This window comes from Malus sylvestris, chromosome 16, assembly GCF_916048215.2.
Source record: "Malus sylvestris chromosome 16, drMalSylv7.2, whole genome shotgun sequence".
NCBI lineage: Eukaryota > Viridiplantae > Streptophyta > Magnoliopsida > Rosales > Rosaceae > Malus > Malus sylvestris.
The window spans coordinates 24,673,570-24,745,658 of record NC_062275.1 but is presented as its reverse complement, the minus strand read 5'-3'; the positions used below and the strand labels follow the sequence as shown (position 1 = coordinate 24,745,658).

General features: G+C 37.9%; 3 protein-coding genes, 1 long non-coding RNA gene and 1 pseudogene across 5 annotated transcripts in view; 1 reads left to right on the top strand and 4 right to left on the bottom strand.

Annotated features, from left to right (window-relative positions):
- LOC126607926 (glutaredoxin-C4) overlaps nucleotides 1–1,712 on the bottom strand; it is a 1,974-nt gene extending 262 nt beyond the window's left edge. The window contains exons 1-4 of the mRNA XM_050275641.1: nucleotides 1,420–1,712; nucleotides 671–744; nucleotides 107–205; nucleotides 1–5 (exon numbers count right to left, since the gene is read on the bottom strand). The exon at nucleotides 1–5 is cut by the window's left edge and continues 262 nt beyond it. Of these exons, the coding sequence (XP_050131598.1) occupies nucleotides 1–5; nucleotides 107–205; nucleotides 671–744; nucleotides 1,420–1,592 (351 nt within the window). The 5' untranslated portion in view covers nucleotides 1,593–1,712. The remainder of the gene's footprint in view (nucleotides 6–106; nucleotides 206–670; nucleotides 745–1,419) is intronic.
- A 13,904-nt stretch (nucleotides 1,713–15,616) lies between these two features.
- LOC126607919 (ethanolamine-phosphate cytidylyltransferase-like) lies at nucleotides 15,617–20,646 on the top strand. 2 transcript variants are annotated; one of them, XR_007617730.1, is made up of 10 exons: nucleotides 15,617–15,785; nucleotides 16,297–16,720; nucleotides 17,108–17,343; nucleotides 17,553–17,704; nucleotides 18,209–18,280; nucleotides 18,900–18,967; nucleotides 19,111–19,228; nucleotides 19,525–19,618; nucleotides 19,808–19,873; nucleotides 19,971–20,093. XR_007617730.1 is itself a non-coding variant. In XM_050275634.1 (10 exons), exons 2-10 carry the CDS (start codon nucleotides 16,368–16,370, stop codon nucleotides 20,403–20,405), a joined length of 1,260 nt encoding a protein of 419 aa, XP_050131591.1. In that variant the 5' UTR covers nucleotides 15,618–15,785; nucleotides 16,297–16,367; the 3' UTR covers nucleotides 20,406–20,646. The 2 variants fall into 2 exon arrangements, 1 of the variants encoding a protein (XP_050131591.1); XM_050275634.1 differs by lacking the exon at nucleotides 19,525–19,618 and adding an exon at nucleotides 20,334–20,646 and having other exon boundaries at nucleotides 15,618–15,785.
- Nucleotides 20,647–20,989: 343 nt separating this feature from the next.
- Nucleotides 20,990–22,199, bottom strand: LOC126607923 (uncharacterized). Its single transcript, XM_050275639.1, has 3 exons — nucleotides 21,894–22,199; nucleotides 21,581–21,773; nucleotides 20,990–21,466 (listed from the first exon to the last, which is right to left on the bottom strand). Exons 1-3 carry the CDS (start codon nucleotides 22,029–22,031, stop codon nucleotides 21,165–21,167), a joined length of 633 nt encoding a protein of 210 aa, XP_050131596.1. The 5' UTR covers nucleotides 22,032–22,199; the 3' UTR covers nucleotides 20,990–21,164.
- Nucleotides 22,200–24,595: 2,396 nt separating this feature from the next.
- On the bottom strand, nucleotides 24,596–37,222 carry LOC126607929 (isoamylase 1, chloroplastic-like; annotated as a pseudogene).
- Nucleotides 37,223–50,185: 12,963 nt separating this feature from the next.
- On the bottom strand, nucleotides 50,186–52,483 carry LOC126608522 (uncharacterized). The gene is made up of 4 exons (XR_007617894.1): nucleotides 52,282–52,483; nucleotides 51,969–52,105; nucleotides 51,292–51,350; nucleotides 50,186–50,475 (listed from the first exon to the last, which is right to left on the bottom strand). It is a non-coding gene; the product is annotated as an uncharacterized LOC126608522 (long non-coding RNA).
- Between the last annotated feature and the right edge of the window lie 19,606 nt (nucleotides 52,484–72,089).

The window sequence follows — 72,089 nt, the reverse complement described above, 5'->3', positions numbered from 1 at the left end:
CGTATCTAGAAAACAGAGCATTCATCAGCTACTAGCAATTTTCTTGGTGTAATCACGTTTCCCAGAAATAAAGAGAACAAAACATTTTGAAAGGAAAAACAGTTACCATCTGAGCCCCCAATGTACGTCCCCTTCACGAACACCTGCGGTACAGTACGCCTCCCAACAAGCTCACTTAAAGCATCTTGTATGTCCCGACCGTCAACTGAAAAGACACATTGCCATCTTCAATCAACAACTTATAATGGAATGGTACTTGCACTTGCATATAGTACAGGCATACATATGCTAATATGCACTTTCAAATTTCAAACGAAACAGCACAAAGCTGTTGAACAAAGTGCTTCTACAAGAAGCGTTGTCTAACAGGCAAACTATTGTCCTGAATGCAAATTCAAGCAACCCAATCACATTTGCCACTCAGCAATCCAGAAAGGCTAATCCTAACAACAAAATTTGGAACTTCTTGCAAGTTAATAGGGCACTTAAAAGATTGAATAATTAATGCACATTCCTAGAACTCGGAAACACATTTAGCCATTTCTTGAGATTGATTTCAACCCACAAGTTAATTTTGCACCAATCTCATATTTCAGCAACAAGCTCCTTACTTTCTATGTTTTCATGCACGTTGTGTGAAAAAAATCCGTAAGGCCTAAATGAAACATACTTCTCTCATCAAGCTCAACCACATACGGTACTTGGTTCAACTCTTTGAAAACTGCTTTCGCCCTTCTACAATACCTGCAAGCAATCCAAATAAATTGCAAATCAGAAAATAAAAAATAATAATAATAATAAGAGGAGGAATTCAATATATACGTTACACAAAATAGACAACAAAAAGTAAAATTTGCAGTATGTCCTTGTGCTTCTGATGAAATTGCCCTCTAAAAAACCCAAATTTGCTGTATGTCCTTGTGCTTCTGATGAAAAATTAAATAAAAAACAAAGTGTAAATCCAAAATTACTTCTAATTGGTTATTTCATTTTTTTTCCCTCATCAATTCAAGCGATATTCTAATCTAATCTAAACTACAGGAAATATGTTTTGATAAATGGACCTCTAAAAACCAAAATTAACTTCTAATTGTTCATTTTTCTTTCTCTTCGACCTCGGTAATATTCTAATCTAATAAAAACTACGAGAAGGGGAATTCGTCGATTCGAACTTGGGAGTTCTGCAATTGGCGATTTCTTCAAAACCCAGAAACCCATCTATGGTAACAAAACCGAAAACTTCTCATCCTACTCGGATCAATCGAAAATTCAACTCAACCCCAAATTCCAAAACATAAAACTGAAAAATTAAATAAAATAGTAAATGGGCTGAATTCAAATCAAACAGATGCGATGTTGAATCAAAGTTACAAGAAATTAGTGAAAAACAAACGAACGGAAGAGAGTGGCACGACGTACGGGCAGTAGGACTTGGAGAAGATGGCGATCTTGTTGGAAGAGATGGTCTTCTTGATGAAGGCGAGGGAGTCGGCCGAATTAGGCGACGCCGATGACGATGCTAATGTCCAGAAGAGGGACGTCGCTAATACTAGAGCTGCTGTTGCTGATAGCAGAGTCTTGCTCGACGCCATTGATGGTTGCGATCACACGCGCTGCTGTTTCTGAACTATTTGGAAGTCTACGTTCGGGGCGGGGATCTCGGGGTTTCCACTGCACTTTGGTGTGGGTGTCGGGAATTGTAAAATACTAACCTTATAATTCTAACCAAATTTATTACGAATATACCTAAATGCCCTCACACCTCACAACAAAATAAAGCGCAATTTGATTTGACTCAAACGCAGAAGTTGAAGGATTCAATTCCATTATTTCTTAGGAAAACTAATGAAAAGGGCTTGAAAACTTTGAGTTTTAATGATAAGGACAAAATAAAGAGTAAAGTGAATAGTACCAGGATTGAGTTTTTAGTGTAAAAATATGGTTTTTCGTTAAAGTGAACAGTACCGGGTGCTTTTCGTTAAAGTTCCCTTATTTCTTTCCCTGATAAGCTGTTGAAATGAATTCTCGTCAAAATCCAACCTAAAACATATCAATTAATAATAAAAAAAAATACCATTAGACCATATTATTAGGTGATAATATTTTTTTTTCTATTCCCTTATCTTCAATTTACTCTTCTTTTCTTCCTTAATCGTTTTCTTATGTCAAATTATCCAAGAATTTGGTTGGTCAAATAAATTACCCATGGTTTAGTTGGTGAGAAAATGAATGAAAAGCTAGATTCAAATTTGAGCACAAATGAGTATTTTGATATGGCACTTATTTTTGTTTAGATGCGTATTAAGTTATTAATACGTTTATATTATCATAATTTTATTATGTAAAAAGCTAACGGCAAGTTATTTATAACTCTAAAACCTATATGTACATTTCAAGCCAATATGGATACATTTCAATTTAGTAAGCATACATTTTAGTTTGGTATGAATATGTTTTAATTTAGCATAGGTACGTTCCAATTTGAAAATAACTTGTGTAAGTACATGTCAATGTTTATTTTTAAAGAAGCACGGTACATTTCAATTCAATCATACTTGAATTTTTAGAAACAAAAATAAAGAATGAGAAGTAAGCATTAACGACAATAACTACGGTAATGAAGAACAAAGCATGACATGACCCGTTAATTTTAGGGGGGGTGTAGTCAAACTCAGATTTGAGAGGATTTTAAAAAATTAAAATCCTAGTGTAGTCAATTAAAAGATATTAAAGGATTTTAGAATCCATTCAAATCTAGGTGTAGTCAATTAAAAGATTTTAAAGGATTTTAGAATCCATTCAAATCTAGGTGTAGTCAATTAAAAGATTTTAAAGGATTTTAAAATCCATCCAAATCTAAGTGTGTTGATGCACAAAATCAGTGAGGACATTGGTACAACAGAAAGTGTTAAGTTTGTGACATTCGCTAGATTACTCCGGTCACTAGTGTAGATTGGCTATGTCCACGGATGTATGTGGCTCACCCAGATTGGCTATGTCCACGGAGTAGAGAAGTTCTCATTAATTGTGAAGGGTTTACATAAGTACATAGGTTCAAACTCTCCTTTTGTGAGTACTAGTGAATGATTTAGTACAAATGACATTAGGAAATATTGTGAGAGAATGATCTCTATTTATAGAAGAGAGTTTCTAGTTTCATTCTGACATTGACACGTGTCGTGTTGTGATTGGCTTCTAATGTTGACACGTGTCGCGCTATGATTGGCTTATGATGTCAACACGTGTCGCGCTGTGATTGGCCTCCTGGTTGGAGGGAAACTCTTCTGGGTCCTTGACGGTATAACGTTGACCGGTGCTCAGTAGTTTCGGGATTGGTCACTTATGGTATAAACAATGCTCCCCTAAGTTTCCGAGTGAGGGAAGCTCCTTGGTTAGGGACTTGCAAAATCCAAACTATTGAGTAATCATGAAACTTCTAAGTACCGAAGTGTAGTATCATTTTCACTTGCCTTATCTATCTCATATGTAGATGTGGCATCTTCTCTAGAAGTACTTTTCCTCCATCCAGGGGTGGTATCTTTAACCGATGAAGATGCACAAGGTAATGTATCAATTTCACTTGAAGTTTACTTGTAGTTTCGGGCTTGGTCAAGTGCGATACAAACCTTATAGTAGGAGTCCCCCAAGTCGTCGAGCTAGGAGATTTGTCGAATGAGGTAACAGACAAGGTAAGCAATCAGACTTCTAAGCAAGCAACCTAGATCGGAGGTTCGACTTCGGCTTCCGGTTGATTGTTCTCATTCTCCTTGTGTCGTAAATAGCAACAAGGATAAAGAGAAACAAATGGAGAAGAGATGATATGAGATACTTTTGCTTTTGAAGAAGTAACTTTCCACAGGCTTATTCTTGAACTGGGCTGGAGGGTTTCTGGTTTCCTCCAGAGTATAAGGCCGACTCAAGAATTTGAGGGTCAAAACAAGTCCATCAAATCTAGAGTACGTTCGATCATGATGATATGGGATACTTTTGCTGTTGACAAAGTAATGGATGTATCAGCACGTGTTCTGTTACGCTTGTCTCCACATGCTTCCTTGCATCCTTCTCACTTGCCCTATCTATTCCTCGGGCAAATGTGGTATCTTCTCTAGAAGCATAAGATGTTGAAGATAAGTACTCGAGAGCAATGCCAGGTAAGTAATCAAGCAAGGGGTTCCAGGCAGTCAGTTCCTGACTGGAAGCTTGATTCCAAGTGATGACTAATTGCTCTCTTTCTCCTTGTCTTGCAGGTAAGAACAAGGCCAAATGAAAAGACAAGAAAAAAACATGATATGAGATACTCTTTCTTTAACCCTGATGATATGAGATACTCTTTCTCTGGTGTGGCTTGTTTGCAGAGGTATTATCGGAAGGAAAAGAAGTTGAGTATTTCGAGAGACTCTGCTAAGAGTGCCCTCTCGGATGTAAAGAAAAGTTGAGCATTTTTTTTTATTTGTAGGTATGCCTGGCTGTGGAGGATGAAGGTCGACATATATAGGAGTCTCCCTTACAACAAGTAGCAGTGTTATTCCTTTACCCTTTTTTGTCATAGCAATGTAGTGGGAGCTACAAGCTTCATGTGTTTTAACTTTGTCAGAGCACTTTGAAAAAGTGGTATGTGGTATCTGGAAAACTGATGTTGCGTGTGAAGAGTGTAGACAAGTTTTATCCAAGGAAATATGGCTCTCAAAATTTGGAGAGCGGGGCCTCTTCGGTTTTCGAACAAGCAATCCTATTAGGGATCTGGCTCTCGAGATTCAGAGAACGGTGCCTTTTCGATTTTTGAGAAAGCAATCATGTTGGGAGTCTGACTCTTGAGATTCATAGAGCAGTGTCTCTTCGATTTTTTAGAAAGTAATCATGTTAGGAGTCTGGCTCTCTAGATTCGGAGGGCGGTACCTCTTCGATTTTTGAGCACGTAATCCTGTTGGGAATCTGGCCCTCGAGATTTAGAGAGCAGTGCCTCTTCAATTTTTAAGAAAGCAATCCTGTTGGGAGTCTGACTCTTAGGATTCGGAGAGCAGTGTCTCTTCGATTTTTGAGAAAGTAATCATGTTAGGAGTCTGGCTCTCGAGATTCGGAGGGTGGTGCCTTTTCGATTTTTGAGCAAGCAATCTTGTTGGGAGTGTTTTCTCGAATGTGAGTAAAGATTGGGCATTTTTGCCAGTCTGCCTTACCATGGAGCACGGAGGTTGACACACATTGGGACTTTATAGTTATTAAGCAGTGGTGCTATTCCTTTACCCTTGTGGGTAATAGTAGGGTAGTTGTACCTTCAAAATTTATGTGTCTAAACTTTGTCAGAGATCTTTGGTAAAGTTATCTATGGTACTCGATGAGCTGATGTTGCATGTGGAAAGTGGTGCCTCTTTGAAATCCGGAGGGTGGTGCCTTTTCGATTTTTAAACCAACGACCATGTTGCCCTTTCTTTTATAAGGGCACCAATTGTGTGCAAGAAGTACATTCAGAGAGTTATTGCTTGTAGGAATTTTCCCCTTACTTCAAAGATTTATTGCACCTCATTTCTCCTTCATCATTTCTGACACTGTCTGGCCCATCCGACCGTCGTTTTGACTTGAACTTTGGTGAAGAGGCAACCATGCCTTCTCAAGACAACATATGGCACCCATCCTTCTTATCCCCTACTGGTCCTCTTATCGTTTAGGACTATGTGATGAAGAATGATATAACTGCTACGGTGGTGGCCAGAAACCTTCTCACTCCTAAAGATAACAGACTACTTTCCAAACGGTCTGATGAGTTGGCTGTTAAGGATTCTCTGGCTCTCAGTGTTCAGTGTGCAGGTTCTGTGTCTAATATGGCCCAACACCTATTTGCTCGAACCCGCCAAATTGAATCATTGGCGGCTGAAGTGATATGTCTCAAACAGAAGTTCAGAGGGCTCAAGCATAAGAATAAACAGTTGCACAGGCTCGCACATGACTATGCTACAAACATAAAGAGAAAACTCAACCAGCTACAGGAATCTGATGGTCAGATTTTACTTGATCATCAGAGGTTTGTGAGTTTGTTCCAAAGGCATTTATTGCCTTCGTCTTCTGGGGCTGTACCGCATAATGAAGCTCCAAATGATCAACATTCGGTGCCTCCTCCTTCTAGGGTTCTACTTAGTACTGAAGCTCCGAATAATCACCCTCTGGTGCCTCCTCTTTCTGGGGCTCTGCCGACTGCTGAGACTTCTCCTGAGCAACCTTTGTGAATGCTCTATCTTGTTTGTTTATTTTGATTCATGTATATGTACATATTTGTAATTTATCGGAGATATCAATAAACAAGCTTTGCTTCATTTTAACGTATTGTGTTAAATACACCAAGGCCTTCTTCACTAAGTTCTTTGAATTTTTCCTTTTGTTAAATCTTGTATGTTGAAACTTTGTGAGTGAAGCATGTAGGTTGAGGTAGTGCTCCCTTAATTTCCCGAGTGAGAAAAACTTCTCAGTTGGAGACTTGAAAAAATCTAAGTCACTGAGTGGTCGTGAGACTTCCTAGTATCAAGGTGCAGTAGCATATGGTAGGAGTCCCCCAACTCTTCGGTCGAGGGAGTTGACGAAGGAGGTGTCTTGCTAGTAGCCAAGTTTCCAAAGTAACAAAACTTCACCATTTTCCTTTCTACGTGGTAGCCTAAAACTCCTCCTTCATATATATTTGTTATGAAAGTTTTTAGGCCCAAAGAAGAGGAGGCCTAGGCAATTTTTTTTTTTTTTTTGAATTTTTGAATTTTCGAATTTTCGAATTTCTGAATTTTCGAATTTTTGAATTTTCGAATTTCCGAAAATATATATATATATATATTTAAGCTTTATAGGTGAAGCTTTGTAAGTGAAGTTTTGAGGTTGAAGCTTTGTTGGGTACCATTAATTGATTTTGCTTCACACTATCTTGATCAAGATAGTGTGAAGTTTTTGTAGGTGAAGCTTTTGTGTTGAAACTTTGTAGGTGAAGCTTTTGTAGGTGAAACTTTTATGGTGGGTGAAACTTTTATTAGTGAAGCTTTTGTGGTGGGGGAAGCTTTTGTGGGTGAAGCTTTTGTTGGTGAAGCTTTTATGGGTAAAGCTTTTGTAGGTGAAGCTTTTGTGGTGGGTGAAGCTTTTGTGAGTGAAGCTTTTGTGGTGGATGAAGCTTTTGTGAGTGAAGCTTTTGTGGTGGGTGAAGCTTTTGTTGGTGAAGCTTTTATGGGTGAAGCTTTTATAGGTGAAGCTATTGTGGGTGAAGCTTTTGTAGGTGAAGCTTTTGTGGTGGGTGAAGCTTTTATGGGTGAAGCTTTTGTAGGTGAAGCTTTTGTGGTGGGTGAAGCTTTTATGGGTGAAGCTTTTGTAGGTGAAGCTATTGTGGGTGAAGCTATTGTGGGTGAAGCTTTTGTAGGTGAAGCTTTGGAGTTGAAGCTTTGTAGGTGAAGCTTTGGAGTTGAAGCTTTTGTTGGGTACCATGAATTGATATTACTTCACACTATCTTGATCAAGATAGTGTGAAGCTTTTGAGAATTTGTAGTTGTCTTCCATTGATGAAGCTTTTATTGGTGAAACTTTGTTGGGTACCATGAATTGATTTTGCTTCACACTATCTTGATCAAGATAGTATGAAGCTTTTGAGAATTTGTAGTTGTCCTCCATTGATGAAGCTTTGTTGAATTTCCCTTTTTTTTTTTTTTTTTTTGGGAAACTAGAATTTTGAAAATGTGGGAGAGACAACATATACAAATTTTGCTTCCACACTGTTGAGCAAGAGATTGTGATGCAAGCCACACCTTGTAGTAGTCGAAGGTTTGGATGAACCATATAAATTGAATTTGCTTCGAATAGTCTTGCATTTGCCTCAAAGGTTTGAGAATTGTAGTTGCCTCTCCATTGATGAAGCTTTTGTTGGCACCATAAATTGATTTTGCTTCACACTGTCTTGATCAAGAGTGTGTTAAGGTTTTGAGAATTGTGGTTGTCCTCCATTGATGAAGCTCTTGTTGGCACCATAAATTGGTTTTGCTTCACACTGTCTTGATCAAGAATGTGTGAAGCTTTTGAGAATTGTGGTTGCCCTCCATTGATGAAGCTCTTGTTGGCATCATAAATTGGTTTTGCTTTACGCTGTCTTGATCAAGAATGTGTGAAGCTTTTGTGAATTGTGGTTGCCCTCCATTGTTAAAGTTTTTGTTGGCACTATAAATTGATTTTGCTTCACACTGTCTTGATCAAGAGTGTGTGAAACTTTTGAGAATTCTGATTTAACTCCTTTGATGAAGCTCTTGTTTGCACCATAAATTGGTTTTTCTTCACACTGTCTTGATCAATAGTGTGTGAAGCTTTTGAGAATTGTGGTTGCCTTCCATTGATGAAGCTCTTGTTGGCACCATAAATTGGTTTTGCTTCACACTGTCTTGATCAAGAGTGTGAAGCTTTCTACGAGTTGTAGTGTTTGCATTGTTACAGAGGGGAAATGTCTGAAGCAGATGCAAGAGGGCTGAATAGCTTAATCTTCGTATGCCATGCACTGAAGTTGTTGTTGGCTTGCAATAAGACTTTGTTGGTGACTATAACTCTTGTTAGGCATAAGTGCTCCCCTAGTTGAGTTGTCAAGCTTGAGGGTTTTTGATTATTTGTGAATGCTAGGAGTTCACATGTACAAGTTGTACTACTCGTCTTCTGGTAGGTGGAATGAATGGTGAGTTGCTTTCATCACTTGGTTGGTGGTACGAAGGTGAGTTCTTTCATCACTTTTCATCACATTTCATCACCTGGTTGGTGGCACGAGGATGAGTTCCTTCTTCACCTGGTTGGTAGCATGAATGGCAAGTTACCAAACGATATTAGAGTACGGGTTGTACATTTCATCACCTGGTTGGTGGCATAAAGATGAGTTCCTTCTTCACCTGGTTGGTGGCATGAGTGGCAAGTTGCCAAATGATATTATAGTACTGGTTGTACATTTCATCACCTAGTTGGTGGCATGAAGGAGAGTACGGGTTGTACATTTCATCACCTGGTTGGTGGCATGAAAATAAGTTCTTTCTTCACATGGTTGGTGGCATGAGTGGCAAGTTACCAAATGATATTAGAGTACGGGTTGTACATTTCATAACCTGGTTGGTGGCATGAAGGAGAGTACGAGTTGTACATTTCATCACCTGGTTGGTGGTATAAAGATGAGTCCCTTCTTCACATTTCATCACCTGGTTGGTGAAAATAAGGGCAAGGTGTCGAGGCACATTATAGCAAGTGTCGAAGACACAAAGTATGTTGAACCCTTTCGAAGCACAGTTGTCTTATGTATGAATGTGTTGGAATGTATGATGTTTATGTTTGAATGTGTTGGAATGTATAATGTTTGTGTATGAATGTGTTGGAATGTATAATGTTTATGTTGATTTATATGTGTGATGCTTATGAATGTTTTGCTATGCATGAAGGGATCCATGCTTTTGATATGTGAACCATGTTGGTTGTAACACTTAGTATCACATACTTTGTGTCAAAGTACGCATGTTGAAGCTCTGAGTTGGAGTCTAAGGGTAGGTCAGCGTAGAGCAAGTGTTCCAGTGCCAGGAACGCAAAAGACTCAGAAGAAGTTGTCTGAATTCCCTCTTTTTTAAATATTTGCCGAATGGCTTGTGTGACAAAAGATCTCAAGCGGTTGAGGGTCAAAACATTTGTAATGTATATGCCTTCTTATAATAGCATTTCCTTCAGTACCTAGTCCTCAACTTTGAAAGAGTGAGCCTTGGCCCCATAGTCATAATAGTCAACGATACGTTCACCCCTGGTTGTCTTGATATGAACTTTTATCCCTCTTGTTATAATGGGTTTGCTGAGAGTAAAAATCCTTCCTCTTACCAAGAGACAGATACGTTTGGTGACTTAGCGAGTAGCTAAATGAGGCAGAAGATGATGCAATGAGTGTTTGAATGGCTAATATCTGCTCACTTGGTAGAACTTGACTTCCACTTCCTATTTGTTGATAGGGGTTAACCATATGAGGGTTCCCTTGGTATGTCATTGCTTCGGCGGAGGTGTGGTTGTAAGCCTGTGCCATCACCTCAGAGTAAGTCTTCCAAGTGTTGGCATTGATCATATACTTGAACAAACAATCACGTAGGCCTGCCGTGAAGGCCTTGAGGGCGATCTTGTCATCTGCCTCAGCGCAGCAAGAATACTCATGGCTGAAGCGACCGACATACTATCGTAGTGACTCGTCCAACTTCTGGCGAATAGTGTACAAGTCATCTGCAGAATGCAAGTGATCGGTCTGGAAAATGTGTTGAGAGATAAACAGTTTCCTCAATTTCTCAAATGAGTCTACTGTCTCAAGTGGAAGACGGCAATACAGTTTAGAGCTCCGCCAGAAAGGGTAGAGGGGAAGAGAAAACATCGCTGTTCGTAGATGTCCATCCGATATGCCATGGTGGACTCAAAGAGGTTAAGGTGTTCAATTGGGTCCTCCCTTCCAGTATAGAGTTGTAAACCAAGCTTTTGTTTTGTTTTCGTTTGAAGGGGGTGTCGATGATCATTCTTGTGAGAGGGCTAGGCCTGGGTTGGTTCCAGTCAGGTATCTCGGCCTGACGTTCGGCCTTCAACTTGTTTACTTCCTCAATGAGCTATAGGACAAGGGGGTCATAAGTGAAGTTATGTACCACTGGAATTTTCTTTCGTAAGTCTCTATCGCCTATTGGAAGTAGGAAAGTTTGAGCATGGGCGTGTAGTTTTTTCTTGGACTCGCCATACTGACTTCTAGGGCGAGTTTGTCGGAATACCTCAGAGTCCTTTGTACCTTCATATTCCTCTGGGACTTGTCGTTCCTTCCCTAGATTGACAGCTGGCCTGGTTCGTAAAAGGGGACCGAGTCTTTCCCTTGGGTCATCGATCTTCGAGCATATGTGGAGGGGATTCTCTCGACGTTGCTTTATGAAGTCTCGGCAGTCACGATAAACGGTTTTCGATCCTTCCAACCCTTCTGTAATGAGGTGTCTTCCTCCACTTCTTCTACTTCAAGTCGAAGCATCTGGGTTAAGAGAAGTTTCATGTTGATCAATGTTTTGATGATTAGGTCGCTCATCATCAGGGATACTCATGTCCAATGGAGGTGACCCTCCGTGTTAGGGGGCACCCAGATGATGGTTGATGTCCACAAGGCCAACGAGCTCGCGTGTTTGAGTACGCCTAGTTTCGTGAAGCGTCTCAAAGAGCTTCTGATACTGCTCTTGGAGGACCTCATTCTTCATTGCTATCTTGTTGTTTTGAGCTTCTAGCTCATCGACTTTAGCTTGAAGAGCAACCCTTTTTCCTTCATTCTTTCGTTGCCTCGCACTAAGTGCAAGAGGGGTGTCATTCTGCGTGTTGTGGCTTCCTTCGCTCCCCATGTTGGAGAATGATGCCTGGTCAAAAGAGAGTGTACGAATGGTGGAAACCAGCTTAACAAAGCTGAAGAGAGTGGGAATAAATGTCGTTCCCACAGACAGCGCCAAATGTTGATGCAGAAAATCAGTGAGGACTTTGGTACAACAGAAAGTGTTAAGTTTGTGACCTTCGCTAGATTGATCCGGTCACTAGTGTAGATAAGTATGTAAATGGATAGGGATATGGAAGCAAACACAAGATGTACGTGGTTCACCTAGATTGGCTACGTCCACGGAGTAGAGGAGTTCTCATTAATTGTGAAGGGTTTACACAAGTACATAGGTTCAAGCTCTCCTTTTGTGAGTCCTAGTAAATGATTTAGTACAAATGACATTAGAAAATATTGTGAGAAAATGATCTCTATTTATAGAAGAGAGTTTCTAGTTTCATTCTAACATTGACACGTGTCGTGTTGTAATTGGCTTCTGATGTTGACATGTGTCACGCTATGATTGGCTTCTGATGTCGACATGTATCGCGCTGTGATTGGCCTCTTGGTTGGAGGGAAACTCTTTTGGGTCATTGACGGTATAATGTTGACCGGTGCTCAGTAGTTTCGGGATTGGTCAAGTATGGTATAAACAAAGTGTATTAAAAAAATTAAGATTTTGGAGGATTTCAATAAGTTGTGGATTTTGTGGGATTTGAGAGCGAAAAATATATATATAACCAAGACTAAAAAGAATCCATCACCCTCTAGGATTTTAAATCCTTCCACCACAATCCTTTCAAATTCTTTAAAATCCATATGAATTTTGTAGGAGTCTTTAATCCTCTTAAATCCTATAAAATATGACACACCCCGACCCGGAATGTCTACTAGGACTCCGAATCGAGTTGTGTTGGCCGACACTTGGGAGGTGACGAAGCCATAAAGTATGGTGATGTGGAAAATGTGAATAAATTTAAACCTAAAAGTGCGCTGTGAGAGGAAATGAACTCATTTCACACGCAACGTTAGAGCATAAGTAAAGTACAGTAGTGTGGGTAAGGATCATACCCTCAGAGGTAGCCACCTATACTGAGATTCACCAAGAATCCTCGTCAATATGAATTTTCAGCAACTAAAACCTGGAGTGGCGAAAAAAGTAGAAAACGTGAGTGGGCAAAAACAAAGCTTTTTGAAACCATTTCTCTTTCCAAAAAATAATAACCCCTCACCATAAAACCTGTATAATTTCCCAGAAATTAATAATACATACGTATATAGAAATCAGGCTTGAGAGCAATGAAAACCAAAGTATGTACTATGTCAAGTATCTCAATAATAAATATGTGAAGCCAGGTGTTGTGAATCAATATAAAATGATATGTCAGCTGGAGTCACCTAACGTGACCTGTACGGCTGAACCTTTAGCTCATTTACCAATTCCTACACACGAGTTGGAACCACTTAATGTGGTTTGTACGACAGGCTGGGTGTAAATAGATACGTTCAAGTGATACGATTACATAAAGATTGTGTGAAGTATCGCGAGTCACCTACGAGTCGGAACCACCAAATGTGGTTTGTACGACAGGCTGGCACTTGGCTTGGATCCAAAGTGAGCGTGTGGTGCGGGAAGTGAACAATCACGTGAAGGCTAGGCCCTGGCCTTAGGCATAGCACTAACACCAGGGGTGCAGGATAATGAGCACTAAATGCATCTAAACATAACCATACACACTGCAATCACTATCTTCAATATGCACTCACCTGAAGCTTACCTGGGCGTCCGCAGCGTCATGCAATAATATGCATATCTATACTAATGCATATACTAAAATGTAATGCAATTGAAAGAGGATTAAAAACGTAAATACTAAAATGTATATACTAATATGCATATACTAATGCATATCTATACTAATGCATATACTAAAATGTCATGGCATTTAAAAACATAAATTCATTTAAAACAATTTCTAGGAAAATGGAAAACATATATACGTATATATAGAAAACCAAAAGCCCACTCACTTGGAGTCCGCGCTACAACTCCATAGCACAAACATCGAGGCATCACGAACGATCGGCGCCTAGAACAATTATCAAACCACATCTCAAAATTCTTATTGATAAAACACGCAACTTACATAAAATAGATCCCCCAAGGATGTTCTAGAATGATTTGTAACCCATTGACCAAAAGTCAACAATCAATAAATGGTCGATGGTAGGGTCCACAACACTACGTAACTCGATCCGGAAGATCCGCTCCTCGGATTTATGATTTTTAACTTCCAAAGATCCACATTATTCTTCTAGAATAACATACTAAAATTTCATTACGATCCAACGGTTGGATCTCCGCCAATTGCAAATTCAACTGGCGGTCAACGTTTTATTTTACGAACTTACAAGTCTAATTCGGAAAGATCCATATGTCGGATTCCCGATCTGTAAGTTCCTATGGTCCTTAAATATTACGTACTATAATGTATTAAAGTTTGGTGACGATCCAACGGTCAGATCGTCGATTACAATTCTAATCAAGTGGCGGACCTTAATGGAACTTCGTCACGTTCTGCAGATTTTGCAGATTTCCTGGGCAATCTTTAGAACTCCATATCTCACTTGTTTCTCAACCAAATTCGACTCATAATATACCAAATCGAAGCTAGAGATGTATAGAAAAACATTATACCTGCTTGGAGTCCAAATGGTCGCCAGAGATGGCCAGAAAATGGCCTGAAAAACGGCTGTCCGCAGGAAAACAGGGAAATTCACCAAATTTTCTGGGCAACCTTTCAACGTCCATAACTTTGTCAATACTCAACAAAATTACGTTTTTCAAAAACGCAAATCATAGTTCCCGATGAGACGAAGAGATTGGTACCCTGGAAGTTGGCTATCTCATCGTGATTTGACCGGAAAATGACTCGAATGTGGCGAAGGTTGCCGGAAACTGGGCAAACTTTAAATCGTTATAACTTTCTCATTTGTTCACCAAATTAAACGATCCAAACATGAAAATTTATCTAATCGACGAGAGGAATCGATTTATACATGTTTGGAGTTTAAAATATGGTTGGACATTATCTGAATCACGCCTAGAAGTCTCGGCCCAAAACCTTGTTTTTCAAACTCGTGTTTCGGGTTCGTTTTCAATGAAACAAAACTCAAAACTGGGTTTATGGTGGTGAAGACATGTAGATAATGGTGGTTTTGATGTTCAACAAGCTGAAAGATTTGGTGATGATGGTGGTTTGTTTCGTGAGAGAATGGAAGAGCCGAGAGAGAGTTAAGAGAGTAGAGAGAAGAGCTACGGAAGAAAGAAGAAAAAGAAAGAGAGAGTGTTCCAGAAAAGTAGGGGTGGCCCCACGTGGCACTCATCCAACGGTCCGACAAACTACCACAAGTTCAATTAATTATCAATTTACCCAAAATATCCTCGACGTTTAAAGATTTGTAGAATCTTCGTTATAACTTCAAATTACATTTTGTTTGCGCCCACGTGTTCGTAGTGACGAGTACTACGAGAATACATCAAGAAAACCAACCTTACATGACTTGACAAGACGGTCCACAAAAGTCAACATCTTTGCCTCGAAGGGTATTTCCATAAATTCACATTTAAAAATTATAAAAATCATAATTTTTAGGGAAGGGTCGTTACAAAATCTATCACTTTTAAAATTCCTTAAAATCTTAGTTTGACTACATCCCTAAATTTTCTGTTTTATTAAAGGGTTTTAACAGATCTAGTCATTTTACTTGTTAATTTTAACAGGCAAAATGACATGATTTGTTAAAAACCCATTAAGATAATAGGTAGGATACAATACCACCTCACCCGTTAAGATAATAGGCATTACCGCCAATCTATATAAAACATGACACGTTCAAAATTTTGAACGGAAGGTTGACGGCTGACGTAGTGCTACAGTGTAATGGGACCCGTCCCACAAGGTAAACATTTCATTTGATTCATTCAGTAATAATAGAAAAAGTGGAATTGGATCCTCGCCGGATCTAATTCATGGGGATCCTAGGAATCAACTCATATGGGTTGTTGATAAAAAATCGTGTGGTCATAATTTTTTTCTTTTTTATATTTTTACGTAAAACGAGACTGTTTTACTTTTAAAACATTTAATTGTGACCGTACAATTTTTTATCAACAACCCACGTAGGTTGATCCCTAGGATCCCAGCAATTAGATCCGGCGAGGATCCAATTCCAGAAAAAGTGGGAACTCTGACCAAACAAAATGAAAAAGACGGAGAGAGAGCCTTGTCGTCAGATAAAAAAAAAGAAAAAGAAAACTCGTGGGAAGGGGAAAGGCTTGCTTGTCTTGTTTTCTTTGTTTCTTTCCCATTGCAATTTCTTCAGATCACCAAAAAAAACCAGGAGGGAGAGAAAGCAAAAGAGGAGAGGAGACACAAAGCTCGATCACAAAAAGGTAAGAACTTTTCCAATTTTCTGGGTAAACAACCACTTTTCTAGATCTGGGTCACCATGATTAATGCTCATTTCTTGAATTTTATCACTTTTTTTTTCTTCTGGAATTTTCAGTTCCATGGTTTTCTTCCCATTTTCTCTCTCTCCATTAATGCACCGCTATTTTTAATTTTTTGTATTCTAGGTGAATTTCAGGTGGGTTTCTGGTTTAGGTTCAGAAATAAATTTCGTAATTTGAATTTGCTCAATAATTCTATCGAATCTTTGGCATCATTAATTTCTCCATACGCTTAGGATTTGCATCCCTTCACAATTCAACTTTAATCCATTTCCAAGTCTCTTTTAACATCTGAATTTTTTTCTTACATTTTGGTTTAATTTGGTATTTTCAAGCTCTAGATTTGTTTAGTATTTTCATCTTTTTTTCTTTAGTTTTCGTGGTGTTTAAATCTAATTTAAAGTAATAAAAGCAATGTTGATTTCTGATTAGCTTTGTGCTATTGTGGCTTCAGGTTTTGTGTCTCCTCCTGCTAAGCAAAGAGATCAAAGGAGATTATAAGGCAAGAAGAAAAAGGGTGCCACCATGGAATATGAAACTAACAACTGGATTTGGGATGGAATGTACAACCACCCGCATGTATTTGGCGGTCTAATGCTCACGGCCGCCTTGCTCGGCTTGTCCACGAGCTATTTTGGTGGAATTACGGTGCCCCAGTTGCCGTATTTATGGTCTGATTCAGGGATCTTTCATAAGAAGAAATGTGATAAGAAGCACATTCGGGTTTACATGGATGGTTGCTTTGATCTCATGCATTATGGCCATGCCAATGCATTGAGGCAAGCCAAGGCTTTGGGAGATGAGTTGGTGGTGGGCGTTGTTAGCGATGAGGAGATTATTGCCAATAAAGGTCCACCTGTTTTATCCATGGAAGAGAGGTTAGGGTTTATTAACATAATTATGCATGTTAACATACTCATTTCTCAAGAACACGCTTTTATGTTTGAATGCCGAAAACATTCCTATCTGAGTTCGAGTTGCACCTTTTGTTACTTACATACCAACTTAAGTTATAGAATATGTTGTTATATCTTATACATGCATATAAAGTACGTTATTCGCATGGTTTGCGGAGTTAGGTTCCCTAATAGTGTTATTCGGCAATCCTTAGAATTATAATGCACTGTTTGGTCCGCTTGTACCTTTTATTGTTCCAATAGAAAGACTTGCAAACGTTGTATAATCTCCTGGTGCATACCTTATGTGGCCTTTGTTAAAATTTGATAAGATCAATGTATATTATGTACCTACTTATTTCTATCTAGATTGGCTCTCGTGAGTGGTTTGAAGTGGGTGGATGAAGTCATACCGAATGCTCCTTATGAAATTACTGAGCAATTCATGGGCAGACTCTTCAGTGAGCATAAGATTGACTATATCATACATGGTGATGATCCTTGCCTGCTGCCGGATGGAACCGATGCTTACGCCTTGGCGAAAAAAGCTGGCCGCTACAAGCAGATTAAACGCACTGAAGGTGTCTCCAGCACAGATATTGTAGGTACTATGATTCTCTTCATCTCCTTCAGAGGTTCCCCCTTTTGTTTAAAATGACTCGGTACTTATTATGCAATTCTGCTTTGTGACTTTTTTGTGGTCAAGCTTGCTAGAAGTGAAGATATTTGATCAATGATCTGCCTATATAGTTAAAATGTTGTATACTGAAATTGTTTTCTTGTTTTCAATTGGTCTAATAATAATCATGTGTAGGGAGGATTCTTTCTTCTTTAAAGGATACAAATGATGGTGAAAATCAAACTGAGACATCCTTGCATAAAACCCCAGAAAATCAACCCAAGAGTGCCAGTTTATCTCAATTTCTACCAACATCCCGGCGCATTGTGCAATTCTCTAATGGAAAGGTGTGCCTCACTTGCTATATTGGCACTTTTAAATTTTACATTTTGTATTTTTGTTCTGTTAAGTCTTAAGTATTTCATACATTAGACTAAACTTCTTTCTAGGATCTTGGCTCAAGTGCATCTAGTGACATGTGAGAATAAATACCTTTGGAAGGGAACAAATGGACCTGTTTTTTGGTACATGTAAAGATCAAGAAGTCACCATGTGAAATAGTTATGACTCTGTTGAAATGACAAGAATGGAAAAAACAAAAGTAATCCGCATTTAGTCCTTCATTGATTCTTTACTAATTTATATAAAGAGCAAAGCATCAGCGAATCCGCGGGAGTGTGTGAGTAACACAGTAAACCATTTTGCAGGGTAACTCAGTATTGACTTTTCATTTATTTCATATTTATTTTAATGTGCAGCGATAACATATGGAGGTGGTGGAAATTTTGTTTTTTGTTTCTTTTTTATGCATATTGTTTTTTTATCCTCCATAACACCTTTCATATTCTCAGGGACCTGGACCAAATGCTCGTGTTGTGTACATTGATGGGGCATTTGATCTCTTTCATGCAGGACATGTTGAGGTATAATTATTATCTTTGAATTACTTCTGTAAACGTCTTAATTTTTATGATGGTTTAAGTTGGATCTTTGTAGTGCATTTACCTATTTTGTATTACAAAGTTTGGGGCGCATCTAGAAATGGCAGTATTCTACATCTTCCTAGATGTTTTCTATCTTCAATATAAACTTGGAGTAATTTCTAAATAGCCTTCCATATAGCCTTCCATATAGCCTTTTATCATAATGCACTCCAGCATGACTCATTCATATATTTAGCCTGGTTTACTCACCACAAATCATGCGTTAGTTCCATCGCTGTAAGGGTGAAATAGATACTACCATTGGATTAATTTACGAAATGAAGTTGTGAATTGGGACAGTTCTCTGCTAACCATTAGTTGTAAGGCTACCTATGGAAGCCTTGGGTTAAGGTTTGACCTTGTGGCAACGCTTGAACAGTATGCTTGTATGTAAACAACTGAATGTTGCCATGTGATGTTCACACCCCCTCCCTTTTGGCAATTCTATGCTGTGGAGATTCATTACAGCATCCCCCTTTCTGTATGAACAGTTATCAAATCTTTTTCTCATCATTTTATCATATGAAGGCTGTTTCTCCTTTTTTGGTTGCTTGCTCAGATTCTGAAGAATGCTAGGCAGCTCGGAGACTTTCTACTAGTTGGCATCCACAATGATGAGACTGCCTGGTAATTCCATTTTCTTGATTTGAGATCAATTCATTCATTGGTATAATTACGGAATTGTGTTTATCTTGCTGTCTACTTTAGTCAACAAAAGTAAACTTGTAAAAAGACCAAAAACTAAAATAATAAAATTTGGTTAAATGCAGTGAACACAGAGGGAAGTATCCAATTATGCATTTACACGAACGTAGTCTTAGTGTATTGGGTTGCCGTTATGTTGATGAAGTAATCATTGGTGCTCCCTGGGAAGTTACCATGGACATGGTGAGTAAATGCATATATCTTTCTTTTGCTTTTTATACCAAGTCATTGTATTTGTATGTACAACCATGAGCAACTGTTTTCATTCTTCAGAGGCACGGCTTCTCTTGGTTTTATGTACAGTTTCTTCAGTCAACATGTTCATGATGTTTCTTCCTGGCCTTGAATGGGATTATAATATGTAAATGTCATCGTAGTAGTTATGTTTCTACCTTGAACAATAAATTTTCCAACTTTATTGCTGCTTGGGAATGTGCATAGATTCGTGACATGCTTGCCACTTGTATTCATTACTTTAGATAAGCATACCGTACAATTGTGGTGGAGGCCATGGATCCAATACATGCTGGCATGTGTGTGATATATCAATAAGTTTTATCATACATACCTAAGGTAAGCAATTGGAAGAACAATAAATAGAACCTGTTCCCAGATTAAAATGATTCAGACGGTAAATTGGACATTTTCTCGTACACATCCTTGACTAACTTGACTTTGTTAAGAATAATGTAATCCTTCTGATGCAGTCTGAATTAGATGTGTTGATCACTGTATCTGAGATCCATATTCTTACATTGACAGATAACAACTTTCAACATTTCATTGGTTGTGCATGGGACAGTTTCCGAGTACAACTCCTCGTTAACTGTAAGTTGATGGATTTTTCTTCAAATTTGATCACTGTAAACTTTTGTCTATGCAAGCGGAAATTGACTTATTGAATGGGATGATTTGTACCACACAGGGTGAAAGCGATCCTTATTCTGTTCCCAAGAGCATGGGGATTTTCAAATTGCTTGAAAGCCCTAAAAGTATAACAACAACATCAGTATCCCAGAGGATAATTGCAAATCATGATGCTTACTTGGTAATTTTGAAATCCTTGTCTGTCTTTTGGCTTATGTGCACTACCATTGTCAAGAGATTTAAAACCATATTTGATAACTCTTGTACAAGCAAACTAGCCATCATTCGTTGAGCGATTCTTCCACATATCGCAACCATAATTTTCACACTGGATGTTTGTAAAACTAAATGAAGATATTGTAGCAAAATTTCTGCTGTTGAGAGTGCTGATAAAGTCATTCCTCTGTTGTCTTTGATGCAGAAACGCAATGCCAAAAAGAAGGAGAGCGAAAAGAAATACTATGCACAGAAGACATATGTCTCGGGAGACTAGGCCTTATGGAATATATAGTAAAGTTGACCGGTGCTCATTGAAGAGCTGTGCCTTCTTGAGGTTATAGAGAAACGCCATTTTGTGTAGAGCATTTCCTTTTCCTTTCTTTTCCCCATTTCAGTGTATCTCTTTTAGGATAGAGATGAGAATCGGAGCAGTATTTTTAACCTCGTCAAACCCCCTTGTGCATATTTATGATCAAAATTTATTTGGGTGTTTACACTTGTCCCCATTTATGCCACTCTTCTCATTGTTTTGATTCATTAGGTTATGCTGCATTACCTTTCTTCTTTATTACAACGCCCGTTCAACAAGTGAAAGACCGATTGTCGCTAGACCAAATTCTCACTGACTTTTGTATCTTCCCTCTTGGTTAGCGGGCTTAAATTCCAAATAGTCATCGATTAATCCATCTTTCAGCTGGTTTAGTTGCCTAATTACAAAACCGTAAGCTAAACTGAAGTGTTACTAAAGGAAATTGTATGCTTTCGCTCAGGGTCCCGCGTTAGAATTCACTTCTAATCCCAATAAGGGAGCGTCAAGTGAAGTCAAGTGTTGGTTAGGTGTACCAAGGCAACTCCAAATCAAATTAATAACCTCTAGGAGTCGGATATCATTAAAATCATAATTAACAGACAAATCATTCTTTGACAAATTCCTGCACTGCTCTGCTTCTATTAACATTAACACTAGTTTCTGCTTCCGCTGTTTCCAAATATATGATACAACATAGTCGAAAAACCCTACCGCCTTTCGGTCTCATCGGAACCAAGCGATGGGCGTGGTGGTGTTTTGTGGAGGTTGTGGAATCATACAATGCTGCTGCTGCCACTGAGGAAACCCTTCATTACTCGTCCACATTCCTCCGCTGCACCCGTTAGCCATCCCTTGTCCTTCTCTGCTCCCTTCTTCAATCTCTATTGTTGCTGTTCCCATCTCCTCCGGGGCCTCAGATTGCGAAACCTCCATCGATGGCCTAGGCCCAAGCTTGCTATAAACCCATGGGACAACAGCTTTACATTGATTTTCGCTGTTTTGCACCCCCTCATCATCTCCCGCAGCTGATTGTCTCAGACCGTAATGGCCGGAGCGCAGAAAACCAATAAACCATCAAATTACCAAAATTTCGAGACGGAAATCGTCAGGAAATCCAAATGGGTAGTCGAAATGCGTACCCTTGAAGCCGGGAATCAATTCGGAACGGAAAGAGAAAAAAAGAGGGGAATTGACGGGCTTGAAGAGCATAACGGCCTTCTCATTGTTTCCTGACGGCAATTCCTCAATAATAGGAGCATCCGACTTCACCTGATTCGGAGCCGCCGCAAAATCAGCCTCCTCCTCCTCCATGATGGGCGGCAAATGAGCATCCTAAATTACCAAATTTTCACACATACCAACACATTGAATCAGAAAAATTTGAAAACTCAACAGATTTGGGTCGAAATTTGAAGAGAAGAAGGCAAAGAAAAAGATGGGGTTTTTGCATACCAGACGGCGAATCTTTCTGGCGGGAGGAGAGAGAGAGAAGTCGGAGAAGTATTCGTTGACTTGGTCAAGCTCCTCCACCTCCTTCCTCTTCTTCATCGTTTTCATCAGCATTCCGTCTGAGACGAAGTAGTCCTCCATGTGAGAGATTTCTGCAACTCTGTTTTCAGATTCTGAGGAAATGGAGATTTGGGTTTTTGTTAAATTGTGTGATTGTTGAGGTTTTGATTGGATTTTTTTATTTGATTTGCAGAGACAACCTGAAAGTCTGGAACTTTAAAGAGTGTAAAAAGAGGAGGGAGGGAGGGAGAGAGAGAGGAGAGAGAGGTTTGTAACTTTCTGTGGGGGTCCAGATTTCTCCAGAAGAGAAAATTGACACGTGATCCATGTGCCTGTTAAAGTCCATTTCTCTCTACTGGCTCCTTATGCCCACCTGTGGTATGGCCCCTGAGCTTTGAAGTAAATATATATTATTTGTCAATAGCAAAAATTACAAATAAATAAACAGCCGGTGATCTATTAGTATTTTTTTTCACTAAATAAAAGATTTTAAGTTTGATTCTTGCCAAAAGAGAATTTGAACCACATTATTATTAGCCAATTTTGAAGCTAAACCCACCATCCCCTAATATCATTTGTTAAAAATTACATACAAACAAAATTCTAATTTTGTCATTAAATTTAAAATTGGGTAGGAAAACAGGGTTGTGGGGTAGGTCTAGTAGCTCTCAAATATATCCTTATACTCAGAAAACACTCTTTCCTCTAAATCTTTTCCAACCAAAATTTCAAAATATCGTTCTCAAACATCTTCTGTTTTGAATCCAAACAACGCTGTTGAGATTTGTCAGGGAAAGTGTTTCGATGATCCAACAGATTCTTCGTTGATATCAGTAGTGATTGCGATGAAGAAGATTGGGATTATTTTTTTGTAGTCTTCTACGCCTGCGAGGTGAACAAGTTCTGGACACACCGTGAAAGGGGGTTGTCATCAAATTGTGTTGGGTGATGTCATTGGCAGACCCATCAAAAGGGAAGGGGGTCAGCTGATCCTCCGAACTTTGATGAATTTCTATGGATGACTTGAGTGTTGTCCCTTTAAAGGTTGGTGTTACCCTTCATACATGCTCTAGAACTGCTTGATAAAATGCCTTAAAGAGTAGTTTTCCTTCTTAGTATTTTTTTTTTAAATATCAACTTGGGCATTATATTCTTGATATACGTTCAAGATTAATTTTCTCAATTGAAAGGAATTGGTCGTCTTGCAAAAAGATGGTGGATACGAGGAAGAATAGAGTATAACCATGTGTATTTGCTAATTATATTGGCTTTGGTTCTATTGGTTGCTAGTGCTTAAGTGGAGAGAACCTTTTCCGCTATGAATATTGTGAAAAATCCATTGCGTTACCGATAGGAGATCCATAGTTGAGTCATAGTATGGTAGTTTATGTAGAGAGCATTTTTTTTTCTTCCATTTATAATGATGCTATAATGCAATGCTTTCAAAATATGAAAACACGTTGTGAACAGTTGTAACTTGTATTATTATTTGTTCTATAAATTAGGCTTTTAGTCAAAATAGTCTCTGAGATTTGCATAACACATCACTTTGGTCCCAGATATTTGAAATCAATAGAAGTGGTCCCTGAAATTGTCCACCATCAATCATTTTGGTCATTCCGTGCAAACTTATGTTAAATAAAGATCAAAATGACAAATATGACCTCAATTTAATAAACAATAGACCAAAATGATTTGACAAAAATTAAGGGTATTTTGGTCATTCTATTCTTATTTAATGGAGATTTTTCAAGGAATGACCAAAATAATTGATGGTGGACAAAGTCAGGAACCAATTTTATTGATTTCAAATCTTCGGGACTAAGGTGAGGAGTTATGCAAATCTCAGGAACCAAGTGTTTATGAACTTTTACATGTGACCCTCCAAATAATTTTTCCTAGATCCGTGTCTAAGTGGTGTGGGGTGGCTCTTATTTTCAGTTCTAATTTTAAATTTTTGAAAAATAGTTAAATTAATGCAAGGATCAAAAATATTGGTGGGTGGACAAAGAGTGTTTTATGAGGGGTGAATATAAGATGGCGGGGAAATAGGATTATGAAGTGGGTTTAGTAGCTCTCTTTATTTTATTTTTAGGAACAAAAAGTGTATGGAGTTAACTTTGAAAAGTAAATTAAAAATTAGATTTGCAACAAACATGCAACGTTGAAGACTTATAGGTGAGAAAATAACGATATTATCCTTTCAAATGTGCCACATGCAAGTCACATTACTTAAATTGAGAAAAAATTGGATATAATAGTTTTTAATATAATAATGTGGATAAAATTAGCAGTTTTTTTAATTGAATATAGACTTATTTTACCGAAAATATAATTTAAAGATCTAATTTGTACTCAGGTGTAAAAAGAGAATCGACAATTCACCTCCTATCACCCAAAAAAAATTATACAAGTGAACTGAAATAATGCAGTTGGATGACTTTCTCCTTCACTTGCAAGCGGGAAATTAAGCTTACACTAACATCTGCATTAAATGAGGTGGACATGACCTCTATTGGATTTGCATGTTAAACACACATGACATGACCGAAGATCCATGATCTCCCATATCGTTAAGACTTAAGAGCCTTTTTAAATATGAGATTCTTGATAATGTTAATGCAAGTCGTTCACCACACTCATAGTTACTAACCAACTTCTCCAATAACTTTATTCACAAGGCACATACAATCAAAACATTATACATTTGCTTAAAATTTATACGCGTAGCGAATTTATTCTCTTTATATTATTTATTTATTTATTATTTTGTTGTGGGGTATTAGAAACTTGAACATGATTTCTCTCCAAACTATTTCCACAGAATCTCTACTACTTGCAACTTTACCATTTACTTCCCTTCTATAATTTGTTCCAGACTCCCAGTTGATAATGCAAGGATTTGAACAAGCCACTAGTTTCTTTCATCGTAATATCTGTAAATACGGATTCTGCACCGGTGCTTTCATTATGCTATGGATCTTCGACGGGAGAAAGTAACAGGACGACTGAAGAATAACTTAGCATGGGATATAAATTGACGTCGAGAAAGTGAGCATACTGTTTAATTGCGGTATCTGGAAGGTCACTAGTAAGGAAGTCAAATGGTGCAGGCTTGCTGGTGTCGACCAAGGGCTCCCATCTGTATCCAGGCCTCTCCGGCAGAGAAATGATCACAGCTAAGTGGCTGGCATTGAAAGCGATATACAGCTCTCTCTTCACAGCGTCCATCTGGATTAACATGTAGAGTCACAGACCAGTTAAATAGCAGACGTTTACAACCAAAACAACCCAATAAGAGGTGCGCATGCTAGGACAAACACTTTTCTTCATCCAACCTATGTAATAGTGTTCTTAGACTGAACCACAACCGACATTCAAACAAGAATTCATCTTATCTGCCAAGCTATGTATCTATGGCCAACCAATGAAGACTTAAGTTGAGGACCTAATTGTTGATTTATTAGATTGCCACACTATATATCCAACCTGCACATTGGGTATAGTCTGGCACAAGTACATGAATACAATGACAAAATTTACAAAAGAAATTAAAAAAATTACTTATCGTTGTACTTTTGTTACTTTTATATTTCTATACAAACTTTTTCATCGTAATTCGTGTAACCCTGGTTTGACCTGTCATACTTTTACACAAGCATCACATGGGACACTAGTGTGGATTTGTCATATAAACATGGGTGTGCACCTTAGGTTTAAGTCTGTTCTAAAAATGGATAGAGTTCAGTCTCCAAATTATAAGGCAAAGAACTCGTGTTCAAATTCAAACACCCTGCGTGATCAAGGTTGATGGCTTCTTAATCTAGAGACCTACAAAAAGGTGTGCCAAGGCTCCTTTTAGGGCTCAAGCATTGATTTGTACATGTTGGAAAATGGGCAGACCAGTTGGAAGAGTATTTGTTATGTATTTGAGAATGGGAGAATTCAGAAGAACCCAGGATATACCATTTTCATGATACGTCTGATGGGGTACTTCCATGCAAGTTAAGACTTTTATGTAACACAAGGGCATAAGGTCACTGTGGAAGTTGGAACATGGTAATCTTCTGCTTATCCCCATTTCAATAAACAAGGTACGATAATTAAAACTTAATTTTAAACTGCATCACTTGGTGTGATGGCAAGTGCCTTCGCCCATGAGCGGTAGGTCTCGGGTTCGAGACTTGGGAGCAGCCTCTCCATAAATGGGGGTAAGGCTAGCCGACATTCACCTCTCCCAGACCCTGCGTAAAGCGGGAGCCTTGTGCACTGGGTACGACCTTTTATTAGTCAGGGTGGTCAATACCAGAGTAAAGGCAACAAAGCGGCTTGTGTCAGACCAGTCTGGCACCCCAGGAGCATGACCATGCCACTGCAGCCTCTCTGCTGTTGGGAAGTCATTTAACCCAAGTGACTTGCATTCCCTGCATAATTCGCAGTGAGGAAATACAAAATATCAACCAGAAAGCACAGTATAATTACCTCCAACCAGTAAAATAGATACATACTGGCGGAATTTGGTCATGAGGTAGCAAAATCGGAAAAAGTCCGATGAGGACTCTTCTTTCTTATCCCATCGAAAGTAATTAATCTACAGCACAGCAACAACCATAAAAATGAATAAAATAAAATAAAATAAAAACAAGGGTATGACAGAAAGTGTATTGACAAAGGTGTAGAGAAAAACATAATTATCATGGCAATATGTGTTGTTGTTTCCCCCTTTTGTATGACCATATTCATCACCCATACACAGCATCGGGACACCCTGATAAATAGAAAAATTTGGAATAATGTATTCAGTAAGCAGACAAAAGTATGCAACATCGTCTGCACAATCTACCTAGAAAGTGCTGCATTTAAACAATATCTGCAAGGCACCATAGAGTTATGCTCCAAAAAACCTACAAGATGCAAAATCAAATTAATGTACAAATTCAGGCTCTTCTGTTATCTTTAGAATGAGAATTCAGCAGGATCCATTCGAAACTGGTAGGGTAGTATAAAAGTCTCCATGAAACCCTTCTTAATTTAACAAGATAAAGATCAACACCATTCAATAGTAAACCAATTTAGTAGTAGCACTACTTTTCTATTTCTCCTTTATTTCCTTGCACTGAAAACACACCAATGAAGAAGTTGAGGTTCCACCATAAAACCAATTGGCAATATGGGAAGTAGCCCAACTTACTTATAAGCCCATGCAAGGTCCCTCCTCCCATCAATGTGGGATCCATTCTCAACACGGCCCCTCAAGTGTGGCAAATTTTCAAGTATAACATGTGGACAACATAACGGGGTGACATGGAGCGCATGTGGCCATTTGACTTCACACGTGAGACAACCTCTGATACCATGAAGAAGTTGAGGTTCCATCATAAACCAATTGGCAATATGGGAAGTAGCCCAACTTACTTATAAGCCCATGCAAAGTCCTTCCTCCCATCAATGTGGGATCCATTCACAACAACCAATTCTCATGCCCTACTATTTTGATGTCCATGAACTTCAAAGATGCACATGCCCCTTCTCAGTTAATTGAAAATGTTTGTAAAGAAGTCTTTAAGAAACTAAAAATTTTAATAAAAAATAAAATTCAGACTTGCATTACAAGAAATCAAGGCTGACTAATAAGGAAGAGTCATAGTAGTCCTAATTAAGAGTCATAGTATAAGATGCACTATAACTGAACCTCAATTCGATAAAATAGTAATAAGAACAGCTTCTTACTTGGGAAACCATGAGGCAGACAAAAAAATTCCGCATTTGTCGTTTCCTCAATTTCTTCACTGAAATGCTTGTTAACTCTCCCTCCTAAATAACAGTACATTAGGAAAAAAAAAAAAAAAAAACACCCTAACACCATTAAGATTTATAACAAAAACACTTCAAGAGCTCAATTGGATGGAAAAAAAAACTCATCTATCCAATTGTCATGCTCTACTTGCTTCTTAATTGTGAAATTCCTTTGGTGTTACAAACTAAGTTGGGTTTTTCTCTAAAGTATAAGGTTTGAAGCGTTTTTCTCTAGATTGTGATGTTATGGGAGGCTTGTATGTGAAAAGCCCCTAAATGATTGGGTTAAAAAACAGAATGACAACTAGTGATGCGGAGTACAAATCTAAGATACATGCACAAAAGGAGTCCATTTCCTGTAGGGCTGGCCAAGGGTCTAATTTTAAAGATAACCCTTTTAATCGTTCCATGGGATACAACAGAGAAAAAAACACCACAGAAGTGATGCGGAGTTTCTGTCCCATAAACACATAAAAAGCATATTTCCCGTCTTCAAGGGTAATCAACCTTCTAAAAGCAAGAAAAATCGATTCCCTGCCTAACAGATTAACGAGAAAATCAAAAAGTGAAAATAGGTCGAATATGAGTGGAAACTAGAAGACCTAAGTGCAGAATATATATCATCATAAAGCCAGATGAGACATTTTAGACCTTAAGACTTTAGCATGCCTGGTCATAAGGATTACAGATGTTGTAACCTTATCACACAGACTACCATCAGCATCAAGGGCTAAATCCAACCATCAGAGAATACATATTTATCAATATTCACCTGTCCACAGTTCCAGCTATTATTATGACTCTCTCCATCATTGTTGTCTTCTCCATTTGCCAGGTTATGTTTGGTGTTATAGGTTACTAAATCAGCTAAAGTAAAACCATCGTGTGCACAAACAAAATTGATACTATTCCATGGCCTCCCTCCTTCCTGGTCCAAAGAAATAATGTGTGAGAGAGAGAGAGAAGAAGAAGCGCATACACGATGTTCCACATTCCAGGAGAGGATTCTCAAAGTACAGAATATTAGTCATTGTCAAAAGAGACGGGAAAAACTTGAATTACCTGATATAAATTAGGGCTCCCACAAAGGCATTCAGCCAAAGCCCCAGAAAAGCCATCTGTACCTTTGATAAACTGCCGCACTGTGTCACGATACTGAAAGTTACAGGAATTTACAAACTGTATCAAACTAAAATATCAAGGTAAAACACAATCATTGCCTAACTGGCTTTGTGACTAACCTATAAAGTATACCACAAAGTCCTATTAGCAGGTTTCAGGACTCAAAGATGCTGGGGAATAAGGTCATGAGTTATAACACCAGACAACAAAAAAGGTTTCAAGTAAAGCCAAATGTTTCTGTCTCAAACGTATTATTGCACTTTAATGGTTGGTTAGATTTTAGTGAGATAGATCAACTGGCCGAAAGTATGAGATGCCAATGATCCAAAAAATAGAATAATTAGACTTGGTTATGTTGAACAAGATGCATTGGTAGATTGTTTAAGAGTCATTTGCATGAACTGATTCCAGATCAATGAATTAATAGGTTTAGGATACAGAAAGAGTTAGCCCCCAATCACAATACCTGAAGAGGCCAACCCAACAACAAGAGAAAGAACTCTAATCGATTCTGATCATCTGATGTATGAAGCTCTCCAAAATCTAAAACACGTGTAGGAAGAATCTCCTATTTCTGATTTAACTGATTAGCACGCCCAATTTGTACTTGTCAGAAGATTTTCTCAAAGATTAAACATTTGGACTGGATGGCCAGAAAATACTCTTCATGGATGTACGCTACAACTTAAGTTTGAATGTTTATTGTTTAATGGCACAGCCTTCCCAGATCCTTGTGCAGCCAGTTCTATAATAGTGTGGAAAAGAAGATTGGGTCAATTAGGACTTTTCTTACCTGAAGAACATGTGGATGTCTTTTCTGCTGTTATTATGTTCTTTATCTCAGTCACTATGGGTTAATTGAAATGACTACAAAACTATAATGTCTAAACATACCTTCCCATTCCATTCTGACCAACTACCCCAGTGAGGAAACATACCAACTTGGTACAGGTATGCAGGACCAAATCATGGAAACCAGTAAGATAAATTCTTGTGCAGGATCATTAGGCTCAACAAAATTCTAGAAACAAGAATACAAAAAAGAAGGCAAGGAAATTATTATGGAAAATTCAAAACAACTTTGAAAAACAAAGGAAATGGGACACTCCAGGAAGCACGAAGATGACATGAAATATGTTTTATGATTTAAAAGAGCATCACCTTGCTAGGGTGTGGCGATGTTAGGGTAGTCCGTGTTTCTAATATATAAGCATCTCTCACTTGACTTTTACATGTCTATTAACTATTTTATGGCAGATTAATGATTAATAAGAACAAAATTAAGTATACCCCTTTAGATTTACTGTTAAATTTCAATACATAGAATGGGGATACGAACTTGATGAAATAACCATTCCGAACTGATTAAGTAATAAGTAGTACAGAAGAATTAGATGGGCTTTGAAAATTGACCAAGGTGAGTTGAGTCTCATATTTCTTCTAAGGCGTTGGTCCTCATAGCTGGTCACCCCTAAAAACCCAACTGTATCAATAATCTATGTTCTAGAATGTAGACATAGGGATGCTGATAAAAATGTGTAATTCAAATGACCCTTCAAAATCTTAGAAATACTGATAAAAATGTGTAACTTATTGTGTCAACCAATGACCCTTCAAAATCTTAGAAATACTGATAAAAAAGGTTTAAAGTAAGAACCTTCACTCCATGAAGTATTGGGTCATTACTTATCATGTCAACCAATGGTGGGGTAGCAAGAGGGGTTCCAGTTGTCAAAAAGTCACCTTCTATTGCACTCCCATATACATTAATTGCATCCCAGAGACTGTGGACAAAGAAGTGAAGATAAAACGACTGAAATGACGCCAGTGTCCAGTATAAACTGATTCAGAATAGAGCATCTGGCCGAGACCTGCTACCCCTGGTCATAATAGAAGCAAGATCAAAGCGGAACCCATCCACATGCATCTCTGTTACCCAATATCTGTTGCGCAGAAAATGAAAACAATGACCTTTCTACCATTTGGAGTAAATAAGTAGCAGATGATGGTTACGGAAAAAAATCAATAGTTAAATACAACCACACTTCAAAATCATAGACATAACATCGAAATTATCAAAAAGTGATACACGACAAAGGATAGAGTTGCAATTTTTCAGACAAATGATGGAAGAGAAGATAGACAGCAGACAACAAGAAAAAGTGAGTGAGATTCATTCAGCTATAGCAGTGGCAAGGCATCACACTGGTCTGGTGCCCAATATCTTATCAAAGCACTTGCCAATGTAGGAGCACATAAGCCAACTAGCATATGAGTTTTCAACTATAAACAATTTTTTTCTCTTCCAGAGACATGGAGTAAGTGAGCTTACAAGAACATTAATTTGCTAGTTCCTTGCCATAATAATTAGAGAGGGAGAATGTCATGTAGACACAATCTGACAATGACATGATTCAGAAGCAAAATTGGGTTATGAATTGGCACTATTACATGACTATGCACAACATTAGGTCTCAGAGTCACAATGCAAGAAGTTAAAGTTGTCTATGCCTGCATGACCAAATAATATATGAAGCATGACACAGCCTTGGCTTCCACAATGCAGATTATCTACGGGAACTATAAATAATTTCCACATATCAAATTCACCAATGCAAATTTCAATTGATAGGAAATTCTATCGGATAAAAGCAAGACTGAACATTTGGGAAATTCTACCTCAAGCAGTCTACAATAAACTGGCGCACAACAGGATGGTTGCAATTGAATGTGTTACCGCATCCCGAATAATTATACAACTCTCCCTGTTAAGAATAAAGGGACAATAGATTGAGTTCACAATGTAGGAATGAAGAGATGTCAAATAAAAAAAGATGGCACCAGAAAAATAAAAAATGTCACATATTTTTCAGTTTACGACACAAATGGATTCTAGGTCTGGGGCATACAACGCAAACCTGACCTTGGTACGGTCTTCCAATTCAATATGCATATAAGTTATATGTTCAATGATCAATATCAATCGACCTGCTTTAGTAGATATTTGAAATATGATTACAACCAAAATATAACCGCATATAATTTTCTGCTGCTTCATTTCAGATTGACCATTTATCAGCTATGTAATTCATGAAAAATCTCCTCATAAAAAAGAACTCTCCGTAGTAAAAAACTGAATAAGGGGACAAGTATGATACTGATAAAACTGAATGAGCTACTATAGACAGAGAGATACCAAATTGGCCCACCACACGACCGCGAGACTGGTAAATCACTTGTGTTTTAAACAAATTTAGCACAAGCAGTAGGGTAAACATCATTCCCTTAGGAAAAACTATATCTTACTGTTTTTTTCCCTCAGTTCGTGCTGCTTTTATTTGGATAGAATAAATATAAACTTAATTTTATTTATTGAATATGAAAGAAAATCTATAAAAAGGGATTTTAAAAGAACAGAAACTTACTTTCTTTTTGCTGAAATGGTTGATGCTTGATAGACAGACATTAGAGGACAAGACTTAAATCTGCTACCAAATTCACTTCGAATTAGAAAACTTCACTTGGAGAGAAAGCAGCTAATTGCATCATATAAAAGCATGCTCTTCTTCAACAAAACAAAGCACAGAATAGAAGCTTACGAGATTAAAGCAAACATCCAATTACATGGAACAACAGAAATAGCAATAGCAAATAAACCCACCATGTTAAAAGCATTAAAATTGTCCTCAACTAGATTCAAGGACCGTAAACATTTAAAGTATTGAACAAGATCAACAAAGGAGAAAACCAATAATTTGAGAAGCATATGATTTTCCAAGGAAAATAACGTTTTGAAAGAGTAAAACATAGTATGAAGTCATTGCACACAAAAAAGTTCATAATTTCAGAGCTATACCTTAGGCGCAAGCATGTAATAGACACTATTATCAGCACCTCTAAAAGACAACATGGGGCCATTTTCATTCCCTTCAGCTGTGTGATTGAAGACAACATCCATGATCACCTAATTTTAATAGAACAATATTAGAAAACTTAAAACAAAATATCTCATCAAAACATTCTGACAGCATTACTAGTACGTGTGACCTCAATTCCACGTTTATGTGCTTCTTTAATGAGAAACTTGACTTCATTTATTGCATCACGGCCACAATTACGTATGCCAGCAGAAGAATATCTTATCATTGGTGAAAAGTAATTGATAGTTGAGTATCCCCAAAAATTTACCCTGGGAAAAATAAAAATTGACTTGCACAAAATATATGGCTGAAGGCACCAAAATCTTTTCCTCAAGATTCTAGGAAGTCAAAGGTTAAAAATTTCAGACTTCAAAGAAAAAAGTTGAAATTTTCAGTCCAATTTTAAAGTTCTTTTCAACAAGGTGCATATTCTCTTATGGTAGAAAGCACCCATGAATCCATCCTACTCTAGAAAGTTAGCATCTACAGATTTTGATTTTAGAAGATTTGTTTCGAGTTACAATTTAGATTGTTGTCTTGCATACACATAAAGAAAACAATGTGCTGGGTTGTCCAGCCCATGATGAGTTTCCTAAACTTAATAGAACTAATCATCTATGAGGATATGAATCCTGCTCCCAAATGTGTTGCTTTCCCAATTGAAGAAGGTTGGACATACTTGGTAATGAGATTCTAATTAGGATAAGATTTCTTAATTGGTAAAGCCACTACTGTAGCTATATAAGAAGAGTCACTGCGCTCATTTACCTGTATCAGTAAGCAACAGAACAATGTTCAGCACACCATTCAAAGAGTTTGAGTGAGAGAATGTTGTAGGGCAAGGTGTGTGAAAGAGAGAAGAAAAGAGATGAGAATGCTCTTTTGTTTTCCTGTTCTTTTTATTTGTTCGTCGAGCCTTGAACCTAGATGCTTGATAAGATGTTTGCTTGTACCCATTATTTATATAGTGGAATTTTTTGTTGCTGGCCCGTGTATGTAAGCACATAGCCAAACCATATTCATTTTATATTATGGCGTACTTTCTTGCATTTCTTGAGTTTGTTTGTTGTTCCCATTCTTAAACAATTTCAAGACACAATGTACATAGAAGACAGAAGTATTGTACTTGTAGTCACCTGAGACAGAATTGTAGCTGAAGTACTCCAACTCATTGAACTCATGACATGGCATTAACTCTAAACAATTGATCCCAAGCTCCTACAAAACAAACAAAACCTAATAAGAACATCCACATGCTAACTCTAAACTGTTGATCTTATTATTTGTGATTGTCCTGCTAAACACTTGATGTGGTAGATAAACACTTCAAACACTTTACGTAATAAAGAATATTATTCCTCTTCTATACATGAAATGATGGTTCTTCTTTATTTGGGAATACACTACAAAGTTGTTAAAGAGATACTATCATGTAACTTCATTCGAGTAAACACTTGTATATAAATAAAAACATATTTTGTTCCTCAACTATAACAGAAAAGTGAACCTTTTTGTTTGGTTGATGGCTCGTGGGAAAGTGAATACTAGTGACATGCTCCAAATAAGACAACCTTTAACCTTATATTAGTAATTAACAATGGCATATTTTGCATAAAGGGACTGAGAAGAGTTCTGATCATCTGGCACTGCCCCAATCTCAACACAAATCTAAGTTAGGTTGATAGGTGCCAACAAAAAGGCAATCGCTTCAACATGACCCAAGTCCCCAACTCCGGCTGTGCATATCATATGTCCAATGGGCTTCCAATGCACCATGCACACTCACACAGCCCAAGATTGTTTTACAGTATTAATTCGAAATAAAAATATATACCACCCTACCTAGTGAAACAAACCTCCCTATGAAGCAGTTTTCAGAATTTTTCCAGAATTTCTTTGAACTACTGACCTTTAAATGATCAAGTTTCTCTATGTACCAGGAAAGTCAGTCACGCTCGATTCATGCCTTGTGAACCCTCGCACATGCATTTCATATATGATAAGATCTTTTTGTGGATATTTTAGTGGTAAATCTCCTTCCCAGTCAAACTGAAATAAAAAGGAAGAGCCAGTGTTGGAAAATATTCCAGATCATATAAGACAAATGCATAATGATTTATTCGCAAATTTAGCGATGTCCAAATAATTCTGTTGAACTGACTTTCATAAAAAGATTTCCATGGGAGTGAAAATACAAGTTATAGGTTTTACGTTGACATTGTTATTTAAGTATTGTGAAATAAGCGATTAGAGAAACCAAAAACAGAGGCCAGTTATAGGTTCCTCTCAGGCTAAAAACAATCATGGGATGACGTTTCAAACTTATAACTTTTACCTGAAAGCAACAAACTTTGAAAAGGAAAAGTTTGGTATTTTTTTTTTCCCTTTTCTGTTACATCACAAGGGTATCAAGCTAAGAAAGCAATTATGCAATTTAAACTTATTCAACAGAAATCTAGCCTGTAGTCTCCTTGTCCCACCCCCAACCTACAAAAACAGGAAATGGCAACTTGAACATAATTTCCAGGCATCAAAGACCTATGACAAGGCAGGTATAAAGGCTCCCCGTGTAGTTAAATTACCCTATATTTGTGAAATGACCAAAAATTATTTAAATTGAGATGAATTCATTAATTTACTTGATTTCCAATGAATTTGCTTTAGAACAAAAGTTTTAAAGTCATGGAATTTATTTGGTAAACGATCCATTAGCCATCCCCCAATTAGACACCCAAATGAATTCCACAAAACTTAAACTACAAACTTTTTGTGAGGATTTCCAAATGAAATGAACTGAATTCGACAGTTACTGCCCTGTTCCAACTCAAATGAACTGAATTTAGACTTTAAAGTGTTCAAAACACACTATCACAGTTTGAAATCCTAGACTGATAGCGATGATAGGTGGATATGCAACCTTAACAACATAGGAGAACAAGTTAAAGTACAGAGATAAAAGAGATGCTTTATTTCTCTCTGTCTCATCCTGTTCAAATTGTTTTGCTAATGAAACCAAAACTACTAAGTTCTTCAAAAAGAACAAAGGAAAATCAATTCCTAGTCAAAAGGTGGAAAATCTGAAGCAAGGAGATAACATCGAAAGCAGGTGTGATAAGTTGTTACCAAATTTAAAACTAAAACAGATTTTGTGGATAAAGTACCTGATCATCAAAAGAAGGTACCGTTCCAGCCATTTGAGGCCAACAATTACCATCAGGACCTAGCTTGCGGAATTCTCCTCTACGAATAACTGCCTAGACAAATTTTAAAAAAAATATATAAAAAATGAGTCCCCGCACATTAAATTTAAAACAAAAAACAAGTCATTAAAACCCATGCATGCATTATACGACTCATCTATAGAAGCAATCAACGTTCTTATTTTATGATGCGGAGAAGAAACCGCACAACTCCTATGAAACAACAGATAAAAGATGCCTTGCCGTTCATTGAGGTCAATAACCTTTGCATAAGGATCCAATACAATTCTAGAAGAGTCATAGTAGTGTCCCTCTTCAAGCGAAAACTTCCCATCAAATTTGTATCCGTAAAGGATATCTTTGAAATCTCCCTTGAGAAGTACATGCCACACATTTCCGGTCTTGTTGGTCAAAGGATCAAGAGGGATCAGCTCAGTAACTTTATCCTACATCAAATGCATATCAACGATTAATTAATCAATTATTTACATAGAACTCAAGTTAAGAAACTCCACAAGTTTCAATTTTTTTTATACAATCAATATTGGGGAGGGATGATTCAAACTTGGGACCTTGAATGCAAGGGAGAATGCTCTTAACCAACCTAGTATCAATTTAAGTTCAGTTAAGTAGAACTCAAACCACAAATGCACTGTCACTAAAAGAAGCAATCTTTCGGGCTTTTGGCCCGACAAAAAAAATATATTAACAGCAGCACGAGAAATTGGCAACAAAATGTTCAATTCATGACTTACCCCCTCTAAATCGGAGAGAGTGATCAAACAGAGAGTGACGGAAACCGCATTGCCGGAATAGACGGCGAAGTTAACCCCGCCATCACGCGCCGTGGCAACGAGCGGACTCGGATGACCCTGAGACACCTGAAAGGGCTGCAGTTTCGGCCTGTCGACCACCGTATTCTCCGCCACCTCGGTCCCTGCCCCGCCATTACTCGCCTTCGCCACCAACGCCCTCGCATGATTCCCAAACCCTCGCATCCACCAATTCAGACTCTTGGTCTTCTGATTTGGGTTTTGGCGCCTGGCATTGGGAAAGGCGAAGCGCTGGGTGTTCTGGCGGGGAAGATTGAGGTTGGGAGCGGTGGACCAGGCGCTGCACTTGGTTAGCTGCTGCTGCTGGGCCATTGGTTCATCAGTGAGAGAGAGAGAGTCTTGGCCTCCTGTTTGTTTGGTTTGGAGTGGGATGGATTTTTGTGAGGAGATATTATCTGTGTCACTTTCATTTCTCAAAGGCTGGAATTTGTTTTTATTTTTAGGAGGCACGTTTGATGTGTTTTTACCATATTCTATCCAAGATTTTAAAAAACGCTAGGCACTAATCGACGCTAGGCACTAATCGAACATCAGACTAGCGCCTAGCATTTAGGCGGGAATTAAGCGGAATCTAAGTGGTCTAGACTCATTTAAGTAATTTGAATAAATGAATTCAATTTTACTACAAAAATATAATAACATCGAATAATGTATATATAAATATAGTAATTTAAGATAGTTTGACAGAAAAGAATAAAAAAATATAGTTTTTATTTTCATTTTAGAAAGAAAAATCTACATAGTTACAACCAAGGAAGAAAATATCGGTGATATCGGAAATATCGGTAGTTCGAAAACACGGAAATATCGATGGAAATATCGGTAAAATATCGATATCGATAAAAATTACATGGAAACCACGGAAATTGTAAGAAAAACTTGGAAATTTTTATTGAAACTTTGTAGGATGTTTATTTAGTCAATTATCTATTAGTTTATCACAAAAAATTGGAAGGAAATGCATTGCATGATGGATTTAACATTATCAAGTTGATTATATAGCGATCTGACAAACATTATGAGTGTAGAAAATATGTAGTAATTAATGAAAGAAGTCTAAACACACCATAATCATTTATATATAATGAATTAGTACAATATTTTACACTTTAGTACCACATAGAGTTCCTATGAGGTTCAAATTTGTCACTATCTTCATCATCTCTATGTGTAGAATGAGTGTATTGTGAAGAGTAGTTATCAAATGATAAATCCCCAAAATAGTTTTGCATGTAATTGTTAATATGCCACCCATATGGATCCGAGATTGGTTAAGGTTGTCCATAAGAAAAATCATTTGAAGATTGAGGCTGGGATTGATTCCATGAGTCGCTCGATTTCATCCCAACAGGAATGGGATATGAAGGGTAGGGAAATGGTTGGTTATGAGTATAACCATAGTTACTACTTCCCAATCCAACAGAGTCTGAAGTTCTAGATAACGAGTCATCTTCTTGACTTGACAAAATCCTTTTGCCTCTTTCTCTGCGAGTATAGTCTTTCCCTATGGCACCAATTCCTGGTCCTGCCCGCCTACTGCCATGGTCATCATCTTGTGTTGCATGCGTGAAATTTGCCTCACCAGTGAAGGGGCTCATATATCCGGGAGGTGGTGGTCCATAATAGTTTCCATATCCACCACCACTACCTCCAGCTCCACTATGTCCTTCATCATTCCCACCTCCGGTGGTAGGTGAGTCTCCTGATCTTGTACTAGAGCTATCATTAGTATCAGCACGATGTTGTGGTTGTGTAGGATTGGAAAAAGGTGGAATTCCAGTGTTGCTTGGTCTTGGGTGCAAAAGTTCTTCGAAAGAGTCAGCGCTGCTAGATCCCACCTCCTCCTCTAATACTCTTTCTACATTTATCCCTTCATTACGTGCTTCTTCAGCAACTCTGGGAGCTGGGTTGCCTTCATCATCATCTAAATGAAGAGGTCTAATCCATTGAAAAAGTTGGTTACCCTCCGTATCATCATCTTCACCAACAATATCAAACACATCTAGTGGGTCACCACGGTCGACATGATCGATTTCTGCTTCCTTATCTCGAATTTGAAGCTTCATGTTGTAGTAGCAATAAACTAATTTTTCCAAGCTACTATGAGCCAACTTATTTCTTTGCTTTGTGTGGATGAGTGCAAATGTGCTCCAATTTCTTTCACAAGCAGATGAGGAAGCTGTTTGTGATAATACTTTTATTGCTAACTTTCTCACAGTTGGTGCATCGGTCCCATACATGATCCACCATTCAGCTACAATGAAAAATAATGTTGATAAGCCTAATAACTCCAACAAATTCTATTATAAACTTATAGTGAAATATGTTTATACTCACTAGGAGACATATTTGTTCGAGCAGCAACTGATGTTGGTTCTCCAAATGTTCTTCTTGCATCTTTAAACCATGTTAGCTGAATACAATAAATTGTGTTAGTTTAATCCAACAAAGTAATTATTATAATTTAAGTAATTGTGTACCTCATTTCCAAATTGGCCAACTGCTGGTGATGCAGGGTCTAATTTAGAGTATACATTATGTACAGCACGTATAAGGTCACCATCATCTCCAACACCGGGTCTGTATTGGTATCGGGGATTCAAATAATATGCTGTTCAAAGAAACACATACTCTAATAAGATAAATAATACTTATGCAACTAAAGAAATGAATTGCAAATTATGACATAATTTATACCTGCTGCATGCAAATCGTGGTATAATGTTTTATACCATCGGTCTTCAATTATTTTTACGACCCACCTTGCACCATGTTTTCTTTCCAATTCATCCTTCACTACATGCATCAACTCATATACTGCCCCCATAGTAGGATACACTTCTGTGTCAACGATCCGTAAAACTTTGTAAAGAGGTTCAAACACTTGACACACATGTTCTGTTTGACTCCAAAAAGCATGATCAAGCACTATACTTTCCACCATACGACCTGTATTTGAGCGGCTGAAATTGTGGTTGGCCCAATCGTCACTAGTGAATAGTTGCTTCAACCCTGCTTTCTTCTTGAGTAGGTTGTTTAATGCAATATAGTTGGTGGCGAATCGAGTGGTAGCTGGACGAATAATTTCTCATCTGCAAAATTCACGCATCTTTGCCAACAACCAACCGTGATTGTAAATATAATTTGTGATCGTTCTAGCTCTTTTGACCACAGTAGCAACATTCTCTCTCTTCCCCATTGCCTCAAACATAAGATCAATACAATGTGCTGCACATGATGTCCAAAACACATTATGATGCTTCATTAACTTTTTTCCAGCTTTGACAAATGCAGAACCGTTGTCGGTCACGACTTGGACAACATTATGCTCTCCCACCTCCATGATTACATCCCTCAATAATTTGTAAATATACTTGTAATTCTTTATATGGTCTGAAGCATCAACAGACTTCAAAAAAATTGTCTTTCCCTTGGAGTATACCATGAAGTTGATGATAGATAATCTGGTCGGGCCGGTCCATCCGTCACACATGATTGTGCAACCATTAGTTTCCCACTTTGACCTCAACTTGTTAACATACTCGCCAATGTCTTTATACTCCATATCCAAATATTTGTTTCTTATCTCATAGGGAGTGGGAGGTTGTACTCCAACACCGGCCTGTTGACATCCCACTACCATATTTTTGAAATGATGTGATGATGCCTTCGCAGCAGGGACATTTTCATAGATAAAGAACTTGCTAATTAGACGCCCCATTCCCTCCTTCACATTACCTCCCTTGAAATAACTCCAAACACTCTTTTGACGTGCGTTGGATGACTTATATAAACTTGGGGCTATTGGTGGTGTTGGTTGTGATTCTCTAAGACTGCCTCCCCGTCTCATTTGTGCACCACCACTTGTCCCGGAACCTTGTCCCCTATTAGGAATTTTATGAAGGTGTTCTCTTTCCCATGCTGACTGTTTGGAGGCACGTAATTCTTGTTTCAAACTGCATCGTTCTTCAGGTCCCATGTCATCATCACATTCGTCCTCATCGTCATCATCATCACTGTCAACCGCTTGGCCATAGACTTCTCCCCGTAGCCCAGCTCGAATATTTTCCATTCCTTGTGTCATCTTTTCCTTCTGCTGTTTTTTATTTTTTAATAATGTGCTGATGAATGCCTTCACTTCTGGGGGGACATTATCGCATCGTTGGACATTTTTTGATGGATCTAATCCACTAAGATGATACTTCAGTCGTGTCACTCCGCCACTCTTCATTACCCGACCACAATATTTGCAAATTGTGCCATGTTTGTTTCCGTCTATTGGGTCTCCATGTTCCCAAGCTGGATCACGTTTACTGGACATCTTAAACGTACCTATATTTATTTTTCATTAAAATTAGACAATTATTTTTTGATAAAAATAAGAGAACCTAAATAATAAAGTTATTTTACAGAAGAATTAAATACAAAGTAAAGAAAATGATTGTAAAAAGTTAAGTAATTATACAAATAATATGGAATAATAAAACCTAATATTAATGAATAATAATCCAATTTGATAATAATTCAATTTAATGAATAATAATCCAATTTGATAAAAAAAAAATCCTAATATAAAACATGGTGATGAATAATAATCCAATTTGATAATAATCCAATTTAATGAATAATCCACCAATTTGATAAAAAAATTATCCTAATATAAAACATGGTGATGAATAATAATCCAATTTGATAATAATCCAATTTAATGAATAATCCACCAATTTGATAAAAAAATTATCCTAATATAAAATATGGTGATGAATAATAATCCAATTTGATAATAATCCAATTTAATGAATAATCCACCACTTTGATAAAAAAAATTATCCTAAATTAAAACATGGTGATGAATAATAATCCAATTTGATAATAATCCAATTTAATGAATAATCCACCACTTTGATAAAAAAATAATCCTAATATAAAACATGGTGATGAATAATAATCCAATTTGATAATAATCCAATTTAATGAATAATCCACCAATTTGATAAAAAAAATTATCCTAATATAAAACATGGTGATGAATAATAATCCAATTTGATAATAATCCAATTTAATGAATAATCCACCACTTTGATAAAAAAATAATCCTAATATAAAACATGGTGATGAATAATAATCCAATTTGATAATAATCCAATTTAATGAATAATCCACCAATTTGATAAAAAAATTATCCTAATATAAAACATGGTGATGAATAATAATCCAATTTGATAATAATCCAATTTAATGAATAATCCACCAATTTGATAAAAACATTTCCTAATATAAAAGAATAATAATCCAATTTGATAATAAAAAAACCTAATATAAAAGAATAATAATCCAATTTGATAATAAAAAAATCTAATATTAAAGAATAATAATCCAATTTGATAATAAAAAAACCTAATATTAATGAATAATAATCCAATTTGATAATGAAGATGGTAAGGGAAATAAAATAATAAATAATATTAAACATATTAAAATTATCCTAGGGAATAATTATACAACATTACTTAATTACTTAAAACAATTAATATTAACATTACTTAATTACTTACAAAAATTAACATGCAAGTATTAATTACTTAAAAAGATTCACATACGAGTCCACACAAATTTATTTGTTGTTGTATAAATTACAATAATATAAATTTAAGTTTGTAAACTTACCTTAAATATTGAAGCCTTTGTGTTCAAGCTTTGGAATGGATCTGGAATGACTTTGAAAATGGTAAGGAAAATAAAATAATAAATAACATTAAACATATTAAAATTGTCCTAGGGAATAATTATACAACATTACTTAATTACTTAAAACAATTAATATTAACATTACTTAATTACTTACAAAAATTAACATGCAAGTAATTACTTAAAAAAATTAACATACGAGTCCACACAAATTTATTTGTTGTTGTATAAATTACAATAATATAAATTTAAGTTTGTAAACTTACCTTAAATATTGAAGCCTTTGTGTTGCTTGGCTATGGAAAGGATCTGGAATGGTTTTGAAAATGGTATGGGAAGAAGAATGTAAGTTAAAATTCGGTGAATGCCTTTGATACTCCACTGGATGAAAGAATGTAAGTATATAACAGACATTGACACTGTTTTGCATGTGAAAGACATTGACACTGTTTTGCATGTGAAAGACTGTCACACGCTTTCATTACGAAAGCAGTAGTATTTGTTGTGCATGTTCTGAAATTGCAAAAAGTTCTTTGGATCATTGGATCAGAGAGGTAGACATAGGTTTGGAATGATTTGGTTTTGAATAATTTGGAGCATTTGATGCTTTTTTTTCTTACACGCCATCACTCAGACAGTCAAAAAGACTGAAGAACTCACACTCCACCACACACACACTTCGAGACCCCCCCCACCACACCACACACGTACACCACACACGGAGGTCTCTCTCTCGATCTTTCATTTCCCACTCCACTACCATATTCTCGAATCCTCTCAATCTCTCTCTTCTCTCTTCTCTCTCTGAGGTCGGTCTGAGCCATTGTTCTCACCGAGAACTTCTCAGTCTTCTCCCTCCCTTCCCCCTTCTCCAGTTCTTCCACACACACACAGAGACATCATCTCTCGATTCTCGATCCTCCTCGTCCGTGTCTCCGTGTCTCCCTGTCTCCCTCTGCTCCTCCCATCTCACCCGCCCTAAACCCAGCCGTCGACACCACTCCATAACCGCCTTCTAAACCACCTTGATCCATGGAGATCGACCGGAAATCATCGTAGTCCAAGCCGTCGACACCACTGAGGAGCACGACCTTGTCCCAGCCGTCTTGGATTCGTGAGGAAGACGATGTTCCAGGCTCCTACTTCTCTTCTTCTCGACTTTTACTTTAAATTTTTGTAGAGATTTCAATTTTTCTGCATGTTGCATCTTTGTTGTACTGAAATTGATTTTAGGGATTTAGGAATTAGGGTTTCTATTTTTGTACAGATTGCGATTTATCTGCATGTTGCTTGATTTTTGTACTGAAATCGATTTTAGGGATTTAGGAATTAGGGATTCAGTTCAGTTGCTTTGAATCCGAATTTGGGGATTTAGGGATTCGGTTCATTTGCTTTGATTTTTGTACTGAAATCGTTCTTCTCGGCTTGTAAACATGTTGATTTTTGTACTAAAATCGATTTTAGGGAATCCTGTATTGTAGATTCAGTTCATTTGCTTTGAATTAGAATTTGGGGATTTAGGGTTTCGGATTATTTGCTCCGGCTGTGTTCTCCGATGAGTCCATACCAAATATCGCGATAGTTTCGAAAATATCGCGATATTATCGATATTATCGATAATATCGCGATATTCTGCCGAAAACAAGTTGGATAGTTACAAAAATATCGGGGTCCTAAAAAAACGATAATATCGGCGATATTTCGCCGATATTATCGATATTTTCTACTGTGGTTACAACTCCACACCACCCTTCGGGATCAGAATCCTCTCTTGAGCTAAGGGTGAGGATCCTCCTGAGCAAGGTCATCGGGCCGTTGAAATTTTATCCAACAGTTACAATTATTATAACTTTTAGTGGGCTCCCTGTTTTTAGCCGTTGGATAAAATTTCAACGGTTTGATGGGCTTACTCAGGTGGATCCTCACCTTTCCCACACCAATCCCATCGGTGGAGCCCATTCACTTACCTCTCTCACATTTCCCAGAGTTTCAATTGCAATATCTAAGATCAAATAGTGTAAAAAATATTAAAGAAATCAATTCTTGCTTTTGATGATAAGGCCTAGTGGTAGACATGACTGTAAGGAATGTGATGGGTACATGCAAAACCTTTTGACGTCTTGAAAATCGGAAAGCCCTTATTTTGTATTATTTTTCCGTTTCCTCTTCCATTTCCCTCTCACATCGTCTTCTTCAATTTACCTCTCACATCGTCTTTTTGAGTTTTCTTTGTAACCTCTCTTGTTCTTCGAGTTCGGCGTCGCGAGATTTGTAGACGAGATGCCACGATTTAGAGCAGAGCAGAATACGATGAAGTGAGAATTATGCACGGAGTAGAAGATGGGAGTTCGAGACGGTGAGAGTTGTAGAGCCAATGATGGAAATCGACCAAATTCAGTCCACCTAGACATGTCGCCAAGCGCCACCTTGATCGCCTAGAGCACCTAGCGAGCGCCTAGGAGGCCGTATTGCTCCTCACCGATTTTGTAACGGATTTTCCCCAAATCGCCTCGGACAGCCATCGCCTAGCGCCTAGAGCGATTTTAATAACACTGATCCTATCCATCGGTTTTGTGAGATTATTTAACATTTTAATGTGGATTATTTTGGTAATTTTAATAGATATACCTTCAAGATTGTCACATGTCGACCTTCGTAATATCACAATTCTCACATTATTTTTTTAGTTCAAAGTACGGTATTCACTAATTGTACAAACTATGGAGCATAAAGTGTCACGCCTTGATCCAAGAATAAGGACTATTCATGAGTCAGGTGTGAGCCATATTTTAGCCATAGAAATATATTCTATAACCAAGACATGGTGCAAAAAAGTAAAATAATATTTGTTTGTAATTGAATCACAAGACATTGTATAATAAAATTGTACATGATAAAACGCTCGAATTTACTACATAAAGTTTATTGAATACGCTGCGGAATAAAATTAGTGCACAAATTTACAATTGAAAGTACCAACAAAATAATTGAAATGAATAAACCTTGCAAGTACATAAATATATGAAAATGAGATGCATGAATGTACTCGCTCCCTTCTAATCCTGCTAACGCATACCTAAGGCATCCAAGCCTACACGTCTCATACCATGCTTACACCACTTGACTCTGAATACCTTAGAATATGAGTTAACTCCCGCTCATCCCTTAAGCGCAATTTTTACAATTAAATTCTCAATTTTCACTTTATCATATGGGCATTTCTCCCAACGCCCAATTGTATACTCAAGTTATTCCCCTGAAGCCTGACATATATTAAAGGCATTCTCGAATATCCTCACAACTCAAACACTTTACACAACTTTACACAACTCAATACAACTTAACACAACTCAACTTTTTATCTTGATTTGCAATGCATATGCGTATGTAGGCAACATTGATGTCAATAATCTCATGATCTATAATAACCATACAATTTGCATCATAAATTGAAATAGTTAGTAATCAAAATACTATTAGACTATCAATAATAAAGTATTTTTAGAACTTTGCTCTACATCTTTAATGGTTGCACAAGGAGATGAAATAACCAATTACCAAATATCAATTCTTTAACTGTTTTCTTCTCTTACAAGCTACTATATGTAGTAATTTTCAATACTAACAATCCAACAACTAACTAACAACCTATTTGAACAGGTGTTACCTATAGGATAATGTCATCTGTCATAGCATCTTAACAATACCCCTTTAAAACTGAACTTTAGTAAACATTGAAACAATACAATAGATTTATAGAAAACAATACACAAAACAACTGAATAGATTGACAACTCAAAGGTTAACAACTTCTAGAAACTTCAGTTTCAATTCAACTTATCAAGTAGCATCTTCCACAAAGTGATTTTACCAATGGACCATCCTGTAAAATACCAGTGTTAGTGATAATTGGCAAAGGAACTGTGGTTTGTACATGAGCCTCCAAATGTTTCTTCAAGCAGGAGATATGAAACATAGGATGTAGTTTGGATTGCTCCGGTAACTTGATCTTGTATGCTACATTTCCAACCTTAGCTACAACCTGAAAGGGACCATAAAATCGAAGTTGAAGTTTGTGAAATGGATGTGCTGCCAAGGATTTGTGTTGGTAAGGAACCAATCTTAAATAAACCCCATCTCCAACTTTAAACACCATTTCTATCATCTTTTTATTAGCTTGAAATTTCATTTTACATTGAGCAACCTCCAAGTTATTTTTTAGCAAAGACAAAATTTTGTTTCTCTCTTGCAAGCATTGTTCAACAGACTCCACTTTGGTTGTACCATTTTCATATGCAAGAAGGAGATGAGGAGCTTAACCATAAACTGCTTCAAATCGTGTCATTTTAATAGCATATTGGAAACTAGTGTTATAGCTCAATTCTGCCCAAGAAAGCCATAAAACCCACTTCTTTGATTGTAAACTACAAAAACATCTTAAATAGGTCTCCAAACACCTATTAAGAACCTCCGCTTATCCATCTGTCTGTGGATGGTATCCAAAGCTAAAGCAAAGTTCAGATCCTTGCAAAATGAAGAGTTCTTTCTAGAATTTGTTCATGAAAACTGGATCTCTGTCACTGATTATAAATTTTGGCATGCCATGTACTTTGAAGATGTTGTCAACAGAGAGTTGAGCAACTACTCAAGCTGAATATGGATGTGTAAGTTTTGTAAAATGGGCATACTTAGACAAACGATCAACTACTACCCAAATTACAGTTTTCCCTTTGCAAGGTGGAAGACCAACTATGAAATCCATTGAAATTTCATAATATACCTTAACAAGAATTGGCTAAGGTTGCAAAAGTCTAGGTGGAGATAAAGTCTTATATTTGTTTTGCTGACAAGTGGCACAACTAGCAACTCTCTCTTTGATATCCTTCTGCATACCTTTCTAATAGAATGATCTGAATATTCTTTTGTAGGTTTTAAGAAATCCCTTATGTCCAGCAGCAGGGCTTGAGTAATGTTCAGTAAAAACCTTATCTCTCCAAGAACTAGCACAATAAAATTTCTCCAAAATGAATTGTTACTCTTTAAATTTAGAGAGCAAATATTCATTTGCTAAATATTAAAAAAAATTAAAAAAGAAAAAGAGAAGGAAAAAAACTCAAAAGTAGACCCTTGAGCAAGGATACAAAGAGAGAGAAGATTGTTTTAGAAATTATTTTTTCTCAAGAAACAAATCGACTATTAAATAGAGTGACAACGATCACATCCAGTACCAGTACACTCAAATAAAAAGGCATTCCTAGTTATAGTAAGCAAGGCCCTATTCTAAATATGTCAATTATGAATACTATGTTGGAATGTTCGTGTAGAAATTCCTACTTATTCATATATCCCACATTGATGAAGTAAAGGCTTCTCGTACACTTAATAACACTTGGCTTTCATCTTCTAATTAAATTGGGAGATGGGCTGTGTGGAGCAACTACTTTATTAAGAACATGATAATTATATATCTAATTATAAAAGCCTAAGGCCTTGGGCCTTTGGACTTTTTGAATTAATCATTCAACTTTGGTTTTAATTCAGTCATATCATTTCCAAAAGGATAAGTCTGATGAGAAACAATTTGTAGCTGCTCACACCTGTTGGTATTAGATTCATCGTGTTTTATATAAACACACCATTGCATAACATAAAAATCATCATGAACCTCAAATTTCTTTTCTTATTCAGAACCACATTGATTTTCACCTGAAATCAAAGTCCTGGTGCTAGGATTTTGATGCTTCAATATCACAACAATGAACTTGGCACATGTTGTCAAGGAAGATGCTCTGCAATCTGGTGAAGATCCACTGTCAAAAGAAACTTTGAGTGCAATTGAAGTTTGGAATCATTTCGAGTTTTGTTGCAGAAACTGCATATTGAACAGTTTGGATGATAATCTATATGATATTTATTCACTTTGTAAGACTGCAAAGGAGTTGTGGGAATCCTTGGGGAAAAGAAATATAAGACTGAAGATGTCAATTCAAAGAAACTTCTAATTGGCAAATTTTTGAAATAATCTATGGTGGATTCCAAATCCATTGTTGCTGAAGTTGAAGAACTCCAAAAGTTAATCTATGAACTTCAAGCTGAGAGATGTGCTATCAATGAATATTTCTAAGTTGGTGCCATATTTGAAAAATTACCACCCTCTTGGAATGATTTCAAAATTTACCTCAAACATAAGCGTAGAGAAATGAATATGGAAGATTTAATTCTCGGATTATGAGTGGAAGAGGATCACATGAAGGGAGACGAGAATGATGTGTCGCTTGAAGCCAAAGCCAGTTATGTTGAAGGAGAAACTTCAACGCCTAAGCCAAATTCTCAGAAAAATAAGGGAAAGAAATCCAACGCCTAAGCCAAATTTTCAGAAAAATAAGGGAAAGAAATCCAACAAGCAATTTGTTTATGCACCAAAAGCCAAAAACTCTAAGAAGATGATCAAAGGTTGTTGCTATGTGTGTGGAAAAGTGGGCCATAAAGCACATGAATGTTGCCATCGAAAAGATGGAATTCATGCTAATGGAAATAACAATAACAACGGCAAAAACCATGCAAATATGACTATGACAGAAGGTGAATTTGTTGTATCCGAGACTAATATGGTTTCGAATATTAGTGATTGGCTAATTGATACGGGGTGCCACTAGGTACATATGTGTTGACAAAAACATGTTCATGGAGTATATGTTGCTGCCTTTGGAGAGAAATTATATATGGGAAATGCTGCAACATCTGCAATTAAAGCAGAGGCAAAGTTGTACTCAAACTCACTTCTGGAAAAAGCCTAACTTTGCTTGACGTGCTGCATATTCCTGAAATAAGAAGAAACCTAGTTTTTGGCCCTATTCTAATTGCTATAGGGTTCAAACTTGTATTTGAATCCAACAAATTTGTCCTAACTAAGTGAGGGATGTTTGTTGAAAAAGACTACTTAGCCGATGACCTTGTGAAACTCAATGTATTGGTTGTTGATGTTATTTATAATATAATTAAGGCTTCTAATGATATTGTTGAGTCCTCTAATATTTGGCATGCTAGACTAAGACATGTGAATTTTTGTTCTATGCATAGAATGGTTAAAATTACTACCTAAATTTGAAATTAATTTTAATCATAAGTGTGAGACATGTACGGAATCCAAATTTTAAGCAAACTTTTTAAGTCAATTTTGGGAAGATCAAATGAATTGCTTGGTCTAATTCATAGTGATCTTTGTGACTTTAAAATCACTCCAACTCGAGGAGGAAAGAATTATTATATCACTTTCATAGACAATCTTAGTAAGTATTGTTATGTTTATTTGATTCATAGCAATGATGAAGCTTTGAATATGTTTAAGACATATAAAGCGGAAGTCGACAATCAACTTGAAAAAGAATAAAAAAGGCTCCATATACACCACATGGAATTATACATCAAACAACGGCTCCATATACACCATAACAAAATGGTGTAGCTAAAAGGAAAAATAGAACATTTAAAGACATGATTAATTCCATGTTAAATAGCTCCGAACATTCACTCAATTTGGGTCCTTAATCAACTTAATTGTTGGACTGAAACCTTATTTGTTTAAATATTTTGATCAAGGTCCTTAACATCATTTAAGAGATTTAACTCATGCATTTATACATTTAATGTCCTACAAATTATGAAATTTAAACAAATTCAAATAATATTTTTAAAATATAATAACTACTTAAAAATAAATATTAGAGTAATATTGTTCTTCACAAAATTAAAGCAAGAAAATGATGTACCCATATTGACACACCCCGTCCCGAAGGAGGGCGTGCTGGCCGTCACGTGAGAGTGACGTAACCATTTACACAGTTCGGAAGCTTTAAAAAAATTACAATTACTAAGATGACCCACCCGAGGGTGAGTCCTACTTTTGTGAATTCTGTCAGAACACCGTTGGATTCCTCGTGGCCACCAAAGCTCTGCTATTTAGGACCTGGAGGGGCGCAAAACAAAATTGAGTGGGTCAGTAAAACAAAGTTTTTCGAAAACTTTTCATTTAAAACATTTCTAACCCCTCACCGTAAAACCTATATACTTTCCCAGAAAATAGCAGATATATATAAACATATATATAAGCAAAAATCTCAAATCACAATCCTTTAACACTTTTCAGAAAAAATATGCCATGCCAAGTGTCGAAAACATAATCAAAATGCATCCATATCAATCAGGTGAATAATAAGTCAACCGGAGACCCTATAATGGTCATGTACGGTTGATTCTAAAGCTCATCATTCAAACTAACCGGAGTCACCTCGGTGACCTATACGGTCTAACTCTGCGCGTCACTCGGAACTACATAAGGTAGTCTGTATGATGACAGGTGTATGAATACGCTCTAGTGCTTCTCACATCTATCAACTGTGCACATAATCTAAGGTCACCCACCAGTCGGAACCCCTCTAATGGTCTATACGACTGGCATGTCGGAACCTTCACATGGTCTGTACGACATCCACCTACTTGGATCCAAGGCGAGCGTGCGGTGTGGTGAATAATAATATAAGCACTAACACCTAGGGGCAGGTTAGGAGCTTTTCAATGCAATTCATGATAAATAACTCAGCTGGAAATAAATAAACTCACCTGAGCGTCCACCGCGTCACTTCACATATATAGGCATCAATTATCAACTAAATATCTCAACAATTTCATGCATGGCAATTAAATTCGTAATTTTTCATAAAAACGTATTTTCTGGGAAAAACAGTTGTATAAAGGTAATACGAAAATAAAACTGCCCACTCACCTGGAGTTCGCCCAACAACTCCCTAGCACCGTACATCAAGGCGTCATGACGATCAGTGCCTAGAACAATAATCAAATCCAACCTCAGAAATCCTGCCGATCGAATACATAACTTATATAAGACACGTCACTACGTAGTTCGATCCGGATGATCTGCAACTCAAATTTCAAATCCGTAACTTCCAGAGGTCCACAGTATACCTCTAGGACAACATCCTAAAATTTCATTACCATCCAACGGTCGGATCTCCGTCAATTTCCAAAACTAAGTGACGGTTAACATTCTATTTTATGAACTTACAACTCCAATTCCAGAAGATCCGTAAATCGGATTCCCAATCCGTAAGTTCCTATAATCCTCAAATATTACGTATTACAACATATCAAAGTTTGGTGACGATCCAACGGTCGGATCGTCAATTCACATTTTCATCTAACCACGAACCGAAACGAACTTAGATTCAATTACTCAATTTACGTCCATCAATTATCAAAACTGAACCTAGAACCTTAAACACATGCTAAGAATGACATTGGCGGGCCATTGGCCACGTGCCGCCGCACGGGCCGCCGCGGGTGGCGGTTGGCCGCTCCGGCTCGCCGGAAAATTCAACTATTTCCAAAAATTACCAAAATTTGCAGATTTGAAGATCTCAATGAGTAGAACAACTTTCATACCTGTGGCCAAGGCCAATTTGGCCTGGAAGTGCTTCAATTTCACCAAAACCGTGAAGAACCCTAGAATTGGGTGTTTCCAATTCGACCTTCAAACTTGTTCCAACGCCTCCACTACCTCTTGGGCTTTGTTCTAGGTCCTAAAGGAATGCTAATGGTGTTAGTAATTGAAAGAAAACATTTCAAAATTTGATGAATTTAAACAAAAAGGTCGCGGCACCCGTGTGGGTGTTCTTCACGAAATCACCATGAAATTCAATGATTCTTGGGGTGAAACGTGAAGAGGGAAGGCCTAGATGTTGATTGGGAGTGGTACCTTGATCCAATTCGTCGGCAAATTGGACGAAAACGGCGAGAACCCGCCGATTTGAAGGCGCGGGTCGCGCGGGTATACGGGTTGGGGAAAACCCATTTCTTCCTTCTCTCCTCCGCTTCACGCCCTCTCTCCTTTCCTCCTTTCCTTCCTCTGGTTGGTCAGCTTCTCCCTCTCTCTTCTCCCCATTCGGCCTCCCTTCCTTCTTCTCCGATTGGGCAGCTTTGCCCAATCTCTCTTCTTTCTTTCTGTTTTCTTCTCACGCACACACACACACAAAACTTTCTCTCATCCCAGCCATCCAATTCATTCATCATTAAATCTGGGCCGTCCATTTTCATAAAAAAAATTTCTATATTTTACTAAAATTATAATTCCTTAAAATCCCAAATTTCAAACGTTAACAACTTCTTCGATATAACTCCAAATCACGAACCGTCTGCGCCCACGCGTCCGTAACGACGAGTACTACGAGGATATGTCAAGAAAACAAATCTTAGATGGCACGATATGGTGATTAACCTCGAATAATGCACGTACCTCCAAAGGGCATTTTTTGTAAAATCCTTTATTAAAACTTTAAAAATTCTTAAAATTAGGGACGGGCTGTCACACATATAATTATTAACATATTTTAAAAAAATAACTACTAATATATTTTAAAACATAAAATAAATACATATAATTAGCATGGGTACATTTAGTAAAATTAAAAAATGGGTACAAATAAATAAAAAATATATGGGTACAAATACAAATAAAACTTTAAAAAATATGGGCACAAAAAGAAATTAATATATGAGTACAAATTAAAACAGAAAAATAAATTGGTACAAATTAAAAAAAGGGTTGCAGATTAAAAATGGGTACAAACTAAAAATAGAAATATATGATAAAAAATTTAGTCATAAATATATATACCAATTGTAACATTTTTAACACTAAATGAATATGTTTAGAAATAAAAAAATATTTTATTATTGAAATAATTAATAATGTTATTATTACCCAAGGACCTTGATCAAAAATTGAAAAGGAATAAGGTTTTAATCAATGAAATAGTAAAAGGAGATGAGAACCTAATTTCTCCTTAAATAAAATTCCTTATAAGAAGACCAACAAGTCACCTTATGAAGAATGGAGAAGACATATACCTACATACAAACCCCTCAAAGTGTGGGGTTGCCTAGTGAAAGTCCAAGTACCTTGCCAAAAAGAACAAAACTTGGACCTAAAACTATTAATTGTGCTTTCATAGGATGTGCAAATAATAGTGTAGCCTACATATTTCTTGTAGTAAAGTCTGCAATTCCGGACATACATGTTAATATGAGTTAGAATTGGTAAATGCGGAATTCTTTGAGGATATTTTTCCTGACAAAAAAAGAAAAGAAAAGAAAAAACAAATGAGTCTAGTTCAACAAATAAGAGAATGCATGATTAGAATCATGGTGAAACCTCTTCTTTAGTGGTCCAAGATCATGATACGGAACCAAGAAGAGGACGAAGAAATAAAATTCCTAAAAATTGGGGACTAGATTTCATTGCCTATTTGTTTGAAAAAGAACCACAAACTTATAGAGAAGCTGACACACCCCGACCCGGAATGTCCACTAAGACTTTAAATTGAGCTGTGCTGGCTGACACATGGAAGGTGACGAAGCCATAAAGTATAATGATATGGAAAAAATGTGAATAAATTTAAACCTAAAAGTGCCTAAAGACAAGAGTGTGTTGTGAGCAGGGATGAACCCATTTCAGATGCGACGTCAGAACATAACTAAAGTACAATAGTGTGGGCAAGGATCATACCCTCGGAGGTAGCTATCTAAACTGAGATTCGCCATGAATCCTTGTCGATACGGACTTTCAGCAGCTAAAACCTGGAGGGGCACAAAACAAGGGTGAGTGGCCTGAAAATAAAGTTTTTAATAAAAACTTTTTGAAAACATTATAACCCCTCGTCATAAAACCCGTATAATTTCCCAGAAAATAATAATACATAAGTATATAGAAATCATGCTCGACAGTAGTGAAAACCAAGTATATGCCATGTCAAGTATCTCAGCAATGAAATAAGTAAGCCAGGTGAAATAAATCAATGTAAAATGATATGCTAGCCAGAGTCACCTAAGGTGACCTGTACGGCTGAACTTATAGCTCGTTAACCAATTCCTGCACACTAGTCAGAACCACCGAATGTGGTATGTACAACAGGCTGGGTGTAAATAAATACGCTTAAGTGCTACAATCACGTGAAGGCTGTGCGAAGTATCGCAAGTCATCTACGAATCGGAACCACCTAATGTGGTCTATACGACAGGCTGGCACCTACCTTGGATCAATGGTGAGCATACGGTGCGGGAGGTGAACAATCACATGAAGGCTGGCCCTGGCCTCAGGCGGAGCATTAACACTGGGGTGCAGGATAATAAGCACTAAATGCATCTAAACATAACCATACACACTGCAATCACTATCATCAATAAGTACTCACCTGAAGCTTACATGGGCCTCTGCAGCATCATGCAATAATATGCATATCTATACTAAAGCATATACTAAAATGTAATGTAATTGACATGGCATTTAAAAATGTAAATTCATTTAAAACAATTTCTAAGAAAATAGAAAACATATATACGTATATGTAGAAAACCAAAAGCCCACTCACGTAGAGTCTGCGCTACAACTCCCTAGCACATCAAGGCGTCACGAACGATCAGCGCCTAGAACAATTATCAAATCATGTCTTAGAAATCTTATCAATAGAACATATAATTTACATATCCTATTCGAGAAGATCCGTATGTGGGATTCCCGATCCGTGAGTTTCTAATATCCTCAAATATTACGTATATAACGTCTCAAAGTTTGGTGACGATCCAACGGTCGGATCGTCGATTCATATAATTATCAAGTAACGCACCTTAATCAAACTAGATTCACAATACTTAAATCACATCACATGGATATCAAATCTGAGATCAGGATATCAATTTAGTGTAAAATAGCATCGGCAGCCCACTAGCCACGTGCCGCCGCCCCAACTTGCCAGAAAATTCAACTATTTCTAAAAATTACCAAATTTTACAGGAATTAAGATCTCAATGAGTGGAGAAACTTTCATACCTGTGACTAAGACCAATTTGGCCGAGAAAGGCTCCAATTTAACTCAAACCCACCAGAACCCTAGAAAGGATGAGCTTCAATTCTCCTTCCTCGATGTTCCGCCACCTTAAAACTAATTGGGCTTTGTTCCAGGCCTCAAGGGAAGTTTAGTGGTGGTGGTAATTGAGATGAATCATTTCAGAAATGGTGGTTCAAGGCCGAGAACCACCCGGACCCGTCGGTGGGTTTTCTCACGACATCTAGCTCGAAATTGGTTTTGATGAGAATTAGGTGTTGGGGATGTTTTGGTAAAGTTTGGTGATGATGGGAGGTTGAAGAAAACAAGAAAGTCGACGGAAACTTGTTGGAAATGGCCACTCGGGTAGTGCGGGTCGCTTGGTGTAACCGGGTCAAGGGTGATCCGGTGTCCCCTCACTCTCTCCTTTCCCCTCCTTTGTTCTCTCTCCTATTGGTCACTCCCATTTTCCCTCTCTTCCTCATTGGTCTGGTTCCTCCCTCCTTTCTATCCTTTATACTCCATCTCCACCAAGCATTTCTCATTTCTTTTAATCTGGGCCACACACATGGCTTTCCAAATTTTGCTCCAAAAATCTAGAGCTTTCTTAAACTTAATTAATTTACTAAAATGCCCTCAACTTTAAACGTTAATATCTCTTTCATTATAACTCCAAATCACGATCTGTTTGTGCCCATGCATTCGTAGAGACGAGTACTACGAGGATACACCAAGAAAATGAACCTTACATGACACAACACGACAGTCAACAAAAGTCAACACTTTGTCTTGAAGGGCATTTTCATAAATTCACTTTTTAAAATTATAAAAATCATAATAATTGGGGACGGGTTGTTACAGAAGCTATGGCTTCCACTTAGGCTCCTTTTTGGAAGGAAGCAATCAAAAGCAAAATGGAATCCATTATGCAAAATAATACATGAAAATTGGTTGATCTATCACTCATTAGTAAACCAATTGGCCATAAATGGATATTCAAAAAGAAGCTTAAAGCGGATGGAACAATAGATAAATACAAGGCATGATTAGTTGCCAAAGGTTATTGCCAAAAAGAAGGGTTAGATTATTTTGACACCTATACTCCAGTTTCGAGGATTGCATCTATTATGACGTTAATTGCTATTGCGGTTGTTTACAATTTAGAAATTCACCAAATGGATGTAAAAATTGCATTTTAAAATGGAGAATTAGATGAAGAAATATATATGGAGCAACCTGAAGGTTTCGTGGTTAAAGGACAAGAAAATAAGGTGCATAAATTGGTTAAGTTATTATATGGACTTAAACAAGCACCTAAACAATGGCATGAAAAGTTTAATCATAATATATTAAAACATAGGTTCAAAATTAACGAATGCAATAAATATGTATACATTAAGAGTAATGATAACTCTTGTGTTATAGTTATCGTATGTTTGCATGTTGATGACATGCAGATAATGGGCAGTAATAAATATGTCATAAACAAAACAAAGAAAATGTTGAATTCAAGTTTTGACATGAAAGACTTAGGTCTTGGTGATGTTGTTCTTGGAATTCAATTAAGGAGAAATAGTGAAGGCTATATTTTTACTCAGTCCCATTATGTCGAAAAGATATTGAGGATGTTTGGTCATTTTGACACTAAACCTGATGTCACTCCTTTTGAAGCCAGTTGATAATTAAAAAGAATGATGGTGAAGCCATATCCCAATTGGAATATTCCCAAATAATTGGAAGCTTAATGTATTTGATGAATTCTACTAGGCCAAATATTGCTTAGTCATGTATACAAGGGAAAGTCTAGACATATCAGGCATAGGCATAATACTCTTAAGAAGTTCTCCAATGAAATTATATCCATTCATTATGTAAAGTCAAAGGAAAATATAGTTGATCATTTGACAAAAGACCTACCAAAAGATCAAATATTATTTACATCAAGGGGAATGGGTCTTAAGCCAATTCAATGAATTGTACCAGGCGGAAAACTTAGTTGATTGGAGATACCATGGTCTAAGTTTAATGGGCAAACTAGTTGGATTTGACTCAATAGTTGAAGACACACCATACCCCTTCCTATGATGAAGATGTGTGTAGTCTGTTGATGTTAGAGGCTATATTTTAAAACATTTAATGACTTTAATATCTTACTATCAAGAGGAATGTGGAATACCATTCTTAATTAATGTCACCTATGTAGGAGTAAATGGGGTCACATTTATGAGAATTGAGATAGCTAAATTCTCTAAAGATCTTATGAAAACTTGGATATGTTCATGACCAAAATGAAACAAACGTATGAATTGACGTGTGGCGGATATGATACGTGTGAGACATGGTTTATTGATGTGGTGAACAGTTTAAGATCTTCCATATCCACTATGTCACAAAGTAAACACGATATGTTATCACTAGCGTAAGTTCAATTCCAAAAAACACTTCTCTCGATACGTATTATATCGATTCTCCTTTAGTAAGACAAGCAGCCTTGCATTACATTTGCATTCAAATGTGGGGTGTTATTAGTGTTTGAATGAAATTTCAAATTAAACGTGGGTATGGTTGGACTGTTTGAGTAGAAATTCCTGCTTATTCATATATCCCACGTTGATGAAGTAAAGGCTTCTCGTACACTTAATAACACTTGGCTTTCCTCCTCTAATCAAATTGAGAGATCGGCCATGTGGAGCAATTACTTTATTAAAAGTATGATAATTATATATCTAATTATAAAAGCCTAAGGCCTTGGGCCTCTGGACTCTTTGAATTAATCATTAAAATCTGATTTTTTATTTTTTTTAATTTAGTCATATCCTTTCCAAAAGGTTAAGTCTGATGAGAAACGGTTTGTGACTGCTTAAACCTGTTGGCATTAGGTTCAACGTGTTTTATATAAACACACAATCACATGACAGAAAAATCATCATCAACCCTAGACTTCCATACTTGTCTTCCTATTGAGAACTATATTGATTTTCACCATAAATCAAAGTCCGGATGCTGGGATTTTGATTTAGACAGTTGAATTCTAATGAAGTGGACTCCTAACAAACTACAAGCACTGAGTAGAGGTGAAAATTTGTTTCAAGGATATTGCAATCTGCAAGCCTCTGTCTACTCAACAACTTAGTGAATTCATATTGAGTTTATCATTATTCTTTGTTATCTCTCATTTGAATTTAGTTTATATGCCATTAATATTTAAAATCCAATTATGAACAAACATACATATATACACTTGCTGTATTACATTAGTCTTAGTTTCTAGAATTACATACATACATACAGACATACATACATACATATATATATATATATATATATATATATATATATATACACACACACATGTATATACACATACACTTCTTGTGCTTTACACCTTTTATATATTAGTTTATATTGTGATTTTATATTATTAATTTCATCAAATGTATATATACACATGTATATACACATACACTTCTTTTTCATTCAGAGGCCTGCTAGTAGGGCCTCGTACTCTGCTTTATTGTTGAATGTTTTGAAGCCTAGAGTGATCGCCTCCTCGGGCATTGAACCATCTGGGGTGACAAAAACCTCACATACTCCCGAACCTTTGTAGTTGGATGTGCCGTCAACATGCAAATGCCATAAGTCTTCATTAGGCGAAGTAGGCATGCTCGACTGCCTCCAAAGCGTCATTGGGTCCCTCTGTTGGGTTTCCTAGGCTATGCATGAAGGCACAATAGGGAGTTGTGAAGCTGAGGCCATGTTACACATAGCAGGAGATGCTCAATTACCGGTATCGGGTGGCTCTAGAGCTAAATTATGGAGCAAGGGTTGGTTGGGGCCATGTGATTCGCATCAGGAGGTGGTGCTTAACTTGCCTATACATGTTGCTCCTATGCAGAATCTTCTAAGGTGATGAGGACAAAACTTACTTTTGAGTGTCATTCTAATATTCGTCAACCCTTGGCGTGCCCTTTAAGCTGAGTTGTTGTGTTTTTAAAAAACCTTTGCACTACTAGTGTTTGCGCCTTTATCGTCGTGCATCTGGATTGGGTGGAATAGTGCGTCATGAAGATGATTGCGTGTGTCTGAAGGTATAACTTGAGTTTCCGGGTTGCAACAATTGTCGCCAAATTTAGTTTTTGAATTTGTGGTAGTTGGTTTCCGCATTAAGGAGAGCTTTTAAACTGTGGAATACAGGTAGTTGGGCTCCCAACTTTTCTCGTATGAGGGTAGAGCTTATTGCTGCTTTAAATGTGGCTACTCATCCAGTCAGACCTTAAATCTCCTTCAGAGTAGTGGGGGACTTCATATTCAAGATCGCTCAGATTTGCCTTGAATGTGTATCGGCAAACTTCGTCCCAAAGTGCATGTTTCTTTGCCAGAGCGAAAGAGTCTAACAGAGTTAGATCTCCTTTCATAATCAATTCTCCGAACAGCGGGTGGTCTGTTGGGAGTCCTTTTTTGGAAGACTACTCTAGCTATCGAGTCGTTGCATCCGGCTATCTTTGCCTTCTCTACTTTGAACCTCTTCACATAATCGCGAAGTGACTCATTTGGGTTATTCTTGACGTTGAACAAGTGGAAGGACTTTTTCTTGATCGAGCGATATGATGAATATTCTTTGGTGAAAACCAAAGAAAATTTGTTGAAACTCCAGCTGGATTATGGTGGCAGGGGGTAGAACTAATCTTGCACCTCGCCTTGTAAAGTGGTGGCAAATATCTTGCACATGAGATCGTTGTTGTTTCGATAGAGGATCATTGTGCTTCGGTAGTGCTTTAGGTGTCTTTCCGGGTCTCCATCCCCTTTGAATGATGTGAAATGTGGCATGCTAAACTTGCATGGAGACTCTGCCTTCTCGATCTCATCCATGAAGGGTGGCCTGCTTATGTTGGTCATGTCTCATCGTAGTGCCTTCTTAATAACCTTGTTGCGTTGGAAATCATGCAATCGCTCAATTAAGAGCCTTTCTATTTCTTCCTGAATTTGCCTTTGTTGGGGGTAACAAAGCTCTTGGTTGCCCCCAATCGTGACCTACTGGTCTAGCCTACACTTCTACGTGCTCTGCTTATCTATGCCACGACTATGGTGCATGTTGTTCATTCCTAGCAGGCGAGGGAATTCTTCGTAGACTGTTGGATGAGCTTAAGCTGGACTAAGTGACTACTTCTCTCTGTCCTTCATGCTGCCTACTCCGATGTGAGGTGAATGATGCTCTTTGCGGGCCTATTTGTAAATGAACATTTTGCCTGGAAGGTTGCTCATGTTGACTATAGGAGAATGGCCTCAACTGTGAATGTATGATCGTCTATAGGCTTAGTTGAGAGTGCATGTTTCTCTGCGTGCTAAGACGAGAGTATACACTATCTTAGGGGCCCAACCGGGAGTGTACATTGCCCAAACGCTTGGTTCGTGGCTGGTCAAGTGGCTGCTTACCAGGATGCTGCTGAAGAGGTTCTTTGTCTCCCTTGTCCTACTTCGGGACACCTCGTCTGGGGCATGTTGCATCTCGGTGCGCTATAAGAGCTGGTTCACCAAGGTTGTCTGTTGTACGAGGGTGCTCGTCAATTCTATCGATACAAGTGTTATTCTCCATTTGGGTTGGAAGAGCTTAGAAGGAATGTGTCTCCTTGAGCAGTGGAAGTGTGGTAGACTCCAGGGGCGAGATTTGAGTTAGGAAATGTCAAATTCGCAGAGAAATATGGTGAAAATGCCCATGGTTTAATTATAGGCCTAGGAATTTGAAGTCAAAATGGTTAAACTAATCTTGGATTGATTTGAGTTGCTTGGAAGGCCATGGGAGTAGTCTGGGTCGCGGGAGCAGGTTGGACCGTGAGAGCAGGCTAGGCCGTTGGAGCAGACTGGGCCGTGGAAGCAGGCTGGGCCACGGAAGCAGGCTGGGCCACGGGAGTGGGCTGCTCGGCGTGTAGTGCACATGGGTGCGAGGCTAGGGCTCAGCTTGGTAATGCGTTGGGTTCATGTCGGGCTTGAATGGCTCGAGTTGTCTCGCCTTAGGCTTGGGCTCGTGTAGGCTTGAATGGCACGGCTTGGGCCGTGGTTATGGCGCCGTGGTGGTTGCCATAGTGGTGCCCCGTGGGGGTGGTTGCGCTCCACTCATCGTTGTGTTAAACCTCGTAGATCACCGCAGTCCTAATCCTTGAACGTTGGAATTTCTGTTCGTCAAGGTTTCCAAATCTCTTGCTATTGTACTATTCTTTTATGTTTTAACGAAGAATTTGAAAAAATAAAAATTCCAGCAATAAGAAAGTACGAAAAATCTATAAGAAAACGAAAAACCTTGAATGTGAAAGTCTTCTATGAGCGTTTGATCAAGACTCTCAATGAAAGCACCAATTTGTGGATGCAAATTTCCGTCTTCTTCTTCTTGGACAAAATTGCACTTACAAAACAAATAACACCTTAGGTCAAGGTCAAAAGCCTCACGCGCCCACAATGATTTTTTTTGGGGGGGGGGGGGGGAGGGGGCTTTAGCCAAAGAACATCCGATGCCAAAGTTAGAATTTTGAGGGAAAAATGTTTGGAGAATTTAGAGAATTTTGCAAGAGAGTTGGAATTGAGATTTGGAAAAAATGAGATGTATTTATAGGGGAGTGGCTAGCCCTTTTGGGAGGATGGGGACCGGCCACTTGGATGGTTTTTTGGGTGAGATTCATGTTTTGTTAGCTAATTAATAAATTAATTGGGTGATAAATAAATAAATTAGCTAATTAATATAATTAGAAAGGAATGATTTGGGGGTTACCTTGTGGAGAAGATTTGATGAGGATGGATGAAATAGGTTTTGAATAAATACCTATTTTGGGCACTTTTAACTTGATTAAGGGATGATTGTCCAATGGTTGTGCGTAGAAATCCTGGTGTGCCTCAAGGGCAATCTTGTATTTTTTACCCAAAAATCAACGTGTCACCTCTACATTCTTCTTGATTATTTTTGGCTCCACAATGTTCTTCAACCTCCAAGGTGTTAGGTAAGTCCCTTTGATCGCATCCATAATTAGTTTAGAATCTCCTTCTACACACATATTCATGAACCTTTTCGTTTTGCAAACCAGAGAAACTCGTTGTTTTAGAAAATGAGTGGGTTCGTTGGAATTGTTACTAATAAAATATTCAAACTTTGTTAAAATAGAGAGTGTTGTTGGAGATGAAAAGTTAAATTGCGTAGCTAAAATAGTTTTTTGACACTATTTGCTTGCCAGGTTAATAAAAATTCAGAGTTTCTCTTAGAGATGCTCTTACTAGCTATTGCATTGGAGTAATTTACAATTGGATCATAAATGTAAGGTGGAAATTCAAGTTGGCATTTGGTTGTGCTTGGTACTATACTGCACATTTGCATATTGTCACTTCGTTAAGGCGAGAAAGGGAAGTTCCAAAAGAACGTCATAAATAAACCTTGTACTAATCTCTTTTGTGCCTGAAGTATTAAAAATCTATATATTTTAAAATATGAACTCTAAAAAACTAGAAATTTAGAAGTTCAAGTCATATTCAAAATAACACTTCATAGGAGGTTATGATCAAATCCCCTAAAATATGAAAGTCCAATAAGAGGTATGGGTACCCCAAGCAATGATTTGTTTATGTAAAAAGATGTATGTGCTCGCATATGAGAAGTGTGAGATACAAAATTGACCATATCAATGAGAATTATAGTGTTTGTAGTAGCTACTCATATCATCAAAGGGTATGATAATATCGGCACACGGGTTATTTTATGGTGCTTCATAGTATCATATATTCATGTGTTTTAACTGTTAGATCTTTGGTCAAAACACAAAAATCAAGATCTAACGATTAAAAAGTTCAAAGTATTGTGTACTTCGAAGCACCATAGATATTTTCTCATTAATATCAATAAAGTAAATGGTTGCCCAAGCTAGAAAGAGATAATTCCAATATTGAATGTTGTAGAAAAAGTGTAATAGACAAACCTATAATTCAAACAACAAATGCCACAAACTCTTTGTCACATGTATTCATTTTATGACCACTTCACAATTTGAACAAAAAAAATATTCATTCCCATGTTTTACATAAAACAAAAAAAGAAAGTTGAAAGTATCTAGTAAACAATTTTCAAATAGTGTAAACTAAAAGCAGTTACCAAACAAGTTTCATATGTTCAATTACTTAAAACTAAAAACCAATATACTTATCAAACAGTCATCTCCAAAGTGATATTTTTTTTATCCTCCTAAAGATAGTGTAGAGCTAAATTTTTTCATCCCTAGTTGGTGCAGGACTATATTTTATGTTACACCCACCCCCACTTATAAAATTATATTATGTAATTCTCCCCAAACATTTATTAAATTTATCAATTTAGTCCTAATTTTCTTACCCAATCAGGATCTAAATAGTTAGATCCTTTTAATTCTCAAGCTGCCACGTGGCAGCACCCCAACCATCCTCACCTTTCTCTCTTTGTCCCCTACCCCATGACTTCTTCTTCTTCTTTCTGTCTCTGCTTTCTCTCCCTTCTCTCTTCTCTCCCTCTTTCACCGAGACGCGAGCGCACACACACACACACACACCCACAGCTGCACAACCATCTGCGAGGAAGACGTCATCACTATCCTTGTTCCTTCCTCATCCATCTTTCTCTCTCATTCCCATGGCTGCGAGGACAAAACCCAGAAAACGAACTCCGGCGAGATTCCTTCATTTTTCCGGTTAGGTAAGCATCAGGTCTCCTTCTATCCATTATAGATCGATGTTTGGATGCGGTTTAGTGATTCTATCTCATTATTTTCAAGGTTTAGACCGAAATCAACTCGGGAGAAAGCTCACCTAACACCGGCGAGCCCGTGAGTGTCGAGGAGCTTTCCGTTCATCTCAGGTCGTTCCATAGTGAACTAAAGGTACAAAATTGCTCATCTCGTCTTATGCTTCATTTTGGTACCTAGATCGGAGTCTAGGGTCTTTATTTGCAGTCGGCTGAAGCTGGGAAAGCTCCGGCGTTCTTCTCCGGTACACCCAGGCCTTTCAGGCCGTTTCCAAGGCTCACGGGCCTTAGGCCCGTTTTGAACCAAGCCCAAAACCCTTTCCCTTTCAGTTTTTATTTTTATTATTAATTGTTTTAAAACCCAAAAGCCTACGAGCCGTTTTGTTTAGGGTATGTGGCCCGTTGACCCAACCCAAAACCTTTTTAGGTTTTATTTAATTATTGTTTTAAAAATTAAGGCCCTTGCGCCATTTTAATTAGGGCCTTAGGCTCGTGTGTTTAGAACCCATACATTTAAGGCCTTAGAGCCAATTAGAACTTGGGCTTTCAGCCCCATTTCCCAAACCATTAACCTTAAATCTAAACCTAAAACCCTTAGGGCCCTATCGACCCAACCCAAATCCAAGCCCAGTCTTACCCTTGCAACGATCAGCGTTGACTTTGATAGTTAACTTTGACCGATCAACGTTGACTTTTAGGGTTGACTTTTCGGGGTTTCGTCTGGGACCTCTCCTAGGCTAATTTCAATGTCCTAGACCCGTTTTTAAATTCTGTTTTCCTAAATTCAATAGTTTGAATAGAGTTTGACTAAAGGTACCCCTTTATGTGAATAGGTGGTATTATTAGCGGTGATTCCGTTATTCATTTTTGGTACAGCTTTGCACCATCGCTGTATGGTGAGTGGACCCCTTCAAAAGCATGTATTAATAATAGAAATGCATACATGAAAATCATGATTTAATGATTATGTTTTATGAAATGTTTTGTGAGATAACATGTTTACTAAGGCTAGATTGAATTACTACTATTTTTCCTATAACCTATGTTCTTATAGAATATCTGATGGATGACGATATGATATTTAGAACATGTTTAGAACACCTCTTTATAGTATAGAAGATGGATGACTTTATACTATGAAGTTGCTTTTCAATATAAATATGTTCAACGATTTTCTACTTACCTAGTAGTCATTTCTGCTACGGGACGTAGGGATAGATTATGGTCCGTCCCGGGCGACGGTTTGGTGTTGGCATAGGGCCTGAAGTGTGTTTCCTCTGGCTATTAGCACAAGGACGGGGAACCGGCATGAGGCTTGAAGTGTATTTTCCTCTGACTATATGCTTAGAGACAAGGAGCCGGCATGGGGCTTGGGGGTTATTGGACAATTCACTAGTGTTTATTATATATACAAGTTATGATTTCGAGACATTGCACGACATGCTAGGTTTCGGAAAAAGTATGTTTATCATGTTATATATGTTTTCATAAAACCTGGGGGTTAGTACGTTGATAACTGTTTTATTATATATATATATATATATATATATATATATATATATTAACTTGGTCCACTCACGTTTGTTTTGCGCCCCTTTTAGGACCTTATAACGAGGAATTCGATCTGAGCTACAAGGCATTTCCCTACCAGTGATTCAGTGTTATATCTTTTATGTTTCGGCACCTATTGTATTAACACTTCTCAATTTTAAATTTTGCCTGTACTCTGTATTAGACGTATGCTCTGAACTTATATGTATGACCATAATTTTATTAATTAGCAGTTGAACTTTAGTATTGTGTAAGTAGTACCTATTGCTTGTTTTAGCATATTTCTCAACTTTTGCTTAAATTAAATGGCTTTTGTCACCCTTCGGGTGTCGGCCAGCACGTGACCATCCCAATGTCCCGAGGACATCGGGGTTGGGGCGTGTCAGATTGGGAATGTACCTCGTCGAGCTCGTTCTGGTATAAGGGGAGGAATCCAGCAATTGGCCAACGTTTTGTGAAATGCCTTTACTAATAGATCGAATCGCACCTATATTGAGATTGCTAGCAGTCATGGTATTCTAGATCTTCGAGTAGTGGGAGCCTGTTCGAATGCTGAGGAATGGTTGGAGCAAGTGGAAGACACTCTGAAGAGTATGAGATGTCTACCATGTGAGTGGGCGGAGATTGCAGGTTATTTTCTTAAGAGGAGTGCTAGGATTTGGTGGAAATCAGTGAAGAATGCTCGTCCACTAGGTACTTCGATGACTTGGGCGGCGTTCGGGAAAGCTTTTAGTGCACATTTTATGAGTCCCAGTTATCAGTTGAGGATGAGACAATTTTGGAGTTTTGCCAAGGCGATCTGAGTATTACTGAGATGGATAATACTTTTTGGCGCCTATCAAGACATCATGCAGGGACTTATGGAAACCCGAGCGAAATGATGGTTTAGTTACTGATTTGCTTGAATCCAGACTATCGTGAAGCAATGGCAGCTCAGAAGCACAGATTACAAGGAAATGATCGAGACCTGTTTAAGAATTGAGCAATCTAGGTGGGAGACTCATAATCAGGAGCAGTCACAGTTTCAGGAACCACCCCGATGTAGGAGCATGAGACACTCGGAACTAGAACCAGAAGGGTCGTGGTTTTCGATCTTGGAGCGTGAGGGAACCTGGTAGCTCATCTGACTTTGTTGGCCCTAGACACTCTCATTCCTTCAAACGTCAAGGTCAGGGTTCAGGTTCCTCTAGTGAGGGATCAGGCAATGAATCAGGAATACGATCATTCAGTCACTTCAGATCACCGATTACGTGTCACAGGTGTGGAAGCACGAGTCATATTGCCAGATTTTGCCCTTCAGGACAGCCTGCTGAGAGTTATGCATCTGTTCTGAGTTATGGTGGATGGGATAATCTGAGTTCTAGTTATGGTGGTAATTACACTTAGAACTATGGTGGGAGTGGAAGTTAAAATACTCAATTTTCCACTTAGAGACAGTCGCAACAGTTTAGTGCAACTTCGGGTAGCCGCTCTCAGAGGAATCGAGTAGGCCGTAACAGCCAATGTTTTAGGGCTTGAGGTGGCAATAACAGTGGTGCAGGACATCAGTTCCATGAACGTATCAACGCAATGACTCAGCAGGAGGCTGATCAGGATCCTCAAGTTATTACTGGTATGTTACTTATCTATGGAAATTGGGAGATAGTTCTAATTGATCCAGGTGCTACTTTTTCATTTGTGTCTTCATCATTTGCACTGAACTTAAATTCACCATCTACACCGCTTGGCTATGATATGCTTGTACAAATGCCACATGGAGATCTATTATGTGCACAGTGGGAGTATAAAAGTTGTCCAACAGTGGTGGGAGGAGAAATGATGAAGGCTAATTTGGTTCCTTTTAATTTGGCGGAGTTCGATGTTATTTTGGGGATGGATTGGCTATCCAGGCACTGTGCTTATGTTGCATGTTAGGAGAAATCTGTGACGTTTAATCAGCCTAGACGACCGTCGATCACATTTCAGGGTGAGTGATGAATCCTTCCTAATAGTATTAATTTCACTATCCAAGCGACTAAATTGATGAATATGGGATGTGTGGGATTCGTAGCCCATGTAGTGACGAGGGATAAACCTTCGTTGAGTCCTAAAGTTGTGCTAGTGGTGAAGAAATTCACGGATGTCTTTCCGAAGGATTTACCAGGGATACTGCCTGCGAGGAAAATTGAATTTACCATCGATTTACTCCCAGGTACAGACCCTATTTCTTTACCACCTTATCGAATGGCACCAGCGGAATTGAGGGAATTAAAGATTTAACTTCAGGAGTTAGTGGATAAAGGTTACATCCAACCTAGCATGTCTCCCTGGGGCGTTCCTGTTTTATTTGTTAAAAAGAATGATGGATCGATGAGACTTTGCATCGACTACTGGCAGCTAAATCGGGTGACGGTGAAGAATCGTTATCCTCTGCCTCAGATTGATAATTTGTTTGACCAGTTCAAGGGGGCTCATGTGTTCTCTAAGATCGATCTTTGCTCAGGTTATCATCGGCTGCTAATTTGGGAGGAAGATGTACCGAAGACTGCCTTCCGCACTAGGTATAGACATTTTGAATTCCGTGTCATGCCTTTCGGATTGACGAATGTACCTGCAGGGTTCATGGATTTGATGAATAGAGTTTTCAGACCGTATCTGGATCAGTTTTTTATTGTGTTCATCGATGATATTCTGATATATTCTAAGAGTGTTAGCAAACACATGAAGTATTTGAGGTTGGTGCTGGAAAGGTTGAGAAGTGAATAATTGTATGCTAAGTTTAGCAAGTGTCAGTTCTGGCTAAACCAGATGAGCTTTCTCGGTCATATAGTATCTGCTGAGGGAATTAGTGTGGATCCTCAGAAGGTGTCGGCAATAACTACGTGGAAGCAACCGAAGAATGTTACAGAAGTGAAGAGTTTTCTAGGTTTGGTTGACTATTACAGAAGATTTGTTAAAGGTTTCTCAGCCATTGCCCTGCCTCTGAATAAGTTGACTCGGAAGGAAGTTGAGCTTAAGTAGGATGAAGACTGTGAGCGGAGGTTTCAAGAGCTGAAGCAGCATCTCACTTAAGCTCTCGTTCTTGCTCTTCCAGACCATAGCGGTGAGTTAGAGATCTACACAGATGCCTTTCTGTCAGGTATGGGTTATGTACTGATGCAGCATGATAAAGTCATTGCTTATGCTTCCAGATAGCTCAAGACTCATGAGCGAAACTATCCCACTCATGATTTGGATGCGGTGGTGTTCGCTCTAAAGATCTGGAGACATTACTTGTATGGTGAGAATTGCCGCATCTTCACTGATCATAAGAGCCTCAAGTATATCTTTACATAGAGAGACTTGAATTTGAGGCATAGAAGATGGATGGAACTTATCACTGACTATAACTGCACGATCGAATATCATCTCGAACATGCCAATGTAGTGATGGAAGTCGGAAATATCACAGACAACTTGTTTCCCTTCGAGCTATTCATGTTGTGCTACTATTTTCTCTTCGAGAAACGGGAGTTTCGGTGAAAGAAGGTGATCAGGGAGCTTGGTTGGCACACTTCCAGGTTAGACCTGTTTTAGTGGGTATAGTCATAGAAGCCCAGGAGCTTGATCAGGAATGTGCTGACATAAAGATTTCGATGGAAAAAGGAGAAAATGAAAATTTTATTATCCGAAAGGATAGAGCCTTGATATGGGGAAACAGACTGTACGTGCCTCAGGGTAACGAAGTAGTGAAAAAGGAAATCCCGGATGAAGCGCACCTGTCAGCTTATGGCATGCATCCGGGAAGCACTAAACTATATTGCAGTATCTGTTCGTTTTATTACTGGTTAGGAATGAAGCGAGATGTGGCGGATTATATGAGTAGATGCATCATTTGTCAACAGGTGAAGGCTGAGAGGCAAAGACCTGGAGAACTGATGTAAAATCTTCTGATACCAGCGTGGAAATGGGAAGACATCACCATGGATTTTGTGTATGGGGTGTCGAGGACACATTCAGGATTTGACGGCATTTGGGTAATTGTCGATCGACTCACTAAGACCGCTCACTTCTTGCCTGTTCGACAGACCTATTCACTGGAGAAGTTGTTGAAGTTGTTCATCGATAATATTGTTAGACTTCATGGTGTACCTATCTCCATTGTTTCAGACAGAGATCCCAAGTTTACTTCCAGGTTTTGGAAAGCTTTTAATGTTGCCATGGGTAATCGGTTGCTGTTCAGTACTGCCTATCATCCACAGACCAATGGTCAGTCTAAGCGGACAATTCAGACATTAGAGGACATGTTGAGAGTGTCTGTTTTTCAGTGGAAGGGTAGTTAGGATAACTATATGTCGTTGGTTGAGTTTGCATACAATAACAGCTATCATTCAAGCATCGATATGGCACCTTATGAGGCTTTGTATGGAAGGGTGTGTCGGACACCGTTGTGTTGGGCAGAGGCCAGCGAACGAGTGTTGCTGGGACCAAAGATTATGGACACTACCAATGTGAACATCCAGCTAATTAAGAGAAACCTAAAGGCAGCGCAAGACTGATAAAAAAGCATCACGGACAAACATTCCAGGGATCGTGAGTATAAGGTTGGTGACTTTGTATTCTTGAAGTTGTCTTTCTGAAAGGGTGTTGTTCGTTTTGGTAAGCGAGGAAAGTTGAGTCCTCAATACGTCGGTCCCTATCAGATTACGGAGAGAATTGGTGCAGTTGCCTATAAATTGGAGTTACCATAGGAGTTGTCTCTGATTCATAACGTTTTCCATGTTTCTATGCTTCGGAAATATGTATCAGATCCCTCTCATATCATTCAGTTAGAGCCACTAGAAGTAAGTCAGGATGCTAGCTATGTCGAAGAACCAGTGGCTATTCTTGATCGGCATGATAAAATGTTGAGGAACAAAGTTATCCTGTTGGTGAAGGTGCTGTGGAGGAACCACGCTGTTAAGGAAGCAACGTGGGAAACTGAAGGCCTGATGAGGAGTCAGTATCCGTTTTTATTTGCTTAAGGTTGTAAATTTCGGAGACCAAATTTTTATAAAGGGGTAGATTGTTACACGTACCCCCACTTATAAAAATATATTATGTAATTCTCCCCAAAAATTTATTAAATCTATCAATTTAGTCCTAATTTTCTTACCTAATCAGGATCTAAATAGTTAGATCATTTTCATTCTCAAGCTGCCACATGGCAGCACCCCAACCATCCTCACATTTCTCTCTTTGTCCCCTACCCTATGACTTATTCTTCTTCTTCTTTCTGTCTCTGCTTTCTCTCCCTTCTCTCTTCTTTCCCTCTTTCACTGAGACGCGCACACACACACACACACACACACACACAGCTGCACAACCATCTGCGAGGAAGACACCATCACTATCCTTGTTCCTTCCTCTTGCGTCTTTCTCTTTCTTTCCCGTGGCTGCGAGGACGAGACCCAGAAAACGAACTTTGGTGAGATTCCTTCATTTTTTCGGTTAGGTAAGCATCGGGTCTCCTTCTATCCGTTATAGATTGATGTTTGGATGTGGTTTAGTGATTCTATCTCGTTATTTTCAAGGTATAGACTGAAATCAACTTGAGAGAATGAAGGAATCTCACGCTGTTCCACGGTGAACCAAAGGTATAAAATTGCTCCTCTCGTTATTTTCAACTCGGGCGAGCCCATGAGTGTCAATGAGCTTTCTGTTCATCTCACGCTGTTCCACGGTGAACCAAAGGTATAAAATTGCTCCTCTCGTCTTGTGCTTCATTTTGGTACCTAGATCGGAGTCTAAGGTCGTTGTTTGCAGTCGGCTGGAACTGGGAAAGCTTTGGAGTTCTTCTCCGGTGCACCCAGGCCTTTCAGGCCGTTTCCAAGGCTCACGGGCCTTAGGCCCAATGTGAACCAAGCCTAAAACCCTTTCCCTTTCACTTTTTATTTTTATTATTAATTTTTTTTTAAAACCCAAAGGCCTTCGGGCTGTTTTGTTTAGGGCATGTGGCTCGTTGACCCAACCCAAAACCTTTTGAGGTTTTATTTCATTATTGTTTAAAAATTAAGGCCCTTGGGCCATTTTAATTAGGGCCTTAGGCCCGTGTGTTTAGAACCCATACATTTAAGGCCTTAGGGCCAATTAGAACTTGGGCTTTCAGCCCCCTTTCCCAAACCCATTAACCTTAAATCTAAACCCAAAACCCTTAGGGCCCTATCGGCCCAACCCAAATCCAAGCCCAGTCTAACCTTTGACTGTTGACTCGGTCAATGGTCAGCGTTGACTTTGACTTTGATTGTTGACTTTTTGGGGTTTTGTTTGGGACCTCTCCTAGGCTACTTTCGACGTCCTGGACCCGTTTTGAAGTCCGTTTTCTTAAATTCAATCGTTTGAATAAATTTTGATTAAAGGTACCCCTTTACGTGAATAGGTGCAATTATT

Excerpts from the sequence above, each read along its gene's own strand:
- LOC126607919 (XM_050275634.1), top strand. The coding sequence starts at position 16,368 with ATGGAATATGAAACTAACAACTGGATTTGGGATGGAATGTACAACCAC. Across the intron at positions 18,281-18,899 it reads TTCATGCAGGACATGTTGAG|ATTCTGAAGAATGCTAGGCA; the intron begins GTATAATTATTA and ends TTGCTTGCTCAG. Across the intron at positions 18,968-19,110 it reads CACAATGATGAGACTGCCTG|TGAACACAGAGGGAAGTATC; the intron begins GTAATTCCATTT and ends GGTTAAATGCAG.
- LOC126607923 (XM_050275639.1), bottom strand. The coding sequence starts at position 22,031 with ATGGAGGACTACTTCGTCTCAGACGGAATGCTGATGAAAACGATGAAG. Across the intron at positions 21,774-21,893 it reads CCAGAAAGATTCGCCGTCTG|GATGCTCATTTGCCGCCCAT; the intron begins GTATGCAAAAAC and ends TTGGTAATTTAG. Across the intron at positions 21,467-21,580 it reads ATTGATTCCCGGCTTCAAGG|CTGCGGGAGATGATGAGGGG; the intron begins GTACGCATTTCG and ends TGAGACAATCAG.